This window comes from Saccostrea echinata, unplaced genomic scaffold (assembly GCF_033153115.1).
Source record: "Saccostrea echinata isolate AGI-Se365-2 ecotype Australia unplaced genomic scaffold, CSIRO_AGI_Sech_v1 ptg000027l, whole genome shotgun sequence".
Classification (NCBI taxonomy): domain Eukaryota; kingdom Metazoa; phylum Mollusca; class Bivalvia; order Ostreida; family Ostreidae; genus Saccostrea; species Saccostrea echinata.
Genome location: NW_026889776.1, coordinates 13,208,324 through 13,280,412, shown reverse-complemented (window position 1 = coordinate 13,280,412; position 72,089 = coordinate 13,208,324). Strand labels below are relative to the sequence as shown.

The window sequence follows — 72,089 nt, the reverse complement described above, 5'->3', positions numbered from 1 at the left end:
AGTTTCTTCTTAGGTTTGTTATTTTAACAACTTAATTTCCTCGCGTTCCCTTTCCCTGAATTTTTTCTCCGTAACTTTTTTTTGGTTTCTGGACAAATTAAACCTTGATATCACTCTAGTTGTTGTTAACTACTGTCTTTTGTTATCACTGTCGTCCGATAATATATTATTGGACTGCTAATTATTATTATAAATTTTAAGAATGCAAGAACAAAGGCATGACGTCACAGCAATGTTTTAAAGTAGGATAAATTTGGGTGAAATTATTTTTTATCTTTATTTTCTATGACAACAAAAAGTTACACTATATTAAACCTATAGCAGGCCCCCCTGCAGATTATTTTACCTGACCAGTTGGAGCTTTTTCTCGAATCATTAAACACCTCACAAATCATGGTTTGTTTACCTGTCAAGTTTTATTTTTAGATATTGATCAAAGAGTTTAATGAAATTTTAAGTTTACTTGCATTTGAAAAGTACACAAAAATGAAATATACATTTGAGAAAAGACATTGACATGCGAATTTTTTTTCTATAAAGTACACAATGGGAATCTCCGTTTTTCTTTGAAAAATGAAAACGTTAGAATGTTTTTTAAATTCTCTTAAAGTCTCATCAGAACCTCGTAGTAATCCTCACTAGGGGGTGACAATGACCATAGTTGGAAATGATTACATCTTATTTTTACATGTACGACTATACATCAATATATCAATATTTTTTATTCCATGATTTCAATTTTCTGGTTGCTCTGTACCAAGGCGTTTGTTTTCATTTCGCAGAGGATTGAACAGACAGCGACATGGAGCAGTTATAAAGTTAATGTACATAACTAACAATCGGTTGCAAAACTAGAAACTTTTTCATTATAGTACCTTCTATTCACCCAACGATATGGCTCTTTGACAATTGTTTTTTTATTAAACTTTTGAAAGTATATGCTTTGATTTAAGTCGTATGTTTCGGCAGCATAGGGAAAGTCAACGACGATGGTATAATGAACGCACTACTTTTTCTATTAAAAAAATGTAACCAATGATCTTTGAAAACGAAGAACAAAACAAAGGGGTTTTTTTCATTGCTGTCAATTTTATTTCTTTCCGAAAGGTACATTAGAAATTTATAAAGAAGATAATAGAAAGGAATTAATAAAGGATTGACCAAAACTGCAATTTTTAGGGGAAAAAATATGACAATATCTCTTTATTATTTTATATTTTAAGATGAAAATACAATTTTAAAGAAATATACATGTATATGATGAAAAATCTATCCAATAAAAATAAAGGTACATTTGTCTTACAGGCACTTTTATCTATAGAAAATTTGGCATTAGTAGGGTCCATATCTAGTTTGGAGAAGGTTGCAGATTTCAACTCGAAATGCAGTTTGGTCACTTGGAATTGGGTTTCTGAAAAAAAAAATAAACATTTGAGGAGTAATTGCTACCATAAGTGGGATAATGCTAAAAGTTATAGATTATAATGCTGTTTTGAAAACAAATTATAGTACATGTAGAATCATTTTCTCAATTTTTAAAGTTCACTAAATTTCACTTCTTCATTTTTTAAAAAAACAAATTATAATAAATGCAGCAAAAAATCTAGTTTAATTTCAAAGGCTTTTCTCACTTAGAGGAGAATTTTGCAAAAAAAAAAAAAAAATTATGAAACATCTTTTGAATTCAAGTACTTTTAAAGTAATATAGATAAATAAAAAAAATATAACAAACGTATTCTGTAATTTCATTCTATGATAAAAGAAAACTTACGGTATGACATTTTTTTATCACTTTTGTACCAAGCTGTATATTGAAACCATCACGAAAAGAAAGTAGCTGCGTAATCCTACATTGCACAAGTCGATGAACTAAAATATTTGAAAATGTCATAATTTTGTTGGTACAAGTAGTCTTCATAATTATTAATAATATTACACTAAGTGCCTTTTTAACTTTTATCCTGTGCAAATATTAATCACACATTTGTGTAGTAGTTCCAGAACATAACATTGATTATTTTACAATATTTATTTGCCGAAGAACATAAATTTTAAATATTATTCATCTACTAATTATAATATTCATGAAACCTAAAACTTTATCAATCTGCAACTCTTAAAAACTTACATTTCCGGTCGCAACATAAACTTTTTTGATATGGCAGGCCTCCCTGTAAGTGACGTTCGCCTGTGCAGGCAAACCCATTTCTGGCATCTGTAAAAACACGTTTATGTAGGTGAAATATCATATGCCAAGCAATTTGAACAATAAACCGTAAATGTATATCATATTTTGCGTATATTATATCTGGCGGGAACTGATTTTGAACAAATTAGCGTAGATTTGATTCAGCGCATTTCATAATGTTCTTATTTATATGTATTGATTAAAACCTTGAACGTAAACGTTGTTCTTGAATTAGCGAAAGTTGCTTTCCACCAGGCGCTAAAGAGAATGCCAAATGTAATACTTTTACAGCAATTGAAATATGGCAAAAGAGATAATATGCCTGATACGTAAAATCTGGGGTTACTTATAAGTTTTTTTTTTATAGATTAAACTTCTATTGATAATTAATAGGGACATTTTAACATATATTAAAAAAGAAACTTTCATTAAAAAGAAATGTATTTTCAAAATAAGATTTGGTAGTGTTTGAGTTACGTAATTAAGGATGATTCAATGCATAAAATAATCGTATATAAAGAGAAAAAAATACCATTTAAGATAGAATCAAAAATGTTTCAAATGCGTTATTTTTCTGGCGCGTAAAACACTAAAAAACTTTAAAAAAAAAAAAAAAAAAGAGAGTTAGGGTTCACCAACTCTCTGTCAAAATTTGGTATGCTCAAAATGCATAAATTTTAAATACACATGTAAGTAATATCGTTAAATTAGCATTAAAGCAAAATTTCACAGGGGGGGGGGGGGGGGATCAGATGAGTGATAAACTTAAATTATTAAATGATCCTACATTTTTCTTGATGACTTTTGTATTTCCCTTCCTTTTACTCACCGACGATTACACATGTCCGAGTTAGAGGTCCAGAGATACAAGTATGTGTAGCAAAATTTTCCCATGGTGCCTTTCGAATTCCGACATCTACTTCGTTGTTTAGACAAACTCTGCGATACTCCGTATAAGCGTCAATGATCTTAACTATTGCCAAAAGCAGAACGAATGCGTAGAAGAACATGTTCACTTTTCAATGCCAAGGTTCCTTAATTTTATTCACGAGCAGCTTTTCTGAAAAAAAGAGGTGAAAAAAGCGTATAAAATCTAGAAATCTTACAAGCTTATAAATACATTTACATTTCCTATCAAGGAGAAGAATTATAATTTCGATAATTTTGTCAAAGATTTAAAGCATTGAAAAACGTAACCTTCGAGTTAAAAAAAGTAACTTAACTGCTTTCTATAGCAAAAATAATAATGTGGATAAGCCGGTGGCACTTTTTTTTTCATCTGGTTCTTGGTTATCTGTTATAACCTGGCCCGAGGATGATTAAACTAATATGTATCTGAACTCACTTTTTGCATCTTAGTTCCACTTTTCTTAAATAAAATAATTTCTTTTGTAAAAGTGAAACCGAGTTCAAAATATGAGATCATTTGAGTTATATGGCCGCAGAGGCATAGGTATTTCCTCACATCGCTTTGTCCATTATTTCAACAAAAAGCTTCTATTCTTGGTAGGTATCTTATAACATTATTTCAAACATTTTTAGTCGCCCGCGTGGCGCAATGGTGAGAGCGTTTGCTCTAAGGCCGCGGAGTAAGGAGTGGATCTTTACATGGTGGGTTCGAGTCCCACTGTGGGACGTGGAGACTGGTCCTTCAGATGAGACCGTAAAGACCGAGGTTCAGTGCCGCAGTAGGTGCTGGCACGAAAATGATCTCTCACTGCTCAATGGCCCTGTGTGCCGAGTATACGTCTAATATGGGCCCCGTTAAAATGTGAAAAAATGAAGAATCAAATTAAGCATAATTTTTCATCTCAGATCATTAATTGATAGCTAAACAATAAGATTCAACAAATTTTATCGTTGAAATTCATGAACATACAAAGAGCAAAGCCATACAATGTAGTAGGGGGCAGCCGACATTCGTGATTTTCTGTAGTAAATCGAGGACGGTCTTCATTTCAAAGCTTTTGTTTACTGTCAGCCTAGCGTTGTACAAACTTGTGCGAATGACAAAAAACGCATTATACGTTTATAAAACTTGTGTGAAAGTAAGAAATTTGTACAAGATTAGGCTTGTACTTAAAATATTAAAAAATGTATGAAAAATTCAACTCAGCTATGTTAAGGAAGGCCTGAGTTCACATTTGCGATGCACCGTATGGGAAGTTTCGTTGTGACGTCTTTAAATATTTCACAAGCGACAAAAATCAATAAAACTACATGATAATGCGTAAATGACAACTTGCATTCATTTATTTTATCAATTATTTATAAAAGCATGTAAAATCACAAGATTTGATAACAATACTGTCGAGTAATTAGAAGCAAATCTTATGTCATAAATGACGTCACTAGCCTTGACTTGACGCAGTGCAAGTGATCCAGAGGAGTGGATCCATTGGTTTAATAATTACAAAAATGCTTAAATAAATATAAAACCATCGCCAATGTTTAAATCTAATCAATAAAAATGAAAGGAAAAAAAAAATATTTAAAACAGTTATGTAGATTATCAATTTATCTAGGTGCTATGGAGCTGCACAACGACAGAGAATGTAAAGAATATCGCTAGGACGATAAGTGTATTCCTGATTAACCTCAAAAGTGCAAGGGCATAGACTAGACTGTTTGAGCTGAAATACGGAATATCAATTACTTATATCGTGTATATTTTAAAAAGTGCTATGAGCTGATTCTGGTCAGGGTAACATTATTTTTATTCATGACGGAATTTAAGCGAAGTGTGAATTTTTAGCTATTGTACGCATTTTCAGCAAAATTACGAGTATTTCCGAAACAGTTCAAACTAGCTTCCAGCACTTTTCGGGTAGCCGATGTAAATTGTTTTTAATGTGTAACAATTTTTTCCCCCAAAAAATGCGTATGCCCTTGCACTAGCGTCATTTTCTACATTCAGCTTAACATTTCTATTTTTATACCAGTCGCGTGACACACAGCTGATGCATGCGATGTAAATGGTACCGTGTGCTGACCCAAACCTATCCATTATGGATATCTATATTACCTTTCCTACATGTAAACATTTACTTTGTTATAAAAGTTTTTAAAAATAATGCATTTTAAGAAGGTACTTAGATCGCATTTTCCATATCCTTCCTTAACATAGCTGAGAATGTTTTCCTATAGCAAGCGAGAGCTATTTACCTGTATGACCTTTGTTGAACCCACCCGTGGAATAAATTATATAAAATACTGGTAGTCACGTGAGTTCTACCCAGGTAAACATTCCTCAAAGGTGCTCACTGTAAAAGATAGCCACGTTTTGTATCATTCTATCGAAGTCCTGCCCCATAGAGAAGTTTGTATGCATTTTGTTTTAGGAACACGGGAGGGTTAGGAGAGTTTAGTGTCGTTAAAATGTCATCATACATAAAAGCGTCAAACATTTTTTACATTCATGCAAGACATTTATGATTGCTATCATTGAAAGCCACCTAAATACATTTTTTTTTCATTTTAAAATTTAAAGGACTAATGTTAATACTTATTGCATTATTTCAATTTTTTCTCAGGTAAAATAGTGCAAGAAGTATCATTCGGCAAACGCGCCCGTCAATGATCCACCATCAGACTGTTCAAGTGTCCGATTTAAATGTCTCCTCCCCTTGATTTAAATAAACAAAACTCAAAATAGTTTCGGTACGACTTTTCCGGATTTGGAGTGTCTATAGGCATTTAAAAATCTTCATTTGTTTCAAATTCATGCTGATTTAGGAGATGTTTTAACGTGATTTTAATTAGAAATATCCACTTGTGTTTAACTATTACCAGAAGAGAACAATTTCATAATATATTCTAAAGTAATACGGCACTGAAAAGGGCCCATTAAGCATTGCTTTAGTGCACTTCTCCTTTGCAGCCCTCCACCGGCAAGTGGTGGCGTTTCAAAATGAGTGAAAAAGTCTCGAAAGGGACTTTAAACAAACAAATATTTTTATGCATGTTAACAGCAATTGCCAATGATCGTTATCTTCCTCAGAAAATAACACTAATTTAAGGTTGAAAGGCCAATATAAGTTTGTAAGCTGCCATTAATCGCCGGTTGTCTGCAATAAAGACTGGCCATTGTGAACGAATGAGGATGCTATTTCTAAACAAGACTTCTTTGGTAAATAAATCTGACTTCTCGCACACAAAAAAGGTTCACATGCTTATTACAAAGTTTATGTATTAGAATAAGTAATAGACAAAAAGTGTTGGTAGATGATTATGTTGTCTCAATAAAAGAATTCAGAAACGGTGCAGCACGCAATTTTAATATTATTTTACGTCTTTTACTGGTTTTATAATTTGAATTGAGGGCGAAAAAATTTATTTCTATATGAAGTCCATGCATTAACTAATTTACTGTCCTTTGTACAATTACTGGACAGAATTCATCGAACGTATTTCAATAAAAGATGATCGTCAAGAAACTGCAGTCTTTCGAATAAAGATGATCAAGAGTAATATTACGGGAGTTTTCACAGATGTCTCCGCTATTCTTTTTTTTCTTTGAAAAATGGATTTCTTAGTCACAAGATGGTTGCATCTGAATAAAAATTTGACTTTCTTTGTTGTATTTTCCCTTGTCTCAGATTTTTAGAATTAATTATTAAAGCACCAGCTCATAATTTTTTAATGTAATTTTATATTGATTTGTGTTAAATAAATGAAGAATATCATGAGTCCATTCCTTCTATTTTTCAAATTATTTATCTTTATTAATTAAACAACTAATAATTATGTGTAATTAATTATAATAGTTTATTAAAAGTTAATTAATCTCACCCTTTTCATTATGCCAAAATTATTACAAATAAATGTTTCCTGAAACAGCCTGAATAATCTGGGTGGTACATTAGAATTCCTTTTGAGATAATTATTAAAAATTAAATTTTATCTAATAACATTTAATTTTTATTGTCTACTGCTATAAAATTGCATGGGAACACTACTATAGATTTCACTTAATCCATGAAGAGTCTGGATACAAAGTTACAAAGATGTATAATTGTACAGTGTCGGTAAAGATCATTTTTCCCAGTATCGTATACATGTACTGATATGATGAATAACAGAGGTATATAGCGTTCAAAATTGAAGCAGCACAGAAGGGGTATAATATAAAAAAGGCTCATTTTTGCCTTTATAACCTTAGTGGCTCAATGACCAAGTAACTTTCGAACATAAGATTAAGAAAACGGTTTGAAAGCCATTGAGAGTTTAAGATTTACACAAAAAAATTCTTGACATTTGTCAGAGAAAGTGGTTCTGAAATAGCAAAAGGAACAACGAGATTTCAGCCGAAATTGTTAAGGATGGCTCAATGTTTACAATTGCTACTACGGAAATTCAACATTTAAACATAAAACAAAGTTAAAATTTTCAACTAGTTTAATGGTTGAAAAAAAAAGTTACATGCAACATTCTATTCTGTGACATACATGAAACAAAATTCTTTGAAATGTGAAAAGATTTAAATGTTGATGTTTTTATCCGTCTAATTTATTATTAAAAAATAACATTTAGATATGATGAATATCATTTTGAAAATAAAATTTACTTTCATTATTTTACAAGTCTAGTGACCTTTTTCTTTTTTTTTTTTTTTTAATTTTTACTGAACTTGTAAAATGTATTATATAATCAGCAATTTTTATTTAAGAAAATAATTAATTAAATTTGCAAATTTGACGATTTTTTTTACAATGTGAATTTTTTTTTGAAACTCAAAATGCCGCAAAAAAATGAATATGAATTGAATACTTCTCTAACACATAAAAATTAAAAATGAAGTGATGTCTGGTCACATATATTTAATTATAGATTTCTACAATAATGCCGAATATCTTAAGGATAAGTATTAAAGTAAACCTCTGATATTTATCACTATTATGCACAACAAAATATAATCACATACTTACAGTAGTTTATGTATCTGTGGTGTATTACATCGACTTTACGTTTTCTTTATATATTGCAGGGATGCTATTGAAATTGGACTTTCGAAATATTAGAATCTTTAATTAAAAAATGTACCTTTCATAAAAAGTACAATGAATTTCTCCGATTAATGGTGACCCGTTTCTAAACTCTTGTTGTCACATGCACTTGATGCTCTTTTTACGTATAAGTATCGATATGTACTTTTAGTTCCGGATTTAGTACATATGCTCAAGAATTAAAGATGTTTCGTTGGAAATACAGTATATTCTCATAAAAACAAATATATAAATTGGCCATTTTCGTTACTCTGTAATATAAAATTTATAAACATTTTTCACCCATCACACAAAATTGAACAAAAGGAAAGATTTTTGTTTTGTTAACCATCATCAAATAAAAGTCGCTTAATTAATTATACTAAAAATCAGAAAGAGAAACTCATATCCTGATATAAAAAGACTTAAATGAAATAGAAAATACTTTATAACACAAAAGAAATTTCCATGTTTCTGTCTACTTTCCTTTGCATGTGATAAAGATATCAAACTTTTTACAATGATATATAGGAATTGTTTATTTTTAGACAACGGATGGAATTATCGACTAGTTTTATGAAATGTGTTGTTATATTGCTTTATTAAAAGTACACAAAACAATTAAATACATGTATGCAACTTAATATTAACGTATTACTAAAGTACAAAGATATGGATTTTCTTAAATATCCCCTTCTTTTAAAAACACATACTTTAGTATTCGTCATAGCTAATTTTGATGTATTTTATGAATAATTTGTAAACAAAGGCAAAAGTAAACAAACTATTTGGCATGATGTTTTAATTAATTGCTGTGAGCTAGTCAATGAAAACCTTTACGATTTTATTTTGTGTTCCCCGTCATGTACGCCTTCATTTCCTTTGTGAAAAGAAATATATACGCGTTTTATAGGAATTAAATCTTTGTGCTGATGATTTTGGGGAAAAAAATCAATAACTTTTGATTCATTCAATCATAATAATATAAACAATAGAGTAATAGATAATAACTAAAGGCTTTAATGATGAAATGTCAGAGGAAATTAATTGTTTTTGAAATTAAAGACATTTAAGTGAACATGTATAGCTTGGTTTTTAAAGCATCATATTATTAGTTTTCGCTGCAAATCAACAACACTTAATTTAATCACAATCTCATATATTTTCTCTTTGACGAACAACAGGTGAATGTTTGAAATTCACGATGTATTACTTTCCTTAACGTTACCGTAGAAAAGACCGCATTTTGTTCTACAGGAATTATTAATTCTGGGGTTTTAAAAGTGCAGAAAAAATATTTCTTAAAGCGTTTAAATTATACAGGATTTCAGGTAGATTACGCAATTGGAAACTCCATTTAATAAGGCTTAGTACTCCTTATAAAATTTTGATAAGTTTTATGATATTCTTTATGTAGAATTATGGTAAAAGGAATCGCATAATAATGCACACATGTTCCCCCTATACCGCACACGATTACTTTCTATCTCCTTCTATCTCTCTAAAATAGTGATATCACTTGCTCTACCTTTGTTACAAAGTTACAAATATTTAATATAAAATGTGTCATATTTTTTGCATTTTGCAAAGATTAATAAACTGAAAAATATAGAATAAAAACAGAAAAGGAAAAAAAGAAAATCTTAAGATATAATATGGATTTTATACACATGCATGATCAATGAAGCCACAGGCTGATACTTGGAACGGTTTACTCAGAAGTCATAAATTTCGCAAGAAGAGGCTATGAAATTAAAAAAAAAAAAATGATTCCCTTTGTCAACTATGCTACGTACCAATAATTGCTGAAATTGGTTCAGTTATTTAAAAAGGACACTATAAATAATGTCCAAATATTACGGACAACTGATGTCGCGTTGACAAAAAACAGGAATAGGTCACCTGAGCGATATGGGTGAACTATAAAGTGAAATAATTTAATTCTGGTTGTAACGCTGTATTTGATTGGATAAAAAATTTACTTTATATCGTATAAAATGGGTTGCCTACGTCACAATGACTTGCGTCAAAAACGTATCGATTTGCCTGACGTTACATTCAAGTTTTGTACAAATTGAAGTAATTTTTTAAGGACAATCATCTTCCTTTCTTACACCAAATGAATGAGAATTAAATTATAAGGAATGAATTTAATAGCTATCCAATTTATACGGTATAAACTGGGTTGGAACAGTTTACGCTTTTCTATAAACCGCTTTATAAACCGCAAAGTGGTTTATAGAAAAGCGTAAACTGCCCCAACCTAGTTTATACCCTATAAAATGGGTAGCTATTAAATTCATTCCTTAATTAATTAACGAAAAATAATAGTAATAATAAAAAAAATAATAAATTACTACTATGATGATATAATGAAGAACTCCTATAACGTGCTTCGGCAAATGCTTAACAAATCTGCATTCGTTTTCCACCTCTGGTTCTAACAAAAACAGTATCAAAAAGTCTTAAAAACATATTTAAATTGATAATTCTATTGACACAGAGTTAATGACACTTTCTACAAACGAAAAATTGGATGCATGAAATGATATGTACATGTATATTAATCAAGATGGCGGGATAGGGCGCACGCACTTCAGGAATGTCTTCTTGGTTTTGTGGATTAAAGACGTTTCGGACGCTCTGGAGTGGTGCATATTATGGGTAAAAAGCGGAAATATAGTGGGCAGCAGAAACAACCAAGAAATAACAAGAAAACAAGTGAAAAAGACCACAAATTTGTAAGTAGTAGCGATAACAATAGCAGTGGTGATAGTATAAACTTGAGTAGTACTCTGGCCGAGTGTAATTCAGTGTTGAATGGCGACGTATTGAAAGACTTCATACCAGTTACAAATACTTCTACACCAGTGTGTAAATCTAATTTGGCTGAAATAAAAGAAAACATGATTGCACAGAATGAAACAGAACCCTCTCCCCAAGCAGACATCTCTGCAGTCCAACCTACAACACAGTCAACTATGCCCCCTCCGCCACAAGTGAATCCACCCCCTTGGTTTGAAATTATTATGAAAACTATCGGTACCATTGAAGCAAAAATCACACATTTAGATAACAAAATTACCAATGTTGACCATCAAGTGAAAAAGTTTGATCTTGTTGAGAAAAAAATGTCTACATTTGATAAGAAAATAAATGATATAACAACGGACTTGAAAAGGGGTTTTGAGGAGAACAACAAATTCATTCGAGAATTACAAGAAAGGTCAGATGGTATGGAGTTTGGACTGGGTAAGTTAGAAGAGAAGTTAAGTAAACTTGAAGAAGATAATAAGAAACTAAAGGATGAACTAGTGGATCTAACTAAAGTCACGTTCAATGAGGGATAATTTGCTTTTTTCAAATATCCCAGAATCAGAAAATGAAATGCCAAAGATACTGAAAAAATTCTTCGTGATTTTCTCAAGAACAGTCTGTCAATGAGCGAGGCACAGGTCAACAGCTTGAAATTTGACAGGGTGCACAGAATAGCTGGAGGTCAAACGCCAAGGGTCGAAATTCAATGAATACCAACAAAGACAATAGGTAAAGGGGATGTCAAAAAACCTCAGAGGTACAAATTATTACATCAATGAACAATACCCGAATGAAATTATCGCGGAAAGAAAAGAATTGATCAAAATCATGAAGGAAAAACGCGAGGAAGGACATAGAGTTAGACTGGTGTACAACATGCTTTACATCGACAATAGGCTTTATCGCCCAACACTTGATACCAATACCACCAAATAGGAAAACGTCGGGGATAAACTCAAAGTATGTTCCTGGAATGTTAATCGACAGATTTATAATAAAATTAGAGACCCAGAATTCATATCATTTATTGACACATATGATATTATCTTTTTATCATAGTGTTGGCTTGATGTAAATACTGAAATTGATGACAGTCTTATTAATGAAAGATTTTTTTCACAAATGTTTTCCTAGAAAATCTTGTAAAGGTGGAGGTTTTATTCTTATTTACAAGAAAGAATTACATGATAATTTGGTGGTGGAGAGTATTGAACATGAATCCATTTTATAGGTGAAACTGCAAAACGGTATTAATGATCAAAATACCGACCTTTATATTGGATTTGTTTACATACCGCATGAAAATAGTGTTTTTTACAAAAAAAAATGATATTGATTTATTTACTACTCTAAATGAGGACATATCAATGTACAAAGAAAAGGGATGTGTTATACTAAGTGGTGATTTTAATTCACGTATAGGAACCTCATTAGATCTTATAGAATATGATTCGATGGGTACAGAGCTGAATAAATTTATTTCACCTGTTATAAATTATAATTGCGATGTTCCATTACCAGAGGGAAAGACACAAGATGTAGTTGTAAATAGTTTTGGAAGGAAATTGTTAGAACTCTGTCGTTCAACCTGTACACGAGTATGTAATGGTTGTACATTTGGAGATAAGGATGGTAGATATACATTTTTAAATCACCTTGGAGTGAGTGTTAATGACTTTACAATTGTATCTGAAATTTTTTTTCATGTAGTTGATTATTTTCATGTTGAAGATTTTAATGAATGGTCTGACCACGCTCCACTGCATTTTCAAATTTGTGTCAATAAATCTATCGTGCTGAATGATAAGAGAAGTAATGTAAATACACGCTTTGTTAGAACGAAATGGGATGACTTGTTATATAATGAAATTAAAACTGAACTATGTATTCATTTACAACATCTTGCGGACGCTTAAGATGATGTAGAAATAACAAAAGAAGGGGTCAATAACTGTATGGAGACATTTACGCAGGTACTTAACGATATTTTTCTCCCGCATTGTGGTAAGGAAATTATAATTAATAATACCTCCAACCAAATCAAAAGAAGAAAACACATAGACAATAAACCTTGGTTTGATGTCAAATGCACGGAGTAACGTAAAACTTACTTAAGAAATTTAAATGTGTTTAATAGCTCACGGACTCATTTTTACAGAAATTTACTGGTCACCTCTAAGAGAAATTATAAAAGGTATGAAAGAAAAGTTAAAAGAGAATATTTCCGTTACCAAGGAGATCAAATGGAATACATAAGGAAGAAAAATCCAAAAGAATTCTATCGCATTTTCCTCAAAAAGAAAGGAAGCGTGTCACATGGACCGGATCTCTCGGAATTTTATAACCACTTTAAAGAACTGTCCTCAAATCAACATTCAATGCATGCCAGTAGTGACTCGGTGTCCTCAGAAAAAGACAATTCTGCATATCCTGAATTGAACAGTCCAATAACCGCAGAGGAGATAACTCGTGTTATCAAACGTTTGAAGAAAGAAAAATCTCCGGGAATTGACAATCTATTAAATGAATATTTTATTGAGTATAATGATATTCTCATTATATATCTTGTGGATTTATTTAACATTGTTTTACATCAGTCGTTTTTCCCAATAGCTGGTCAGAAGGTATCATTACTCCAATTTTCAAAAAAGGAAATATGAATAACTGTAATAATTATAGAGGGATCACACTTGTAAGTTGTTTGTCAAAAATTTTTACTTTCTTACTTAATGAGAGATTGAGTACATGGTCAAATAAATATAGTATCATTACTGTCGACCAATAATAAATTTAGTTGTAATAAATATTGATATTTATTTTAAAAATTCTACTTAAGTTCTTTTTTTTTGCAGTTCCCCCACACCTCGAGATCGAACAACGTTTGCCGTTGAGTTATGTTTCCTCCGTAGAATACGACATTATTATCCTGAACACATACAAGTCGGCTGATTTCACTATTTACTGAATGTTATATATTATTTTTTTTAAATGAATTTTTTTCTGTTTAATTCGGACATTTTATACTTGATATTTTGTATTGGTTATTGGTTACGGAAAAATAAAATGTATATTTACTGCCTAGTTTTTGCCATTTCAATTTTAACAATACAATCCAGTGCCTGTAAAATGTTCTAAAGAAATTTACAGGAAATTGTTAGATATGATTCCTTCGTTTCACTAGTTATATCTCTTATCAGCATGCGATTTAGCGTTTGTTTCTTTATTAATGGCGTATATGGGACAATGGTAAATTCAGATTTTGTGTGATAAACGAGAGAGAGAGAGAGAGAGAGAGAGAGAGAGAGAGAGAGAGAGAGAGAGAGAATTTATGGTCAGTTAGATAATAGTACCTGCGGTTTTCTCTTTCCAATGTTTCTTATAACCATTTGAAAAGTAATCATAAAGTCGGATATTTTTTTTAACTTTAAATGAGATTTATACCCAGTTAAAGATAAGATGATAATATTATTAAAAAAAAACTTTTTTTGAAAAGTTACATACATTGTTTCAAACAGACATTTTGGCATCAAATTTTGATTGAGAGTCGTTTTGTTTTGTACACATTTCTGTTTGTTTGTTTTTTGTCAATCCCATTGCTACTGGAAAGTTTTTTTTATCTTCTTTAAGACAGAAAAACGTGTCCAATAGACTAAAAGACACGTGTTATCATAATAAATAATAAAATCCGTTCTGATTTATCAAATTATTTTGGTTGATTAGGATATTACCCTTTCGAAAATTATGGTAATTCATTCAGCAATGGCGGTGTCATTCTCGCAAATTATTCATGTAAGATAGGTAATGCACAAATGTTAGTTCAGAAAGCCTTTGTTGTCCTTAAATAATTTTATTCGTGATAATAATAACATGGATCGTGGTATTATAATGATAATGCTGTATGCAGGACATTCTTTTGAAATACAGGGGAGATAAATTTTGAATTCAATTGTTTATCTACATTTCTGGGACAAAGATGGTATGAACATTGAATACGTACACTGTATAATTCATCAGAATTTTCTATGTAGTGTCATTTTTGTGCCAAAAGTACCCATAAAATTACCACTCTGAAAATTGAAACGACTGTGTTTTTTTAATAAAATATATGGTAGGATAAATTTGGGTGAAAATATTTTTTATCTTTATTTTCTATGACAACAAAAAGTTACATTATATTAAACCTATAGCAGGCCTCTCTGCAGATTATTTTACAACACCAGTTGGAGCTTTTTCTCGAGTCATAAAACACCTCACAAATCATGGTTTGTTTACCTATAAAGCTTTATTTTTAGATAATGATCAAAGAGTTTTATGAAATCTTACGTTTACCTGCATTTGAAAAGTACACAAAAATGAAATATACATTTGAGATAAGACATTGACATGAGAATTTTTTTTTCTATAAAGTACACAATGGGAATCTCCGTTTTTCTTTGAAAAATGAATACGTTAGAATGTTTTTTAAATTCACTTAAAGTCTCATACAGAACCTCCTAGTAATCCTCAATAGGGGGTGACAATGACCATAGTTAGACAGCTATAAAATAATTGCATTTTATTTTTACATGTACAAATATACATGAAATATTTGTAGATAACGAACAGTATTCGAGCTCAGAAGTCCATTAAACATTACAAAATAGGAGCAGAGCAAACACGGACCTCTAAGACATTATCAAGATATCAATATTTTTTATTCCTTGATTTAAATTTTCTGGTTGCTCTGTACCAAGGCGTTTGTTTTCATTTCAAAGAGGATTCAGCAGACATCAACATGAAGCGGTTATAAGGTTAATCAACATATTAACATTACTAACAAGCTGCTGGAAAACTAGGACCTTTTTCTTTATATTACCTTCTATTCACCCAAGGAAATGGCTTTTTGACAGTTGTTTTTTTTAATTACTGTACATTCCTTATTTTACGAGGGTACTTAATATCGCGAAATGGTGCTTTAACGTCAAATCGCGAGAACAATAATTCGCGAATGGATGGTTGATCAACTGATTTTACATGGATTTCAGCACAATAAAAATAAAAACGAGAAATTTTATTTCGCAAGAGATGCTTCTCGCGTTATTACGCGATAATTAATTCCTCGCGTATATTTAGGAATCTACAGTAAATTTCACAATTACACGCTTTAATTTTAAATCGTATTTTTCGGGAGAGCATAGGGAGAGTCAACGACGATGGAATAAAGAACGCCCTATTTTTCCATTAAAAAAATGTAACTATTTATCTTTGAAAACGAAGAACAAAACAAAGGGTTTTTTTTTTCATTGCTGTCAATTTTATTTCTTTCCGAAAGGTACATTAGAAGCTTATAGTGAGGATAATAGAAAGGTATTAATAAGGAATTGACCAAAATGCAATTTTTAGAGAAAAATATATGACAATATTTCTTTATTATTTTTTATTTTAAGATGAAATTACATTTTTAAAGAAATATACATGTATATGATAAAAATAATTTCTGTCCAATAAAAAATAAGGGTACATGTATATCAGGTACTTTTATCTCTAGAAAATTTCACATTAGTAGGCTCCATATCTAGTTTGGAGAAGGTTGCAGATTTCAACTCGAAATGCTGTTTGGTCACTTGGAATTGGGTTTCTGAAAAAATAATAATAAAACATTTGAGGAGTAATGGCTACCATAAGTGGGATAATGGTAAAAGTTATAGATTATAATGTTTTTTTTTTTTAAACAAACTATGGTACATATAGTATCACTTTCTAAATTTTTAAAGTTCACTAAATTTCATTTTTTTTATATCGTAATAAATGAAGCAAAAAAATCTAGTTTAATGTCAAAGGCCCTTCTCACTTAGAGGGGAATTTAAAAAAAGATATAGAAACAAATTTTGAATTCAAGTACTTTCAAAGTAATATAGATAAATAGAAAAATGTAACAAACGTATTCTGTAATTTCATTCTATGATAAAAGAAAACTTACGGTATGACACTTTTTATCACTTTTGTACCAAGCTGTATATTGAAACCATCACGAAAAGAAAATAGCTGCGAAATCCTACATAGCACGAGTCGATGAACTAAAATGTAGGAAAATATCATAATTATATATGTACCTACATGAAGTCTTCATAATTATTAATAAATTAAATATGCAATAGTTGCCTTTTTAACTTTTATCCTGTGTAGTTGTTCCAGAACGTGACATTAATTATTTTACAGTACTTATTTGCCGAAGAACATTAATTTTAAGTATTATTCATCTCCTAATTATAATATTCATGAGATTTAAAACTTTTTACTCTGCAACTCTTTAAAAAACTTACATTTCCGGTCGCAACATAAACTTTTTTGATACGGCAGGCCTCCCTGTAAATGACGTTCGCCTGTACAGGTAAACCCATTTCTGGCATCTATAGAAACACGCTTATGTAGGTGGAATATTATATGCCAAGCAATTTGAATAATATAAGAGGTAATATGCCTTAAACGTAGAATCTTGGGTAACTTATAAGTTTTATATAGATTTAAATTTCATTGATAATTAAAATGCAAATTAGACAAAGGAGACTTTAAAATATTATGAAAAACGAACTTATATCTCTACAAAATCACGTTTAAAGACCACTTCTGTCAAAATTTGGTATGCTCAAATTGCATACATTTTTTAATACTAGTAATATCGCTAAATTAGCGTTAAAGAAAAATATTACAGGAGTGAAAACAGGAATGATAAAATGAAATTTTCAAATGATACTACATTTTTCTTTATGACTTTTGTACTTCTCTTCCTTTTGCTCACCGACGATTACACATGTCCGAGTTAGAGGTCCAGAGATACAAGTATGTGTAGCAAAATTTTCCCATGGTGTCTTTCGAATTCCGACATCAACTTCGTTGTTCAGACAAACTCTGCGATACTCCTCATAAGCGTCAATGAGCTTAAATATTGCAAAAAGCAGAACGAATGCGTAGAAGATTTTCATTTTTAATGCAAAGGTTCCGTAATCTTATTCACGAACAGCTTTTCTAGAAAAAAAAAGAGGTGAAAAAAGCGTAATAAAATCTAGAAATCTTACAACAAGCTAATATATACATTAACATTTACTATCAAAGAGAATAAACGTAATCTCAATAATTTTACCAAAAATTTAAAAAGCATTGAAAAACGTAGCCTTATGTTAAAGAAGTGGCTTAACTGCTTTCTGTATCATAAGTCATATTGAGGATAAGTCGGTGGGACTTTTTTCATCTGCTTTTTGGTTACATGTTATAACCTGGTCCAAGGATGATCAAACTAACATGTATCTGAACTTACTTTTTGGATCTTAGTCCCACTTTCTAAAATAATTTCTTTTGTAAAAGTGAAACAGAGATTTAAATATGAGATCATATGAGTTGTATGGCCGAAGAGGCATTAGTATCTCCCTCACTTGGCTTTATCCATTATTAAAAAAAAATAAGCTTCTATTTTCAGTATCTTATAATATTTTTTCAAACATTTAAGTCGCCTGCGTGACTAACACTTTAACACTAAACCTAAAGAGCGTTTGCTCTAAATTACGGAGTAAGGAGCTGATCCTTACGTCGCGGGTTCGAATCCCACTGCTTGACGTGGAGACCGGTCCTTCGGATGCGACCGTAAAAACCGAGGTCTTGTGCCGCTGTAGGTGCTGGATCAAAAAGATTCTGTCCTGAGTGCAGAGTATACGTCTAAAACATGCAGTTTCTAAGAGCTAGTTTGCAAGTGGTGGAATCTCCGTACGGCTAATGAGTGAAAAATTCTCGGAAGGAACATTAAAAAACCCCCATACAAACAGTTTTTATGCATGTGAACAGGAATTTCTAATGATCGTGATCTTCCTCAGAAAATGACACTAATTTAAGTTTGAAAGCCGAAGTGGAGTTCAATTGTAAGCTGCCATTTATTCGCTGGTGGTCTGCAATAAAGGCTGGTCATTGTGAACTGATGATGACGCTGTTTCTAAACAAGACTTCTTTGGTAAACAAATCTTGTTTCTCGCACACCAACAGACGTTCACATGCTTATTATTGAGTTTATGTATTAGAATAAGTAATAGGTACAAAAATGTTTGTAGATGATTGTGTTGTCTCAATGAAAGAATTTAGAAACAGTGATGCACGCAATTTTAAATATTATTTTATGTCTTTTACTGGTTGTATAATTTGAATTTAGGTCAAAAAACTTTATTTCTATATGAAGTCCAGGCATTCGCTAACTTACTGCCTTTTGCACAATTACTGGACAGAATTCATCAAAAGTATTTCAATGAAAGATGATCGTCGAAAAACTGCAGTCTTTCCAATAAAGATTATCAAGGGTTATATTATGGGAGTTTTCACAGATGTCTCTGCTATTCGTTTGTTTTTCTTTAAAAAAATGAATTTCATAGTTACAAGATGGTTGCATCTGAATAATAAATTTTACTTATTTTTCTTCATTGTATTTTCCCTTGACTCAGACTTTTTAGAATTAATAATTAAAGCACCAGCTCCTAATTTTTGGATGGAATTTTATATTTAATTGTGTTAATGAAGAATATCATGAGTCCACTCCTTCTATTTTTCAAATTATTTATCTTCATTAATTAAACAACTAATTATTATGTGTAATTAATTATAATAGTTTATTAAAAGTTAATTAATCTCACCTTTTCGTTATGCATTTTTTTTTTATAAATGAATGTTTCCTGAAACATTCATGAATAATCTGGTGGTACATAAGAATTTGTTTTTAGCTAATTGTTAAATATTTAATTTTATCTAATAACATTTATTTTTTTTTATTGTCTACTGCTATAAAATTGCATGTGAACACTACTATAGAATTTCACTGAATCCATTGTTTTTCACTCTTTTGAACTGAAGATAAGTAAAAGTCTGGATACAAAGTTACGAAGATGTATAATCATACAGTGTCGGTAAAGGTCATTTTTCCCAGTAGCGTATACATTTACTGATATGATGAATAACAGAGGTATATAGCGTTAAAAATTGAAACTGAGCAGCACAGAAGGGATGTAATATAAAAGAGGCTTATTTGTGCCTTTATATTCTCAGTGGTTTAATGCCCAAGTAACTTTCGAACTTAAGATTAGGAAAAAGCTTTGGAAAGCTATTGAGAGTTTAAAATTTACACACACACACACACACAAATTCTTGACATTTGTCGGGGAAAGTGGTTTGAAATAGCAAAAGGAACAACGAGTTTTCAGCCGCCTACTGGTAGAATAACTATTTACTGGTAATTGTTAAGGATGGCTCAATGTTTACATTTAAATTAGCATTTAGCATTTAGATATGATGAATATCATTTTTAAAATAAAATTTACTTTCATTATTTTACAAGTCTAGTGACCGTTTTTTTTAAATGAAAAAATTAATATATATAATAAGCAATTTTTTTTAATTAAAAAAAAATATGTAATTAAATTTGCAAACTTGACGATTTTTTTTTACACTAGGAATTTTTTTTTTTGATAACTCAAAATACCGCAGATAAAATGAATATGAAGTGAAAATTTCCCTAACAGATAAAAATTGAAAATGAAGTGAAATCTGGTCACATATATTTAATCATAGATTTTTTAAAAAAATGCCGAAAATCTTAAGGATATTTATCATAGTAAATCTCTGATATTTATCATTATTATGCTCAACAAAATAAAATAACATACTTACCGTACTTTGTGTATCTGTGGTGTATTTCACCGAGTCTACATTACCTTTATATATTGCGGGGATGCTATTAAATTGGACTTTCGAAATATTAGAATCTTTAATTAAAAAATATACCTTTCATAAAAGTACAATGAATTTCCCCGAATAATAGTGACCCGTTTCTAAACTCCTGTTATCACATGCACTTTTGATGTTCTTGTTACGTATAAATATCGATATGTACTTTAATGTCAGGATTTAGTACATATGCACAAAAATTTAAGATGTTTCGTTGGAAATTCAGTATATTCTTATAAACATAAATATATAGCTCGGCCATTTTTGTTACTCTTTAATAGAATGTTAATCTCATTTTTCACCCATCACACAAAATTAAACAAAACGAAATGATTTCTGTTTTGCTAATCATCATCCTATAAAAACCGCAAAATTATAGTAATCAGTAAGAGAAACTTATATCTTGATATAAGAAAGACTTAAATGAAACAGAGAAGACTTTAAAACACATAAGAAATTTTCATGTTTTATGTCTACTTTTCTTTGAATGTAATAAAGCTATCAAACTTTTAACAATGATATATAGGAATTGTTTATTTTTAGACAAAATATAGAATGATCGATTAGTTTTATGAAATGTGTTGTTATATTGCTATGTTAAAAGTACACAAAAATAATTAAATACATGTATACAACGTAATATTAACGTATTGTTAAAGTACAAAGATACGGATTTTCTTCAATATCCTCGAGCTCTTCTTTTAAAAACACATACATGTACTTTAGTATTCGTCATGGCTAATTTTGATGCATTTTATGAATAATTTGTTTAAAATAAAAACAGAAAAAAGAACACAAAAGCAAACAAACTATTTGGCATGATGTTTTAATTAACTGCTGTGAGCTAGGTAATGAAAACGTACACGATTTAATGTTTTGTGTTCCCCTTCATATACGCCTTAAGGTTCATTGATACTCGATAAGAGTGATAACTCTTAATGACATAAATGTCTATTATTCCCTTATAGATATGTATGTTAAGTTGAAATGTCTTTTTGATAAATTTTGCCTCGCAAGCTATGGTATAAAAGGTTTGTATTTTACTAATAAGATACATTTATTTCATAAAAGTTAAGGCAACGTTTTAAATGAATGACAGAAGGTTTGTGAACCTTAATTTCCTTTGTGAAAAGAAAAGAAATTTATACGCGTTTTATGTAAGAATACCTGACTTAGAAGTAGAATTAAATCTCTGTGCTGATGATTTTGGGAAATAAGATCAATAATTTATGATTCAATAATTCATAATAGTATTAACAATTTAGAAATAGATAATAAGACTTTAATGATGAAATGTCAGAACATATTTTTGAAAATAAAGACATTTAAGTGAACATAAATCGCTCGGTTTAAAAAGCAATATATTATTAATTTTCGCTGCAAATCAACAACACTTAATTTAATCACAATCTCATATGCTTTTTCTTAAACGAACAACAGGTGAATATTTGAAATTCACTATGCATTGCTATCCTTAACCTTACTCTAGAAAGCACCGCATTTTATACTACAGGAATAATTAATTCTGGGAATTTCAAAAGTACAGAAGAAATATTTCTTAAATTGTTTAATTTATTCAGGACTTCAGGCAGAAAACGCATTTGCGAATAAGTTTTATGATATTCTTTTTGTAAAATGTCCTTTTCAACTTTCCGTAAGTTTTAAGATTTGTTTTTGTAAAATGTCCTTTTCAACTTTCCACACGTGCAGAACTAACCTCCACCCTTAGGCCCATGGACACAGGGGTCATAAATTTCACAATTATGTAAAGGATTCGCACAATCATGGCCACAGTTTCCCCCTATACTATAAATGAGTACTTTTTATCTCCCTCTGTCTCTCTTAAATAGTACTTTCACTTGCTCTACCTTTGTTATAAGGTTACAAATATTTAATATAAAATGTGTCATATTTTTTTATTTTGCAAAGATTAATAAACTGAAATATAGAATTAAAACAGAAAAAGAAAAAAAAAGAGAAATTTTACAAGATATAATATGGATTTTCAATATACATGTATTATCAATTAAGCCACAGGCTGATACTTGGAACAATAAACTCAGGAGTTATAAATTTCGCAATTTTGTAAAGGGTCACGGAACTCATACCAAAAGCGAGGAAGAGGACATGAAATTAAAAAGAAGGATTTTTCCCTTTATCAATTACATAATTATATAAGAAATTTTCTATGATGCTCTCATGCTTAGCAATTCCCCTTATAAATCTAATACTATGACGATATTCATTACTTTGAAGAACACTGGGGAGAAATCGTGAATGAAAATTAACCATTAAACTTTACATGATTAAACATGTTTATTTTGCTTGTATTAACATTCATCTAGTATTCACTTTCAAGATTTTTGTTTGTTCGTACTAAGTGAACTTCAATGGAAGAAAAAAAAATAGAATACGTGACATAAATATAAACCAAACAAATGCAGTAAAACAATGATGACGATAAATATTTCTTAAAAAAAAGGGAGAAGCGAAAATTGATTAACTCTGCAATATTTCACATAGAAATCTTCTTTTGTTTTTACAATAATTATCATTCCATGACCATGCTTCCATCCCTGCCAATTCCAGACAATGCTCGTGATCGAGTATATTGTTTGGCTCATCTGGACTCCAATTGGTAAATGTTATATTTGCATTTGTAGACGCCCATTTCCAAACACCCTCTCTTTCCTCATCTGTTCCTCCTACCCATACACTAGCTGGAAATGTCAAGAAGCAAAAAAAAAAAAAGTAAAAAAATATGTTTTCTTAATTAGGGTTTCATTTTTTAAAAGATGTTTTTACAGTTAAACTCGAGCTCTTTGGCACAAACACAGATATAGCCAATTTACGGATATAGCGAAGTTTATTTTATTCCCGGCGAAGTTTTAATTAATTCCTTATAGAACGAATTGGGATATAACAAATTTATGGATTTAGAAAACTGAGGTTAAAAATAAAGATAATAATATTTTTGATAATGAATTTTTATGATATCAACATTCAAAATATTGAACTGGCAATATTTTGTAAACATTTTGTAAACATTCATATTTGAAATTCAATTTATCAAAAAGATTTAGTACTCCAAGGTAGGTTTTGTATTTAATACTTCCCTGGACATATTCTGTGGTCATAGTTTGTCGAAGATTTGTCTATAAACTTACATGAATTTATTACACGGATGAGATTATGGATTATGGATACAACAAGGTACACTGATAGCCCCTTTAACCGAGTTTCACTGTATTGAGCAACAGATAAAATAAATTTAACACTTTTACACATACTTCTAATTACAAAATGTATATCATGTATTATAAATTCGGCTATACAAAATACCCTGATGGATAAATTATTCTGTTCTTTAAAACCATTCCTTCAGGTTTTCAAAATTTTAAGGCATATGTAAAATCTTCTATGTATATAAAATATCCTTCAATCAAACAATGAAAAGATAACGCTGAAAAAAGAATATGCTAAGCTATCACTTCTAATTTTAAGGAGATATATGACGCATCTTGGCTAAAAATAATAATACGAAATTGTGTGCAGATACACTTATTATACAATAGAATTAAATTTTCATCAATTTTCAACTCTGATAACTTCACATCTCACGTCTCTATAGTTAAATTGGCTTGAATTTTAATAGGATCCGCCACACGTACAGTTTTGTATAGTGACTGCCGGAAAATACAGCATTAATGGCACGATGAAAGAAAGGGTATTTGTATACACAATGTTGTTAAAGCAACATGATTTTCTTCTTACTTTTTTCTACATATACCTTCTCTTCCACACTTTTCTATCTTAATTTGTCAAACTGCTTGCGTCCGCTGGGCTACCTCTCTTTTTCATAGTCGCCATTGTTAAGATAATTATATAGTTACGTGGAATTAAGTTAAAGCTGAGTTATTCGAAATTCTATTGTTTTTGTGGATTTGATAAAAAAAAAAAAACACCCGGTAATTTTGAATTTTTGATATTTATGAAGCGCGTTGTCTTTAACAGAAAAGACCTATCTTTATATATAGTAATTAGTGAAGTGCCTATGAAACAATTACATCACAACAAGAATCAGGGCTTGGAAAATTAATTTTAAAAAAAAGATGGCAATTCCTCTCTAAAGACTTTTTTCAAAGTAGACCTTATTTAATCTGCCGCACGTGGTAGTAGTTACGATTCATTTCTTTTAGCAATTAAAAAATAAAAAAAAAAAAGAGTTGGAGAAAAAATGGTAATTAATGAAGAAGGTGAAAATACTGATAACGAAAAAGTGACGAATCTAAAAAAAAACAAATACAAATAAGAAGTCTGTGAGCCATTGCTCACTAATTATACCCCGCTCTGTTCAGATGTGAATACACCAGTTCAACGGCAACAAAAATGTTATTTATGGTACGGACAGACACACGGATAAACAGGAAGTTGACATTAAAATCATACAAAAATGAATCCCACCATATTACATGCCTTAACAAAGAGTGAGCTAAACTTTCAAGCATCTGCGATGAGTAATTGCTGAGAAAACTGCGACCAAAATTTGTTATGTATGGTACAGACAGACACGCGGATAAACAGGAAGTTGACATCGGATTCATACCCACCGTACAACATGCCTAAACAAAGAGTGTGTTAAAATTTTAAGCATCTGCAATGAATAGTTGATGAGAAAACTACAACCAAAATTTGTTATATATGGTAGACGGAACATTTCGTAGTCAAATTAAGTATAAAAACAAAGGCCCTACAATTGGTATAAAACACATCCGCCAAAATAACTCATACAATAATGGACATTATGTATTATGGATAAATACATTGGTTCTAGCTAGCTTTAAAATTAGTCATCAAAATTGTGTTTGATTTACAATGTAAAAATTGTACCTCCAATTGTGCTAGCCTCACTCAAAGTGTTGTTCACTATAAATGTGTTCTCCTCTTCTGTTTCAATTTCTGCTAATTTTCCCCCAATATCAGAACACCAAACCTACCAAAAAAATAAAAATAAAAATAAAAATAAAATAAAATAAAATAAAATACAAAATGTAATTATTATTCATAATCATTTAATCTCTTTTCTACAATCGGAGGCCAAAATCATTTGACGTATTTTTCGTAATATGAAAATGTTGACTATTTTATAGACAATTCAAATCATTTATATTATTTTCTGTGTGAGATGGGATTTTTTCGCACTCGTTAATATATTTTAAATAGTCCTCTACCACTCGTGTTATAAAATCCATATCAAACAATTATACCAGTACTTTGAATATCCTGCTTAAATTACCTGAGACTCTATCCAAGTTCTTCTGCTCAGAAATAATATGTAAATCGATTTTCCATTCGAGGACCATGAGTGTGGAGACTCTACAAGAAAGCTCTCAGAAAGTTTAACGGTAAAACACGCTTATAGCAAAAACACTTATAATGAATTGACGCTTACAGCGAAGTGATTTTCATTCCCACTGACTTTAAAATATATTGCAAACCTAACGGATATAAAGAATTATGCTTATAAAATCATTCCTCTCTTGTACTTCATTATTATAATAGCTTCCTTTACTGTGCTTCTAAATACAAGACATCTTTTTTTCCTAAAGGGTGAACAAAATTTCCCTTATTAATATTTGACATAATAAAAATATGTTTAGAGATGCCTGAATTTCAATTTTTAAAATATTCTGGTGGAATTTCTAGAACTAAGGTCCACTTGTTGATAATTAATGTATAAAATGTTATTGTTGTTTTCTGAGGCAAGTAGGCAGCCGATTTTTTTAAAGAACAATACGTGTTTAAATGTAAATAAAAAAGATAATACCTGGTTTATTATATTAAAAGTAACACCACTGAATAAAAAAAAAACATGAGTGAAGACTTACCGATTACATTTTTCAAAAGGCTCGTTTGCCGTTGCAGTGACTGGTTAAGTTCTGTTAAAGATAGTTCAACATTTTAAAGAAACAAACATGGAACACGTATTCATAATACGGGACAAGTAAAAAGTAAATTTCTACTTATTTACTCTATATAAAGAGACTCTCGTTCTTTCAAAATGATAGACACGTCAAAGAAAGAACTCACCGATGATTCTTTTCTGATCCTCTCGTGCATTGTTCCCTATAACACGAAGACATAAGCAAGAAAATTTATTTATTAATAATATTAACTCTTTTGATAATTTTTTTGGTGGTGGACATTAAAAAGTCGATATTTAATAAAATAGAAAATCGGAGTGACTTTTCGCAAAATATTACACTATTTTAAGAGAAATAACTCGTAGATTGTTATGCCATGTTGACTATGTTAATCTTGTGAGAACGATTTCTCTCAAATTTGTCCAGTTTGGTGAACTACGTATATTCTTGAACACTGCTTGTACATTTTTTAAAAAAGAAAATTGGTAAAGCTATGATTTTCTCTACTAAAAACAAATGAAATTAAAATAATTTATTTACTTTTAAAAATTATCCAAAAAAATGAAATAAGGCTTTTTAACAAAAATATATATATATACTAATGTAGTAGAAGATTGTTATTTCACAGAAGGACAGTTGATGATAATGTTGTTTGTTTGATTACATCACCTGATAGGCGTATTGAAAGCTTGTAAATAAACACTTAATTTGCAGGTCTCTTAAACAGCGATTTCTTGCTTTTATTAATAGTGCTTTAAATGTAGATGGGAAGTTTTCAAATAAATGAATAAATCAATCAATCAATCAAAACTTATAAAATGTAAAAAAAAAAAAATATATATATAATATAACTCACCATTGTTATTGAGCTTAACAGCAAATAATGATGCCATCGTAACAAAACCACAGATCAGAATAACACTGACGATAACTGCAACGCATGTTTTGATAGGAACCCTTGATTTTTGAGGTTTATTAGTTTCATCGCCAACCTCTTTCTTCTCCTTTTGATTTGATTTTGCGGGGTATTTCTGGAGCTTTAAATCGACAAAGGTATATATAAAGTAAAATGTATAAAAACTACAAAAAATAGGTTGCTAAATTTCAAGAATTATCAAAATTCTTTTGATTTCAAATGACATACATGTATTAATATTAAGCAAACTTTACACTAACATCCAACCTGTTAGAACTAGAACATGATGTTTTTTTTTACATTTTAAAAAAAATATTCTGCAAAAGCAGTTAATGAAGAAGTTATTTAAAAATTTACTATCTTGTATTATTCTTACCCGTTCATATCTCCCGTCCTCTCTCCATTCCTTTAAAGAAAGAACTTTCAATTACATCTAAGTGAACTTCATATTACCTACACCAAAGAAGCTTAAGAAATGTTATGTTTTTGGCCTACATGCTTATCTAGGTTTTATACGGGATGGAAAAGACTCCATCAGGTTATGTGGAGGACCAGGCTCGTTTTCTGCATAATTGTTTCCCTTTTCTTTGTATATCATTATCTTTCATATATTGTATACCCATCCAATTTATCAAACAAAGTCATACAGTTTGAATTATTTGAGACTCAGAAGAAATATTAGTGCCACAACAGATTAAGACTTGACATTCACTTCACAAAAATACATCGAGGAACATCTTCGATCTTTGCAATAGGAGGGTTGTCCCAGAAAACGCGAACTTTTTTGAATATTTCAGAAACTATTTGACCAAAACTAAAAAAAAATTGCACGATGTTAGAAAAATATATTTGCGGTATGTTGACGAAATATTTTAGGCTTGTGATGTCATAAGTATATAAAACAGGATTTAAAGTGTGTTAAATATCGGTGGTCGGCGCACGGCAATTTTTGACTTTTAAAAGTAGCATTGTCAATGAAGTTTTCTTTATTACCAGGCTATACGGAAATATAATGTCACAAAATTTACCTCCATAAATACTCTTTGATCTGGTGTACTCGTATATAAAAATTCATTAATTTGACAACATTAATGACAAATATATGACGTTATATGCCAAAACACTTTTAATAAGATATTGTCAAAAATGGTGACGTTTGGCGATAATGCGGAGCACGAAATTATTAAGCAGTACTGTGTTGAGCGGGATATGACTCCTATCCATACGATAAAGAGATGTTAACGATGGAAAAACAGAAATATAAATCTCGGACACAGGTTTATCCCCAGTTAAAGAGGTTTGAGGATGACTTAACTGGTTATCCGATAGAAGAGGCGTTTTGTAGACCAACAAAAATGAAAACTGAAAGTCAGGAGCTGGACGTCATAGGCCTAAGGGAAGGCCGCCGTTAAACAATTAACCGTTAAACTGTTAGGTTTATTATCGGCATTGAGAAATTGTCTATTAAAAGAATTAATTCCGCAATCTTCTGGCAACACTAGTATTTGAAAATAAATAAAAGAAAATTAAATACAGTGCCAAATTTATGCTTAAACGAATTTTGCCAGAAGCACATTTCCAGAACATTTACAAACGCCACGAGCTACGTTTTGACGTCGTCAGTGTTACGCCGACAACTAGTTTATAAGATTCGTTTACCTGAAAGAAAAATGTTATTTACGGAGATATTTCATTGAAATTTATATGCATTATTCAAACATTTTTGATTATGATGTATGGCAATTTTTAACTTTATAGTGTTAGTGAAACAAAAGATATTGCAAATGTTCGCGTATTTCTGGGACAACCCTCGTACTAATAACTTGGCAAGGTTCATAGGCAACGGCAAAAAAGAAGGGATATAAAATCGAAGACGGTTATGGAGTTCACTAATATGCTTAATATTATGAGTATGTTTCAGCATGATGCATATTCATGAGCATAGATTATTTAAAAAAAAATATCTAACACTGTTGAAATCTTACTAAAACAATAAAACAACACATTATATGGGCAAAAGTTTTCAACAGTTTACTTCAAAACAGTGATTTCACCAAAGCATGTTGTAAATGGTACATACTACAGAAGAGAATAAATAAACATATACATGTTTCAATTTTATCTTCCTTTAGAATGCCTTTGTATCCTTTAAACCGACTTATTTATTGTGTATTTCTTTCAATAAATATTAATTTTTCATGAATAAATATTCATGCAGTGCATATTCATATATATATAACTGCCCTAAACGAAGAAATATTAATATAGAAAGCACAAAGAAATTCACTTTTATAAGGATACCCACTCCGCCCCAGCCCAGGGTTGAACTCTCGACCTACGGATTCTGTCTCCTAGCAGTACAGGAACAGCGAGGTAGATCGCTTGGCCATCTAGGCAAGTCAAAATAAAACTTGCTTTCGATGCCGATGGAATTCTCGCGGCGCTGCCCTACACTACGAGGGTTGTCCCAGAAAAACGCAAACTTTTTAAATATTTCATAAACTACCTGACCAAAATTTTTCATTTTTGGCACAATGTTGGAAAATGATATTTTCGTCATTTTGACCAAATACTAAAAGGTTGGAACGTCATATGCATTTAGAAACAGCATTTAAAGTATTTTAAAAATCGGGGGTCAGCGCACGGCAATTTCTTGTCTTTAAATATTAGCATTGTCATCTAATTTTTCTTCATTACAAGGCTATACGGAAATATAATGTGACAAAATTACATCCATAGAAACTGTGCGATCTAGAGTACTCGTGTTTAAAAAAAAGAAGAAGATCAATTTGACTTAATAAATGACAAAAATATGACGTTATATGACCAAACACTATTAGTTAGATATTGTCAAAAACGGCGACGTCGGACAATAACGCAGCTCACCAAATTATCAATCAGTACAGTGTGGAGCGGGGTATGACTCCTGTTTATACGGTAAATGAGCTGGAACGATTGATTGTATATTGTATATTGTTTTACGTCCCATTCGAGAATTTTTCACTCATATAGAGACGTCACCATATACCGGTGAAGGGCTTCAAATTTTGACCTTTACTCGGCACTCAGGGCCATTGAGCAGTGAGGGATCTTTATCGTGCCAACGCCTGCCGTGACACGGGGCCTCGGTTTTTAAGGTCTCATCCGAAGGAGCAACTTTTACTTCAAAGTGCCGAGCGCATGGCGAAGGAACAGTTGCTACCTATTTTTTATCGAATTAGGTCTGTCGCGGCCAAGAGCGGGAACGAAGGAATGACACAAATACATGTACATGTATCAAATACTGGATTATACATAGAAAAAGAGGTTAAAGGATGGACTGGTTATCCGATTGAAGGAGCGTTTGGTAGACCAACAAAAATGACGACAAACTGAAAAGTCTAGAGCTGGACATCATGGAGACCGCCGTTAACTATGAGCGTAGTTAAGTTTATGATCGGGGTTGTAGAATTGCCTATTTAAAAAAAAACAAACCTTGATTTATTCTTAACTGTAGTACGTATGAAATGGATAATTCGGATACTAAAAGAAAATCAAATACAGTATCGAATTTCTGCTTCGAACGATTCCTAGACAAATTAAAAAATTCCACGAGCTTCATTTTGACGTCGTCGGTGTTGCGCAGGGAGCTATTTTGAATGATTTGTTTATCAGAGGGAAAAATCTTATTTAAAGAGATATTTTATTGAAATTTCTGCGAATTATGTAAAAAATGTTGATTAGGGTGTATGCCAATTTTTAACTTTCTAATATAAGTGAAACGAAAAATATTGAAAATATTCGCGTTTTTCTGGGACAACCCTCGTACATGGTCATCGAAAATGGAAGACAGATACAGTTATTTAGACATTAGTTTTATTAGAGGAACGTTACCGATACTCATTGTAATGATTTTTTTTTATACAACACATTTTACAACAACTCTTAAACTAACATAACTGCTCTAAGTAAAGAAATATTACTATGGAAAGCACAAAGAAATCACGTTTATAAGGATACCCACTTCCGCCCCAGCCCAGGGTTGAACTCTCGACCTACGGAATCTGTCTTCTAGCAGTACAGGAACAGCGCGGCCATCTAGGCAAGTCAAAATAAAACTGGCTTTCGATGCCGATGGAATTCTCGCGGCGCTGTCCTACACTACACGGTCATTTAGAATGGAAGAGAGATACAGTTATTTGGACATTAGTTTTATTAAAGGATCGTTACCGATACAATTTGTAATGAATTAATTTTTTCATACAGCACATTTTATGATGAATGTTATGTTTACAGGAATGTCAAGGATAACCCTAAGTGTAGTTTATTTCCTCTTTTTTATTAAATCATCATGATATCATCATGACATTGTAATTCATAGTCATGAAATAAACTAATTATACAGAAACTGAGATTGTTCATTATATAAAGTATTCATCCGTTTATAAAAACCCCCCAGATGCCCTTCGTGTTTAACGTTTGGGAACAAACAAATAATATGTGGAAGAAGAAAATATTGTTTTGCAGATCTTAATACAGTAATAACTTTTACTGTATCCAATAATTCTCAACAGTGTACTTATTGTTGTTCATTGTGTTTTTTTTATTCCCAAACATACATTTGATAATTATATTGCATTGAATATATAGATTGCTTTTTTCAATTCTGGAGCTAGGAGTATGATGAGAAATGCTGGGTTTTTGAAGTAACACAAGTCAAAAAAGTGATACACATAAAAGACATTACACACTGAAAAACTTACCAGAGATTCATACGGCCTATATGGTCTGTTTTCAAAGGTTATAAACACTGGACACGGATATTCATCTTGGATTTCAACCTATTGTAAAACAGGGAGAATAGACATTTAATGTACATCACCGAATTTACGCGACATCTTATTTTCGAGAATGGTGATTTGGTATTTATTAGCGAGACATAATTTTCACAAAGTTTGATATTTGTTCTACATTACTTTTATAACAATAAATATACGTGAGAATTGGATTTGTGCGAGCAGGCAGTCTCGCGTAGTTGCGCAAAAATAAAGTTTTCGCGAATAAAAGGTGATTTACAGTAAATGGATTGTGCATTATTACACAGATATCCTAAAATATTTTTAAATTGATGAATGAGAGGAAAATGCGTAAAAGAAAGTTATGGGTTAATAAATAAAAAAATATTGTGTTAAATATGTCATTAAGATATGTGTATTTTTCAATTCTTTTATGTTTGTTTGTTCACTTATGTGCTTGTTGTTTCCTTTTATTCTCATACTTATTAAAACATTTAAAAGTGGTACTTACATAATCTTCGTTCATATTTCCTTTCTTAGTCATAGTGTTTTATTTGGTATTTTCCTTCTTGAATCTCTCACAGATGAAAAGATAAATATATCAACATACATGTATTATGCTGTAAATTTAAATTTGTAAGAAAACAATATTTTAAGGCAAATAACTGTTTCCCTTTTTCTTTCATTAATAATTGAAATCTGCCATAAGAAGTTAGTTTATGTCATAGTAAGTTGAAATTGACAAATGAAAGAAATACGATTGAGTCTTTAGAATACAATAAGTAAAAGAATACAAATGAGATACAACAACTCAATACCAAAAGCGCTGTTTATGTTAATATTCTTCTTCTTTTCTTTTTGATTTAGAATCATTTACAAGTGAACATTCGATACCGAAGAGGTGAAAGATTATATGAACAAGAAAAAAAGTGTGAGTTGAAATTTTCTGGAATTCAGATTCTACCCAGTGACTAGATTTATTTCTAAAATCCCTACTCTTAAACGAATTTTTCAATTATTAACAGGAATCGAGCTCCTTATTTAGGAACGTGTTCCTAATAAAAAAATATAAAGCAATCGCGATAAACAAAAGGTAAATGAAACTAGAAGAGAGATACCAAAATATTTTTCAATAAAAAAACAAAAAAGCTACCAACATGATTTTGAAAAATTATGTAGAACTGATTTGAAGAAAAAAATATGTAATATACAAGGGACAATCTAAAGAACTGCGAACAGTAGTATTGTTCTCTCGTCTACCTCTAAGTCAATTTTCAAAAGTTAACGCATTTGACTGATTTTTCATATTTAAATAGATATTTATAGGAATTTTCTTAAAAAATATTTATTTGGGATAACAAAGAGAGATAACTTTATAATGTTGGTAAAACCTGTGTTTTTCACCATAGAAATCAACGGAAAATATTTTTACCCCCCCCCCCCCTTGAAACAACATTTTTTTTTTTTTTACAGATAATATGGACACAAATTCACACCAAAGCTTTTTGTGTTTAACGGGGAGGACATATCTTTACAGACGAAAAGCAGTAAAAATGGTCATTTTATAACCAATTTTTAATGAGATAGTAAATTTAAAAAATGTAATTTATCAATCTTATAATTTGAATTTTACACAAGAGGCCCAAGGGCTTTATCAGTCACCTGAGTCTAATACAACACTGTATAGGATCCATAGAAGTATAAAACAAAATTAAATGATAGACAAATGTTGCCCAAGAATTTCAAAAATCCGATAAAAATACCATTGCTTATTGAAGCGTGCCTGACCCAACTGATCTCCTTGGGATAATGCTTGTTTTCTCAAGCCTTAGAGGGATGATAATGAATGAATAAAAATACAATACAATGAACATTTGCCTATTGTGTAAGGTATTCAATATATGTCACTTGCCTCGTGCTACATGTACAATTCAGTACACAGAGACTTGGCTTTACATTGTATAACGTTGCTATTTGCCACTTGTCACGAATTACAAGTCAACCTGGCTCTCTATGATTCTTTGTTCGCTTTGATAAAGTATAAAACAACTTTATCCAGTCTCTTGTCAGCTTGACTTTACCTGATAATAACTCATAAAATGTCAAATAGATCACCACAGTGTTAACAAACTATCTACAATTTCAAATTTTGCTAAGTATATCTTTATGTCAATCTTCTATATTGCTTTTCGGGCAAGAATCTGACTTTGACCATGCTTTGCTCATTTAAACCAAACATATACATGTATAACATTCTTTCTTGTATTCTCTTTCAATCAAATAGACTGTTTATTAAATTATATACAATGATTTCTTGATTAATACAATATAGCAAAGGGGAGTAACTCTCATATGCTTCACTTATTACAATTGTGTATTCTGTTTGCCTCCTAGATATTCAAGACCAAAGAAAAGGCACATTTACTTAAAGTAATATTTAATATACAGTCAAACCTCGTTATCTCGAACTCAATGGGACCGACAAAAAACCTCGAGATATCAAAGGATTCGAGATATCCAGAGTTAAATACTTGGTTTGAACATATTTTATTGTATAAATAATATACAAATGGTTTGAACAAAAGTTCTAACAACTTACAAGGTTCTCACCATAAATGGCTACAACTGTCAAGGTCTATATATAGAAAAAAAATATTGATATACAAATTTGCTTGTTTTAAACATACATTCATAACATGATAAATATAGAAGTAACTAGAGTTTTAGTGTAAGACTGTAATAATTAATTGAATCTGCCAGAATCTCTTATAAATTTTTGTACAGATTGAAAAATATATTTATTGATTTCAACATTTTGTGACTCATCTCCCCACAGAAGTAGGAAACAATCAATAATATTCAATTTAGTGTTTGGTTTAGTAAGACACAGTAGGTTTCTAAATAGTTCCTCTCTAGCACGTTGAACCTTTTTACATACAAAGAAGAAATGATATGGGTTTTCTGGAGTACCACACGAACAATTAGGACTCTCAATAATGTTTCTTTTATAAAGATCATAATCTCAAATACAGTTGTGTCCTAGTTTAGTATGTATGATATTAAGTCGTCTGTTACCATAACAGAAATAATGAGGGGGGTCTGCTGGTTTTTTATGTATATTGTTTTTAAAACTACTAAAAGTTGAGCTGTTTCTTGTGGTAATACTTAAACTATTCCATTGGTTTACTGTATCAGGAACAAAAGATTTCTTAAATATTTCGAGTCTGCATCTAGGAATAGTGTAGGAATAGTGTAGTCATCTCGATTACCTGTGTTGTAATTTGATTCAACACTCCTTATTGAGGGAAACATAAATAAATAGAGTCCCACCAAAGCACCAGAACCCCTGACCCAGGGGCCATGAAATTCAAAATTTTGGTAGAGGCACTCTTCCTCGTCATAACTATGCACTTAGTTCATCCGCTTAATATCCAGGAGCAGAGGAGAAGATTTTAAAAGAATTTAATGCATTCTCACTATATAATCATTAGAGCTCTGCCCTTACTTCAGAACCCCTGACCCTGGGGCAATGAAATTCACAATTTTGGAAGAAGCTCCTTTTCTCATCATAACTATGTACTTAGTTCATCTGCTTAATGCCAAGAACAGAGGAGAAGATTTTTAAAGAATTAAAGCATTTTCACAATATATAATCATTAGAGCCCCACCCTAAAATCATAACCCCTGACCCTGGGGCCATGAAATTCAAAATTTTGGATTGATTGATTGATTAATGTTGTTTTACGCCGAGTCGGCAATATTTCAGCCAAATTCGGCGGCACAATTTTGGAAGAGGTATTCTTCCTCATCATAACTATGAACTTAGTTCATCGGCTTAATACCCAGGAGCAGAGAAGATTTTCAAAGAATTAATGCATTTTCACTATATAATAATCATTAGAGTCCCGCCCTAGCACCAGAAGCCATGACCCAGGGGCAATGTAATTTACAATTTCGGAAGAATAACCTCTCTTCATCATAACTATGCACTTAGTTCTTCGGCTTAATACCCTGGAGCAGAGGAGAAGATTTTTAAAGAATTTAAGAATTAATTATTTTCACTATATAATCATTAGGGCCCCACCCTAACGCCAATACCCCTGACCCATGGGACATGAAATTCATAATTTTGGAGGGGGCACCTTTCCTCATCATAACTATGCATATTGTTTGTTTGCTTAATACTCAGGAACAGAAGAGAAGATTTTAAAGAAATAATGCATATTCACTATATATTCAACAGAGCCCCGTCCTAGTTTCAGAATCTTTGACCCTGGGACCATAAATTTCACAATTTTGGTAGAGGGCTCAATGCATATTATTATGCCAAGACTGCTTGTTGTTCAGGCGTAAAGAAGATAATCTTTAAATATTGTATTAATTTTTATGGTTTTAACCCCATTCCTCAGGTCCCAGGGGGGACAGGCGCCATGAATTTCACTATTTATGTTTCTTTTTTACTCATAGATGCTATATGCCAAAATTGGTTGAAATTGGTTCAGTGGTTCCAGAGCAGAAGCTGAAAATGTACAAATGTTAACACACGACGGACGATAAACAACGATGGACGAAAAGAGATAGCAATAGGTCACCTGAGTAAACTCAGGTGACCTTATAATTTAAATATACGGAAAGATTTAAGGTTCATTTATCAATTTCCGTTCATATTTGAAATTTTGATTATGTTTTAAAGCCCGATTGCAATGAATAAAATTCTTTACCCCACTTATAAAGTTGTAAAAAAAAAAGTAATTTTTTGACGTTGGTTTTAAAATTATAAATGACTTACTTATGAACTATTTTCTTGCACTCAAAAAAGTTTTAATGACCAAAATGCCATTTGTACTTAATAAGATTGGGATAAAATGTAGGCAAGAATCGAGTATTTGCGTGCGTAGTTCTTTATCATCATCCTGTTACTAGTGCTAATAAATCAATTTAACTATAGTTACTGACATCTGACAAGAATTAAGTAAACCCTTTCTTAAATTTAAAACATTTAGAGAGATAAACAAAATTTCATAAGCTTTAGACAAAATAGAGTTGAATAAAGGTGAACTACCTTTTGGCGTCTGTACTAATATATCCATGGTCATACTAGGATACTTAACAAAACCGGAAGGAAAGGGAAAGGTTAAATTGAACAGTGACTAGCTTTTTGTCTAATCATTTAACACCCAATGTTGTCTTTATATAAACTATGTATAAAAGACAATAATCTTGACTCAATTTGCTATTCCCTATTACAACAAATTATTTATGTGTAAATCCAAAGGGTAAAATTAAAGTATAATTACTGCTATAACTGATAATACATATTTTGCTACATTGTAGATTGAGTGATGGGCTATAATATTTCGTTGAATCTCTGAGAAAAAAACCCCCATATAGTCCCCTCTTATATATCGGGGGGGGGGGGTAATGTATCATTATCATGGATAAAAAGTTACTACTAAAGCAAAGTTTTCAATAAAGGTATTTTTCATATACCAAATTGCCATGAGGCCATAATAAATAATCCTTTACTCTAATCCCTGCCCGACTCGATATTTTACAGACGCTTCGATTTTTCTTCTTCTGATTTTTACCTTTTTTTCGTCCTCAATCTGACGGGATTGGTATTCAACTTACCATTCAACTATCGTTTTAAATCCTGCGAATGTCATCTACAAGTCAAAGGGAAACATAATATAAGTTTGATCTCTGTCAGACCTCAATATCATTAGGGGTAATTTAATTCGGATAGAATACCAGTTTCCCATGTCTAGAGAAACGTGACCATAGCCTCAGACATTTTGACCTAAAAATTATAATGTTCATCTACTTTTCAGAAGAAACAAGTGTACACTGTTTGATGTGTGTAAAGCAAAGGGTTCTCAAGAGCGGTCAATTACTTCATGCCCAAATTGACCTTTGAACTTTCTGACCTCGAAATCAACACTAAGTGTGATGTCTTTAAAGCAAATGGAATACACAATACCTTACCTAGTGTAGTATGGAACCTGACTTTTGAACTTATGACGTAAAATGATGGCTCATTTACTTCTCATTGGGTGACAGTGCATCAAGTTTTTTTCCTCTCTCAAACATAAGGTTCTCAAGATATACAGCGGACGACACTTATTTTTCCGACCGACATATCGACCGTTTGATCGACGGAGACAGGTGCAAAGCAATATGACTCCTTCTCATTGGTGACATTAAAAATACCATATTAATTCCAACCCCATTTAAAAGATGAATAAGAAATCAAGATTTCTTTTTTATAATAGTTTACATTTGAGTGCACAATTTTATATTCAACCAGCATGAACTGGTTGATGAGTGGTATTTCCTGTACAATATCTTACAGCAATAAGTATAAATACTAACACTCTTCAAAACACACATGAAAACGATAAAAATGCCCTTCAATTCACCTTAAATAGTCATTCAATCTACTTAAAAACTTGAGTATCATACACTCACTCTTAAACCAAGTACTTAGGAAATCACTTTTCAACAACAGGCGTTATCTAACTTTGCACCACCTTATCATAAAAAGTGTCACTGAGCGCAGTTAAAGATCATTGATGCAACCGGGGAGTAGAAGGGATGCATATCTATTTAGAAGATATTTTGACTCAGAATTCTTTTAAAGTCATATATAGCGTATTTTGATAAGTTCAGACTCACTAAATTAAAAAGATTTTTCTATTTGTTTTATAACTTTATATATTAAGATAGGACTTTCCTGTAAGTTACACAATTTAAATCAATCACGTTTCATAGTTATTAGAAATTTAAAACAATAACCGATTTATTTACCGACTCCGCATTTAAATATCAGGCACAATTTAAAGTCAATTTAACTATAGATACGTGGGGTTAAACAATTTCACAATCGGTGAAAATTTTAATTTGAACGTTAATAACAAATATCGTGTTCATCTACACTCAGTCTCGGATTTTTGTCCCCCGCTTTCACTGAAAGTGGGGGATATGAATTTGGGTCCGTCCATCTGTATTTCTGTCTGTCTGTAACACTTTCATTTCCGCGCGATATCTCGAGAACCCTTTGAGCTTTCGCAATGAAATTTTGCATAGCAACTCCCTATGGCCTAAAAAAACCCTATTTATTTTGAGGTCAAAGGTCAAGGTCATAAATTCTCTCTGTTTTAACACTTTCGTTTCCGCGTGATATCTCGCGAATTCTTTGAGCTTTTGCAATGAAATTTTACATAACAACTCCCTGTGGTGTAAGGAAGATCCCTATTGGTTTTGAGGTCAAAAGGTCAAAGTTCAAGGTCATAAATTCATACATTCCGTCTGTGTGTAACACTTTTGTTTCCGGACGATATCTCAAGAAGCTTTTGAGCTTTTGCAATGAAATTTTATACCATAACTCCCTATGTCCTCTCTCGCCCCTCTCAAAGTGTCCCGCCCCTTTTTTTTATTTATTGTATTAAAAGTCGCTTGGCAATATATATTTTTAGCACAGGGCATATGGAGAGTTATTACGTATAATACAGGTTGTGGGCAGACTTTATATTCTAATTACATCTATGAGAACTGTTTAGTAAAGGCTTAATTAGACACCATGTATTGTGTAAAATTTTGACAATATCGAACGTGAATTAATATAAACATTATATGTGACCTACTGTTTGCATTTAATTTGGTGTATAATCAAGTGCCTCCGTGGTCTAGGGGTATGACTCTCGCTTAGCACGTGAGAGGCCCCGGATTCAAGTCCCGATCGATCCTTTATTTTTTTTGGAATTTTTGTTGTTGTTGGATTTACTATATAAATGATAGTAGTCAGCATGTAAAATGAAAAAGTTATGACGTCTGGCTTGTACTACATTGTAATTCATAAAATCGTTATTACAGTGTGATAAATATCCTATACAAAAAGAATCTTCTATACACATATTAAAGAATAAGCAATCAAATCTTTATATTTTTTATTTGCTTCAATATACATGTATACATTTAATAATTCTACAAATCAAGGGGGGGGGGGGGGGGGAGTCCGATCCCTCCTCCCCGAACTGCGCATGCTCTTCTTTGAATTAGATTGTTGCTACAAAGAAGAAAAATTACCAAGTTGACCACCAAGATGGCGGTCAAGGGAAAAAACTCGGAGAGAAAATACGTCATATGAAAACTATCTTTTGTACCATCAGACCTCAATCTGTTTTGTATCCGAAATTGGCATTAATACACTGCATCTAGGGCGTACGGAACAAATCAACTGTATAAAAGCCTGTTATATCCGTTAAGTGCACGTTCCGCTTTGTTTAGCTTTATCGGAGGGTTCGGACAATGACATATATATACGACTATGCGTCACTTCCTTTCATTCTGAAATGCGAATTTTAGAAATGGATAGAATTAGCACTCATTCCATTTAAATAACAATGTTATGCATGATAATGGTAAAACGGCATCCCATAATGGGGCTTAACGTGATTACATGTATCTTACAGAAAAGTGAAATAGACTGATGCATGGTTATTTCAAAGATTGAAGTATACAGTATCACAGAGACATAGTTACATCGTCGTTACGAAGTACTGTAGATAATTAACTGGAGATGTTCTCCTGTTCGAAGTTATGTCACCCCAAAACAACGCTCCTGCATCCATTTTTACTGTTATAATCCCCAGGGTGACTATACCCATGATAACAGGCATTGAACTATCACCGTGAAACTCTGAAATGGGACTCGACGGATCTTTTTTTCGTGAACCGCTCGCTAGTCGCACAAGTCGATGTGTTAGACAAGTATAGGGCAGAAAAAGATTATTATTTGTCAATGGGTTTTCATTTGAGAATCGTTATTTTTATTTTTTACTATAGAGATGATTTAAATATGTGAATTTATGTGACATATTTCAAACTATTTCAGTATATTTGTGTCACCTTGTCCTCCACATTACATGGTATACCCTTATAATAATTCTTTTAATGTTGAATTTATTATCGTTTTGCACACTGTTCAGCCCTGCATATTTCTTTTGTAAACAATAAACCTTAGGCTAAATAAGCTATTTTCTTTCTGCACAGGACATAAAGAATAGTTGAGGTCTCTTTAATATATATCGTACATTTTATTGTGATTTCGAGATGAAAATAACGAGGGTTGATCTAAAAGTAGTGTCACAACTGCTATAAAATCTTAAATAATGGAAAAATTTCCCCCCAAAAAAACTTATTGATACCTCTATCTATTTTGACTTTTTCTCCTAAAATTTCTTTCAGATTTACCTGTATGCAATACTTTATGAAATATAAAAATAAACACAACGTTGGGGCTCGTCTATCGTCGCACGGCAAGGGTGTATAAGACCATATTATGACGTTTATCTTCGATACTCATTTTGAATCTGATTTTACATAAAATTTATGCAAAAAGGAAGGACGTTAGAATTAACATTTGCGCAAGGCACAAATAATTTAATACTATAACTTAAAACAAGACGGTTTATAGCAAAATGGCAGTGAAGATCATGAAAAAGAAGCACGTGAGGTTAAAAAGATATGCAGATGAGCTGAGAATGAGTACCCAAAAGTATAACGTCATACATGTGTAACGATGTCGAAAACATTATAGGCAAAACCTAACGTTGTGTTAATCTTCATATTTTAAAAAGTATTTTATATAAACAAACTTAAGGAAATTTCTAGACAAAAATCAAAATAGATAGAGGAATTAATATGTCAAACTTTGTTGATAACATTTGATCATTTAAGATTTTATAGCAGCTGTAACATTACTTTTGGGTCAACTCGCACCTGTTTTATACAAAACAACAGTACACATGATCAAATTAACTCTGATCGAAGGTCACTGAACCGTCAAAATACCTTTTTAAAATCCCCCACGTAAAATAAGCAAACAATGTTTTGAAAGTCTTAGATTTATTTAAATTAACTTCTTGACAATTGGAAAAGATCATTATAAAAATTGAGAGATGTGTTAATCTATCTTCTTGACAGGTAACAGTGTGTTGCTTTTAAGTTCGTTTATCAAATGCATTCCAGAGCAACAAGACCATCATTTGAAGATAAAAAAAAAAGTAAAATCAAGAGAACACGTACATCATTTTTCAAAAGGACAAGCGGTTTGGTAGATTTGTTTTCTAATACATCATATTTATATTTATTTTTAAAATAAATTGCACTTTTAAGTAAACGAACAGGGCGTTTTTTAATCCTGAATGTATGTTTAAATAGCTAAATTCATATGCACGCTTGAATAATAAGGGCTTAATTGTAAGAAAAATGAAGTAAAACAAATGCAAAAACAATTTATTTTTTACCTCTATATATTGTATCTAAAGTTTACAATTTATTTTACAATAACATCTAATACTACGTTTCGCTAGGAAATATACGAAGTAACATAACTGAATGTAACTTTCATACGTACATGTATCTCAAAAAGATAAATGTTTTCTCGATTTCCTTATTTATGAATATAACATAAAACTAAAGGATGAAGAAAATATCAGATAAAGTTTTTTTTTTCCTGATCGTCTTGAATTCACCTTGTATATATGACCTCCCCTACCTCCCCCCCCCCCCTTGCCTCACCCGAAAGCATTATTTACTTATTCTAAAGGACTATATTCTGTAGTGGCCAGTATCTGCCCCCAAAATAAAACTTTGATGGAGAAATCTTTATTTATGTTCTAAACCAGATGGATATTTGCAGACTTCAAAGCATTAAATATTTTTACCAACTATGACATCATTAGTTAGATATGACGTCAATAAAATGACGTAAATTCCAAACTGCAATGATTTTGAGAGAAAATAGTGTATTTTACGTCGGTATTTTGATTGGAAATTATCGAGCGCAGGTCTGCTCAGACTAGATCTTTTGCTATAATGTGTAGAATGATAATATCAATGAAATATGTGAATATGGTACCTGAGCAAGCTTGCGCTCTATAAATACTATAGTCAAATTTGAACAAACTCTGTGCATTGTGGCCTCTATTTTGAAAATAACGGAAATCCAAATAGTTTGTGACGTCACAGAGACAAAAAAAGCCAACTAATTTTTCCAATTTCATAATATATTGTCTTACTTTGGATTATTTTATACAATATATGCACTTTTGCTCATTTCAAGAGATTTTCAAAATTTGACTATTATGGGGGCAGGAATACGCCCTTACCGTATATAGTTCTTTTTATTCTATGTAAATCAGGACGAATCATTCATGTACAAAACATTCAAAAATAAAGAATAATATTAACTAACTCGTAAAGCAAAAGTGTTGAGGTCTGGGGTTCGATCGTTTTGTCATTTGCTGTGCTCTTTATTAACAAGTATGCATTCATTAAAGATCGTCTGAGGAAACAAATTAAAGAAAAGTGCACAAGGTTTTTGGCATATTTTCTTTCTTATACTTATTTTTCATGCTTTTGCAGATATTGTATATATAGAAATAGAAGTGTGAACAGTGAGTGTCAGTAAGATCCGTTTCGCTAGTTTTTTTGCAATAGAACTCGTCTATATTTATAGATGTTTGGTGTGAGGAAACTCCATCAGCGATGCATTTTACGCGATTTAAGAAAACTTTACATTGTATGTTGTTTTAGAAAGAAATAAGAATTAGTTTTTGCATATAATTCCGTACGTGTATAAAAATTGAATTTTAAGAGTCATTTATTTTTCATATACATGTAGTTAAAAATCTAAATTCAATTTATCTCAAGAACACACTACTTATTTAAGAAAAAAAACTTGAACACTAAAAATGAAAGGAGAAAAATTTTATTCAGAATAAGGTGAAATAAATTCAAATGTATGAATAATCATGTAAAAATATATATTTCAAGATAATAATATAATTTGAAAAAATGCAGATTTGATTTCAAGGCAAAATAAAACGAACATAAGATCGGGAAAAAAATGAAAATAAAATTGAGTTGCAATTCAGTAGAAAATAAATCTAAATTCAATGAAGATTCTCATTCTTCATCTCTCTTTCACCCAGAACTCACAATAAATAATAGTACTATAACTAAAAAACACATTAAATAAAAAAAGAAACAAAACTAAAGGAAAAACGTATATATTGTCTTTAGTAAACGTTGTATAATGACCTGTTATGGTAATCTCCCTTAGACTAGAAATTTGCGTATACACTATCGTTTCTCAAATATTCTGCTATAGCCTCATGACAAAGCTGATATTCCTCCTAGAACAAAATAAATGCATTGCAATAATGATTTTTTATCAGAATTTTTCTTCTTTATTCAGCGTAAGGATGTCGTAATTATGCACATTATTTGACAATGAATAACAATCGCCGTCATTTATTTTCAAACAAAGTATGTTTCTTTACCACAATACAAAAGAATTTTTGAAAGTTATAACATGATAGGAAACATAGATTTATCAAATTATAGTGTTGAATTCATCAATGTTACATATATTCTGGAAAATCTAAAAATAAAATGGAAGTAAGGTTGTTAATACATACCAAGGTAGACACAAACTCTGGTCTACGGATCTGAAGTTGCCTTGTGATGGTGAAGATGTCCACTTCCTGATCCATTGAGAGTTGTTCGAGGGCGTTATACACCACACAGAATGCTCCACAACGTGTGGCACCATCACTATCAAAGAAAACAAGCTAATTCAGAGAATTTGTGTCTCCCGCATAGGGAAAAATAGACTGGCTTGCCTGTCTGATATGCGCGATATACATTTCGAACGACAGAGACAGGCAATACCAGTCTAAGGGAAAAAAGAAGAGCATGCGCAGATGGGGGGGGGGGGGTCACACTGCCCCCTGTATTTGTAGAATTATTAAATGTATACATGTATATTGAAGCAAATTTAAAAAAATGCCAATATGGATATAAAGATTTCATTGCTTATTCTTTAATATGTGTATAGAAGATTATTTTTAATATACAGAGTATTTAATTTATCACTCTGTAATAATGAATTTGTACACGCCAGACATCATAACTTTTTCATTTCACATGTTGAATAGTATCATTTAGTAAATCAAAAAAAAAAAAAAAAAATAATAATAAAAAAAAAATTTAAAAATTAAAAAAAAAAAGAAGAGAATCGTCTAATTGATTGAACCCGGACCTCTCGCTTGCTAAGCGAGCAACATACCACTAGACCACGGAGACACTTGATTATACAGCAGATTAAATTCAAACATTAACTCACATATAATATTTATATTGACGTTTGATATTGTCAAAATTTTAATCAATACATGGTGTCTAATTTAGCCTTTACCAAACAGTTCTAATAGATATGATAAGAATATAATGTCCGTCGACAACCTGTATTATACGTAATAACTCTCCACAAGCACCTGTGCTAAAAATAGTGCCATGCGACTTTTGATACAACACATGTAAATAATAATTAAAAAACGGGGCGGGACACTCTGAGAGGGGTGAGAGAGGCCCTAGGGAGTTATGGTATAAAATTTCATTGCAAAAGCTCAAAGGCTTCTTGAGATATCGCCCGGAAACAAAAGTGTTACACACAGACGGAATGTATAAATTTATTACCTTGAACTCTGACCTTTTGACCTCAAAATCAATAGAGGTCTTCCTTAGGCCACAGGGAGTTGTTATGTAAAATTTCATTGCAAAAGCTCAAAGGATTCTCGAGATATCGCGTGGAAACGAAAGTGTTAAAACAGACAGAATTTATGAAATTATGACCTTGACCTTTGGACCTCAAAATCAATAGAGTTCTTCTGTGGGCCATAGGGAGTTGCTATGCAAAATTACATTGCGAAAGCTCAAAGGGTTCTCGAGATATCGTGCGGAAACGAAAGCGTTACAGACAGACAGAAATACAGACGGACGGACGGACGGACGGACAGACAGACCCAAATTAATATCCCCCACTTTCAGTGAAAGCGGGGGACAAAAAACAAATACATTGAATTCCAAAATCTATCTCTGAGAACTGGTGAGTGTGAGTAATATTATTTTTTTGCATATATGTAGTCTTATAAATTTTACAGCTTTTGACAGAAAGCCTTCTAGTTACTCTATAAAATCTAGCAGAAAGACATAAAAGCATATGGTAAACAGATCCCTGTTTATATGGGAAATTAAGCAAAATAATCAGTACAATTCTCATGAAAAATTCTTATGTTAATTTTGTTTGAAACTACCTGGAGAGTATGAGAAGTCTGTTCCCATGATCAAAGTTTTCACTCTTTGCCGCCTTGACAATATCCACTAAGTCCCTTTTATCTGCAATAGATTGTCCCTCTTTCCATTTTTGGCATTCCAGCACAGTTACCCTCATTGAGCTGGATCCCTGTTTTCCATGTAAAGGATTTGATGTATTTAATGCACAGAATGAATCGTATTTTCTCTGAATGGTAAAAAACTTAATTTGATTCAAATATAGTTGACTTTACAGACCTTTGGTTTAATAAGTATATTTGTCTTGGAAACATTCGCCGAATCTTCACAAGAAGTTAGCGTTATTGTAAAACTTCCAACAGTTTTCTCCATGTTTTTGGATGGGAACCAAAGAGAAGACTGGGTAAAAGTGAAATTAGACTTAACAAGATGTAATTGTTTCAAGAAATATACTCCCCGACCCCCCCCCCCCCAAAAAAAAAAAAAAATAAAAAATATCAAAACTTAATATCCTAATTCAACAAAACATTTATAATAGTCGTAATACTAGTCATATTTTTATTTATTTTGTAAATAAATTTTCTCATGATGTATTCAATTTTTTTTTTGCATCGTCGAAGTATTATTTGTTTTCTAAATTGAAAGAATTCCAATGAGTCAATTACGTTGTGTGGACTACAATTCTTATATTCATTATTATGCTGGTGGAACTACCAGAGTTACTTACGGATTCCAAATCAGGTAATGGACAAAGGAAGACAACCACACTGACATTCATATCCTTCACCAGTCTTAGAAAGTCTTCAGTGTAGTCTCGTAGTGGATACTGGGCACTGATAAGGCTATCGTGTTCTTTGTAAGACTGAAAGATATCATTTCCTTTTAATGAAGATTTTTTTCTTTAACCATGATTTGGTGCAATTAATTTTTAAGCCAAGAAAGACTTGTAGAATACACATTTGTCTCAGGTAAGAAAATCATTAGATGTACCAATACAAGGGTTTAATTCACCTGTAGCCCCTTTTCACAAAAAACAATCTTGACTGATTATAAAATCTGATTATTGTGATTTTTTTTCTTTAACAAAGACAATTTTTTTCCTGAAGGATTTATCATTTTTTTTTTACATACTATAATTTAAATAATTTTTGAAAAATTGAAAAATGTTTGTCTTGGTCATTAAATTTATTGTTGAAAATGAAATTAAAAAAGGCAATATTTTCTAATGAAAGTGTTTTTTTTTCAATATCTATTTTTTTCCAGCAGTGTATAGAAGGTCTTTTAAAAACTCAGCTTTCTTTAATGTATGATTCTATTTCTCATATTCCTTCACATATACTTGACCTGGAGAAAAACAGCGTTGTAATATGTTGATCTCCCTTTTGTATATGTTAACCGGCACATGAATTCTTCCACTGAAATGAAAGATTAAAAAAACATACGAGGTTAGTATTTTCATTGAATCAGTTCATTTTTACAGAGACAATCTTTATTTTTTTTTTATTAAAATAAACAATAAAAATAATGGAAAGCAGCTCAAAAACTGACGTTTGTTAGGTTTGAAAAGATGATTAAGAGTTTTGACAATACCAGGAAGGATATCCTTTGTGTAGTTGGCTTCTATATTAGTACTTCCGGATTCATGCTCCACATCTGTATAAGTTTTTCTAAGAGATAGCAACTCCTAAAATGATACCATTCGTCAAATTAAAAAAAAAACAAAGACAGTTTTTACATTCAAGTAAGAGGAATTGCTGCAAATTTAAAAAAAACAAAACAAAAACGATGCATGTTGATACAGGACATCAGCACCCTTCAATCATGATTTACTGCAATAAAGTGTACCTCAAAGTCTGAAGACAGAGGGTTTGATGAAACCTCTCCACAATTGGCGTAACAAGATTTATCTTGATATCCTTGTAAAATTTCTTCTGTTGTCATGCATCTTGATTTCCCAACGAACGATTCGTAAAGTACCAAATAGACAGTCTTGTATTGTTCCTGAAAATTAAATATGTTGAGATATTACAAATATTTATTTTTTATTAAGAAAAAAAAGACCCCGATTTTATCGTGTTTCATACACAAACGTCAAATTAAAAAAATTCGATTACAAAGATTTATTTTAAAAAATCGATTTATCTTGTAACTTCTACACACAAACGATAAATAAATTATAAAAAAAAACTTTTATATTCATGCACAAAAGGATTTTAATTTGATAAATTATTTGTTATTTACTTTTCTAAAGGTAAATAAACTAATTGTATCTTTTAAAGAAATATTATTTAATGCATCATTAAATATTGCACTTGACTACATATATTTTTATAAAGACCAACTGGATGTGGAATGTTATATAAATGAAAAAAAGTGGTGAATCATTATTCTGTTCTGAACATAAGATGTGAATGCAAAAGTGGCACATACCGAGACTAAGATTTTCTTACAAAGACGAATTACAATAATAAATAATATCATCCTCTTTCAGCGTCTGGAAGTATGACATGCATAAATATTGAATATAAATGATCTATAAAATATATTGTATAATATGTGTTTTCAACTTTATAGAATTTTTGCATTCAAAAACAGTCTTGATGTATATGACTGCGATTATGCTAAAACAAGAATTAATAAGACTTACATCGCCTTGTATCATGTTCATTCTGTCCTTTCTCATGGTTCTGACGTACATCGGTACATTTACTTTACCATTTCTCTCCCCTTCCCAATAGAGGGCGTCTAAAGCTATGTATGTTCCTGTTCTACCGATGCCAGCACTACATTTTTAAAAATTAGAAGTAAAGGTTTTTGAAAATCATATGAAAAGATAATTTCATATGAGAGGAAGAGAAAGAGAGAGAGAGAAGCATTAAACCTGCAGTGCACAGCAATGTATTTTCCTGGGTATTTAGAGGACATTCTCATCACGTGACGATGGAATACGACGAGACTGAGTGGATCGGGGACTCCATGGTCCGGCCATCTTGTATAGTGAAACATCACCACCTCTCTATCCTTTTGCTCCTGCAATCATATATGTGAGCTTGGTAATGATTAATTTCAAGTATAAACAATTATAAATAGCATACTGTTTCCATTTTAAAGTTTATTTTTTGAAAAGTATTACACCACTACTAATTTTCTTAAACGATCTCTAATGACAAAATAACAGGCATTTGAATGTATTTATCTTGCTTTCCGATTTTTACAATTTCTCTGTTAAGTTTAATGATTACATTTACTTATTATTATTATATACTTTAGATTGAAAACGTATAATATGTTTGATATATTTCACATGCAAGGAAAGGACACATTTTTTAAAAAGCTTTTGTCTTATCATGTTTGTTAAATTCAATGACAATTTATTATGTTCAAAATAATAATTTTATCCCTTGTAATGCAATGGATAAAAACTTAATTGTAACTGCTTATAAATTATACGTGTTATACGAACCATTTCACTACCTTAAGCAGTATATGATAATATAGTATTAAAAATAAAGATGTTTTGACTAGTTCATTGCTTTGCTAACAAGGTTAAATTATTTCATAAAGTCAACCCATTTATTGTTGCCAAGTGTTTGTAGACCTTGAATATACACCTTCTTCCCTTTGCTTCTGATCTTAAATCTTGCTCTTTATTGATTATAATTTTTCTGCTTTTTATAATTTTAATCATTTTGTAGTAGGACATATTCTTTTACATAACGAATGTGTTAATACAAACCGTTTAATTAAGAAATAATGATGTTTTTACTATCAAAATACTTTGCTAACAAGGTTAAATTCAATCTTAAGGTCACCAATTTAGACTTACCAAGTGTTTGTGGACCTTAAAGCGTCTTTTAGTATAATTCGCATACACCTTTTCTTCCATGTTTCTGATATTAAAACCTCCACTCTGTAATTTGTCGTTAATGTTTGGCCAATACTGGTTGCACTTGTTCTAAATACGGAAATAAAAAAATCTTTTTAATTCATTTATTTCATTTACAACAGCAAGATGGAATGAATCCATATATCCACCTGGAATAAAGATGATATTAAAAATATGATCAATTTATATCCTACAGATGATTTTTAAAATTGTTTTATGTTAACACATTGGATCAAACAAAATTTGTTTCCTTTAGGGAGCAATAAAGCATGCATTAGTGTATATTGCATTCAAAATTTATAAAAAACTTCAAAGTTTTGATAATAATTATCCGATATCGACACTATTATGCAAATGAAGAAAAGATACTGTTGTGTGTATTCTTTAGCTGACCTTTGCCCCTTCTTTGAGATTGGTCAGACAAACTATAATGGATACATCCTCCTGCCAAATCATTTTCCAGAAATCAGCAATCGTCTTTGGCTTAGGACCTAACAAAAAAAATAAATAAAAAATAAAAAGAAATGAAAAACTGAGAAACAAACAAAAAACAATTCAAACAGAAACAAAGTTGAAGAACAACACAAAAATAAATTTTTACTTTCTGAAAAATGTTTTTTGGTATTTCCGTAGAATAATCAAAATTTTATTTATGAATTTCACTATTAATCAAGTACTGTTTTTTTTAAATAAAGGTATTTAAGTTTACCTTGCGTGGCAATGTAGGAGCGTTTTCCCTGAACATCCTATAATTGTAAAAACACAAGCAAAAGGAGACGTATTTTAATGCTGATACAGTTTTTTTTGTAAAATAAGTGCAAATACATTCAAGAAGAAATATAAGAACACTAAAATAAAAATAAAAGAAAACTTTATCATTATAGCGTTTTTACTTTAAAGACGCCTATTTATACAGTACTTCGTTGACATCAACTAATCAATGTGAAGTGTATAATATTGGATGGAAGAATTTTATATAAACCTACTTCTATATAATTAGCATTAATGTAATCCCCTTCACTCGGAGATGAGGTGTTCAATACAACTCGGGAATGGTCATCTGTAGATAAAATTGTAAAGCATTTACATGTACGCTTAATAGGATGAATGTCTGTGTTTCAAAAATAGATATATTAAGATTGTCACAGTAATGTTCTTACACGGAAAAGTCGTTTTGTATCTATTTTTAGATTTATTTTCTGGTCGATTTGCTACTTCACAGGGATGGTGTTCACCTTTTGGGATATCCTGTAAAGAAGAGTCTTGTTTTGGTCCAGATTTAGCACATGAAGTTACCAATAAACGAGCACATGTGATAAGCCCAAAAAAATAATTTAATAAACGCAATAGAAGTTTCTTGATGAGTTTGTATTGCTCTTTACTAATCAAATATATTTTTGAGTAAAATTCTTCCAGAGCTTATTAAATGACATACCTGATATTCATATTGAAAGCCAGCATCCTCGTTTGCAGACATTTTAGATATGATGGCCTGTAAATTATTCACTGGTATACATTTGTTCGTCGGGGGGCCTCTTTTGGCAGTCTCATCAGCATTAGCATCATATTTGTCTTTTGAGTTTTGAATAAATTCTTCATTATTTAGGTTGCTATCTGCAAAATACATGCCCAGGGCTTTCAGTTAAACGTGAGGCAGATGGAGATGTTTTCATCGTTTAAATGACCACAATTCGCTGCTTTAAATTTCAGAATTGGCAAAATAATCTATTTGAAATAATTCTGAAATAGCCCCTTCAAATCATAATTATTAAAACCCTGCTTTTATCGATTACGCATTATATTTACCCGTCTTACTTTATCTTAAAGTTTAAAATAAAGTAACGCACAGTCATCCCCCAAAAATAACAAGAGGCCCAGGGGCCACATCGCTCACCTGAGCACTTTGGCTAGGAAAAAGCAGAAATCAGTTCAGTATTGAAAAGTTTAAATATAAAAGTGGTGGTGGTGGTGGGGGGGGGGGTGATTTGAACAAGCTTTAATCCAAACTTCCTAAGGATGCTTTTGAATTAATATGATACATAATGGCTTTGCTGTTCTTAAGATGAAAATATCTATTGATATATCCTTTATATTCCCTTGTATAACTATGATCCCCTGTAATGGCCCCACTTTTATCTTGGGGGTCATGATTTGAACAAATTTAAAGCTTCATTAACTCAGGATGCTTTTATATTATTATGACCAATCATGCCTTTGTTGTGAGGATTTTTAAAGATTTTTCCTATATAAGACTTTTATCACCCATTTTGTCTCCACCCTACCCCCGGTTTGAACAAGCTTGAATCAACACTACCTGAGGATGCTTCCATATAAATATGTCTAATAATCATTGCTTTGCTGTTCTTGAGAAGACGATTTTTAAAGATTTTTTCCTATGTATTCCTATGTAAAACTTTGATAAGCCATTGTGGCCCCACCCTACCGCCGGGGGTCATGATTTGAGTAAACTTGAATCTACACTACCTGAAGATGCTTTCATTTTAATATGATCAATCACAGCTTTTCTGTTCTCTAGAAGAAGATTTTTCAAGATTTTTCCTATGTATTCCGATGTAAAACTATGATCCCCAATTGTGGCCCCACCCTACCCCTGGGGTCATGATTTGAGCAAGGTTGAATCTACACTACCTGAAGATGCTTCCATATTAATATGACCAATCATGGCTTTGTTGGTCTTGAGAAGATTTTTTTTCAAGATTTTCCCTATGTATTCCTATGTAAAACTTTGATCCCCCATTTTGGCCCAAACCTACCCCGGGTGTCAGGATTTGAACAAAAGTGAATCTATACTACCCGAGGATGCTTCCATATAAATATGACTAATCATGGCTTTTATGTTCTTCAAAAGAAGATTTTTAAAGTTTTTCCTATGTATTCCTATGTAAAACTTTGATCCCCCATTGTGGCTCCACCGTACCCCCGGGGTCATGATTGGAACAAAAGTAAATCTACACTACCTGAGGATGCTTCCATATTATTATGACCAATCACGGCTCTTATGTTCTTAAGAAGAAGATTTTTCCTATGTAAAACTTTGATCACTCATTGTGACCCGACCCTACCCCTGCAAAATCATAATTATCTCCCCTTGGAAGAAGGCGTGGACCTTCATTTGAACAAACTTCAATCCCCTTTACCCAACGATACTTTGAGCAAGTTTGGTTGAAATTGGCCCAGTGGTTCTTGAGAAGAAGATGAAAAAGTGATAAAATTACGATAACTACGACGACGACGACAGACAACGGACAAATTTCGTTTAGAAAAAAAACTGACTTAAGCCTCTGGCTCAGGTGAGCTAAAAAGTGAGCCATTTCTACTTAAATGTATATGAAAATAAATGTGATGCACAAAAATTCCACGACAATCTTAAAATGAGGTAAAATCGTACTATATTAGAATACTTTTTATTGATCATAGGAAAATGTTGATAAAGAAGTGTTTTGTAAAAATTGCTTTTCATCGATCAGATAAACAATTTAGATAAGGACGTGTTTTCTTTTCTTTTTTTTTTTTAAATTTAATTCTAAATATTAAATGGCCATTTTTTGCAATAAAGGACAACGTTCAATTTATTTCATTTTTTATTCTCGTCAAATGAGAGAAAGCAACTATCTTCAGAAACAGGCAAAAATACACATGTACTTTACAATAAAATGCTTTGAAAGGTTCAAAAAGGAACATTGAGATTAATTATAAGAATGACCGTGTTACTATCTTTTTTTTTCAAAAATATGAATAAATTGTATAATTCACAATTACTTGTATTTATTAACTTTCTAAAATGTCCTCCATGCATTTGACCTTACGTTCTGCAAAGGATTCTCTGCACATTTTTTCCACAATAGAAACATGCTTCATATTATAAACATCTTTACGTGTAGCTGACCTCTCTGAAGATTTCCTTTTAAATCTAGAATAAAGTATTCTAATTCATAAAGATTTACTAAAGCATAGCGTGATAAAAAAGATATCGTACAAATAAGTTGTGAATATGAATTTACGAAATACGACAAATGAAAATCTAAAGCAATAGACCACTAAAATTTCTCTTTCTTTATCTTCTTTGGCTCACATGACTCTGCTACGAGTACGTACCGGATAAGTAAAATGACCAAAACAACAATGATGATGACAACTGCTAACGGAACAACAACCCCAACAGCAGTAAGCGCATCAGATGAAGGAGCTTTAGATAACTGATATTCTGTAAATAGCCCTAAGTTAGAAGAGAGAAATGAGCATTATTAAATTCCTATCATCATTAAGCAGCACATAGCAAAAATAAACATGCTGTGAGAGAAATGCCATCCTTGCGTCCTTCAATTGTCATGCATTGTAAGAGCAATATGAACAGTATTGCTAAAAGTAAGAAAATAGAAAAAAAAGATGATTCAAAGAAATTAAAATAATAAGTAATTTGCTGAAGACAAGGTACATCTATACACACCTTGATCGCATTTTTCTCCATAGGCTTCTCCCTTGCAACCAAACAAACAACTCCCGTTGAATCTGTCACATGTACGATTTACACAATATTCACTGCAACGTGTTTGGCAGTTCACTCCATAGGACTTAGAGCACGCTGGAATTTTAGAAAAAAAAGTGGCAGTAGAAGAATTAAAGGGCATAAAAAGAAAATAATCTTATAATTGGATGAGTGTTACGCATACAAAACTGTAATATTTCATTGTCATTTAAAACGGGTTGTTTCCTATTTGTTCATTATCAATTTTAAGCGATGCGCTCCTTTTTACGTCTCGAACATATGCTGGCTAAATTGTTGATTAAGATGTTGATATGTATACAAAAAGGAACAAATTCTGAAATATTCATATATCAAAATTATATATAAGACGTCTTTATTGAGAAATGTTTATCATGTTGTGTTTTTTTATAGAAAAAAAGTTTATTTTAACAATTAAACGTTAATTGTTTTTTTTCATATGGATATGAGCGGTTGTTATATTGCAGAAAAAAATCCCATATATATGTCTCGTGTAATTTTTTCCCGCGATAATTGTACAATCAATTCATTGTTTTTTAATCATATGAAGTGAATAAAAATACTCAAAATATTGTACAATCGATTGTTGGAAATATTTGTGGAAGATCAATGGATAGTCAAACTTTGAATTATTAGCTCTTCTGAGCCGAAGGTCCAAAGAGCTAATGCTATGGCCATTTGTGCGGTGTGAGTAAAATTATTGGAATATGGGCCATATCTCAAGAACTCCTCGGCCAATTTCTCAAATTTTTCACAAAGTATTCTTGCCTAAGGGATTTCACATACACTAAAAAGGGATGTAAACCTTAAAGGAGGGGAGATAATTAAGGAAATAAAAACAAAAGTAGCTGCTGAAAAATCTTCTCAGGAACCACTGGACAGATCTTCACTAACTTACACAGAAGGTATCTTGTAGATAAAAAAAAATGTTCAAGGCATCATCCTTGGGCAGAGGGCATGGTCTCAAGGTCACTTCAAAGTTGACCTAAAATGTTTTGTTAAATTGATATTTTGACCATAATTATGACTAGGATCATCAAACTTTGTCTGTTGATCATCTAAGGATATCATGTCATGTTGACTCAAAAGTAGGTAAGGTGACCAACTGAATTAAACAAAAAAATTATTTTTAAAATTGATTTTGATGAATATGAAGCCTATGATCGTCAAACCTTGTCAAATATTGCATCGTGGGGACCTAAAGTGTGTCGTGTGTGAACCAAAATGTAGGTCACCATGATCGACTTTCTAAAGTTTATGGCTAATTATTTTCAAAACAATTTATTTAATTATTTGGGGAACTGAGTTTTTATAATCATCAAACTTTCGATTGATTGATTGATTGATTAGGGTTTAAGCCGAGTCGGCAATATTTCAGACATATTTCGGCGGAACATTAATTCTATATGACCCGTTTTGAAAGTTTTTTTTGTTTCTCTGGCGGCCCCCAGTGAGTCTACTCTTTTCCGAAAACCAGAGAAACGATCTTTTGCGTGCCAAGGGGGTTGCAATATTTGACACGGGACCACATTTAACGTCCCATCCGACGGACTTAAAAATTTAAAAATATTTTAAAAGTTTAAAATAAAACTCTCTGTGTTTATCAAAAAATTAATTACATTGTGTACCTTTAGATTTGACTGTAAAAATCAGTTTCATGTAAATAATCTAAAATTGTATTAACATTAACATTTGTAAACAGTTCACGCATCGTTCGTACATTATTGAAAAGTCTACTTCGAATAGGCGAAAAATCAGAACATTCTAAAAGAATATAATTTATAGTAAGCGGACAGTCACAGGATATACATTCTGGCTGAAGTTCTCGATTTAATAAGTATGCATGTGTTATTTTAGAATGACCTATACGTATTCTTGAAATAATCACTTCGTCCTGATGTTTCAGGCCGAAGTTAGATGATATGTAAACTTTGCTATCTATTGCATATAGTTTACTTGTATCACAAAATTCCCAATATATCTGCCAAAGAGAATTTACATGAAGTTTCACAATATATTTTAGGTCAGTATAAGGAATTTTAAAAATGGTAATTTCGTACTGAAGTGCCAATTTTGCAGCACTATCAGCCTTAGTGTTTCCAATTATGCCAATATGACTTGGAATCCAACAAAAGTCAACTACTTTACCTTGTTGAGTGAAATGATAGAACTGAACTAATATATCTAATATGTATGGTTGATCGATATTCATATTTTGTATAGATTGCAAGCAAGAAAGCGAGTCCGAAAATATTGTAAAAGAGTTGTCATTAGAAGATTTAATATATTCAAATGCAAGCTGTATGGCTTTTGCCTCTGCTGTAAATATTGTAGTTTCATTTGGAAGCCTTAAAGAAAAAACATTGTTTTTATTCACTCTAGCCGCTGCTACTTTATTTTTGTCTTTAGAACCATCTGTATAAATTTCGACTGTAGAATTTTTAGATAGTTTTATTTCGGCTAATTTCTGTTTAAAAACAAAAGAATTGGTTTCTGATTTCTTAAATTCAGTTAAAGATGTGTCTACATTTGGTTTAATTAATTCCCATGGCGGTATTTCAGAGAAACTTGTAGGTTTTATAATGTTCAAAGGTAAGTCAGAATCCCTGATATGTTTTCTAGATCTTAGACCAAGAGAATCCATACATGTTTTAATTTTATCGAAGTTGATGCATCAAGAGGCCCTGGAACATTTTTATGGAAGATCACAGTGATCTACTTTTTGAATTTTGTATGCATTTATTTTTAAATAGTGTTAGATGCAAATTTCGGACACTATAAAGCCTGGGATTATTCCACCTTGTCGACCGATGCATCCCAAGGCCTCAAAGTATCAAAAAGTAGGTCACAGTGACCTTCTTTTGAAATATCATAGTCATATTTAAATATTTCAGATACTCAATGGCTAAGATTCATAAAATTTTATCATTTGGCGCATTTTGGGTCTTCAGAGTGTGTCAACCAAAATCTAGGTCACGGTGACCTACTTCTCATATTTCATGACTATATCTAAATATTTTGGCTAATAAGAGACTTACATGTGGATTTAAAAAACTTTGTCAGTTGATGCATCTTGGGTCTTCCGACTGTTTTACCCCCAAAAAGTAGGTCACCGTGACCTCCCTTTGGTATCTTCCACTTTTATCTTAATATTTCTGATAATAAAAAGCTAAGAATCATTAATTTTCGTCAATTGATGAATCTTTGGTCAAGGTACTACGTCACTTAAAAAGGTCACAATGACCTACTTTTTGAATTGTTAGCAATATTTAAGTATTCCACATAATAAGAGGCTTAGAATCATTAAATTGTGTCATTGATGTCTTGAGTCTACGGAGTGTGTCAATAAAATGTAGTTCACTATGACGTAATTTTGATATTTCATGGCTATATCTAAGTATTTCGGATAACGAGAGGCTAGAATCATAAACTTTTGTCAGTTGATGCATCTTGGGTTTTCGGTGATTATCAACTAAAATGTAGGTCACTTTGACCTTTTTTTGAAATTTTACACTTTTGTCTCAATATTTAGGGTACTAAGAGGCTTAGAATCATCAAACCTTGATGCATCTTGAGTTGACATACTGTGCCAATTCGATAGAAGGTCACAGTAACATTTTTTTTTCAGTTTCATGGCTTTATCTAAATATTAATGATACTATGAGGTTTAAAGTTGAAATGATAAGGTTGTACAATTTTTCAGACGTGCGGTTCTAGACTCTTGGGCCTGTTTAAAAATGTTTCATACAAATACCCTTAAAAATAGGATGTTTCTAGTTAGGAAGTTTGATTTAAGTTAAAAGTAAGGGAACTGTTCATAAATTAATTTAAAATAAAATATTATGAACAGTTGCAGTTCTCGCCAGTAAATAAGTTTATTATTTTGCTTTACATATTAGAATATCTTTAAATTTTTTTTCGGAACAGAAGAAAAAACAATGATAATAAAAAAAGTATTAAAAACAATGAAATATCTTAATAACTGTGAATGTTGCAAACTATTAAAATGAATATTGCTTATCATCTGTGATTATAAGAGCACCCTTTGGCTCTCATACATGTTACAGTATAAAGTGATAGGGGATATAAAAGCCAAAATAATTGTTACGAAAAGTTAAAGTCAACAAACTAGAATGAAATCTAAATCTAACATGATAGCTCTTCATTCTGAACATAACTGATTTAGGATTTACTAGGTTTGATTATTAATATATATATATATATATATATATATATATATATATATATATATATATATATATATATATATATATATATATAATTAAAGGAAAAAACTCTTTATCATGTAACTATATGTTCATTTAATTGAAAGTGTACTTTACAATTTTGACTACAAAATATTCTTCGATATTAATTTGAAAGTAACAATTCCTAAGTAGCAAGATTTATACTTTAGTTTAGCTTATTTTAGTAACTTTTGTTGCACTTTCTGTATAGTCATAGCTTACAATTCTATACCTTCACTGCAATTTAAGCCCTTCCAACCAGTAGCACAGTTACAAGATCCGTCTGTGAATTTGCACATATCAATGCACTTCCCAGAGCATATACCTGAGCAATTCCTTCCAAACTTTCGTGGTTGACAAGCTAAAACACAACTTCAGCTATCGGTTAAAATATTGCGATATACATGTATTTGTTTTTAATATTTTATAAAATTCTGACTACTGCACTAATCTTGATAGATTTTAAATTTACAGAAGGTCATGTTATCAAGGTAACATATTTGTATTACAGCAGGTAATCTTTTTTTTCATAAAAGAAGATAAAGTTATATACTTTTGCCTCACATTTGTCACATTTTCCTCCGATATATCCATCCTTGCAGCCATTTGTACAAACTCCGTCTATGTGGTTACAGATCGCAGCATTCCAACAATTTTGGCTGCAAAATCCCTTGCACTGGTTTCCAAAGTATCCAGGAGTGCATGCTTTGAACATTTGTATGAAAAGAATTTAATTTTTTTTTTTTGCAGTGATAGTTATTTTACGATACATCTATAATCACATTCTGTAAACCAACTTTTAATTCGCATGCTAATAATATCTGCGAGTTTCACGACCTACTTCAACTCGTGAATATTAATCGCCTCGAACCATTTATCTTGCACTGTATTTGTAGAGAACCTTTCCTCAGTCACGTAAACAAATCGTCACGAATTAATTTCAAACCGACGAATCGCGAATAAAAGATGACGCGAATAATAGTTGGTTTACAGTATCCTACATATATATTAAATATTTCACCTTTTGTATTTCTGTCATTTACCTGCATCGCATATGTTCCCTGTATATCCAGGTTTACATCCCATGCCACAGTATCCAGTTTGTTTGTTACAGTGGACATCATTGAGACAGTGACCACTGCAGTTATATACACAGCCAGGACCATAGTTTCCATCTTTACATGCTGTTAACAATTACCATATGCAGTAAATTTTATCAAACTCTGACTATACCTTTGCTTTTATCATTTTTTAAAATGATAATTATTATAATAATCAGTTTAAAAGGGGCCTGGACACAGATTTGAAGTTAATATGTTCTCAAATTTCGTGTATGATATCATGACTTATATGTTGCTATAGCAGGAGATGTAATAAAAGCTTGTTCAGAAACTTATTTTATGTGGAAATTATTGAAAATACGATTTGCGGAACGCTTTTGATTGACACATCCTTACACTTCTACAAAATAAACTTTATCCTTAATACTTAAGAAAAGTAGAAATTTTGTTGTGTATTTTTTGTTTGTATGTTGTTTAACGTCCATCTCGAGAATTTTTCACTCATATGGAGACGCCACCACTTGCTGGTGGAGAGCTGCAAATTTTGTCCTATACTCGGCACTTACGGCCAGTGAGCAGTGAGGGATCTTTGTCGTGCCAACACCTACTGCGACACGGGACCTTGGTTTATACAGTCTCATCCGAAGGACCGGTCTCCACGTCCCACAGTGGGATTCGAACCCGCGACGTAAGGATCAACTCCTTACTTCGCGACTCTAGAGCAGACGCTCTAACCACTGCGCCACGCGGGCGACTTTTGGTGTATTAATGAAAAATATTAGAACTATAATTCAAAAAATTCAGAGTAGATATGTGAAAAAGCAAAACCAACTCATCAGTATTGTCAGTCTATGCTCAGTGAAGTGTGGAGAGTTTAAGAAATTGTACACACACTCGGTGAAACGTAAACACTAACAATAACAGAGCTCATGCCATGTTTACAAAAACAGATGTTTTATCGCTATTTTAAGAAGAATATCTTTGTCATTGAATTCTAAGAATATTCATATAAGATCGATTTATTTAACTGGTATTATTTTTTTAAGCGTAGAAATTTTAAATGTAAACAATTCAACTGTACCCAGGCCCCTTTTACGTTTTATAACCAAAACGCTTACAGCCATCAAGCGTGTTTGAGAATGCCAAATTATGTAATTTTTTCCCTATTCAATCTGTGTAATTTGAATGAAAGTTAAAAAATAGATATTGTTAATAAAGAATATATATGATTATAATGATATGAAATAAACCAAAAACAAGGAAATTGGTCGCTATTTGTCTTTTATGCACTGTATAGTTGAAATTACAGCAAACCTGAAAAGTAAAAAGATATTTTTTGTATTTACATTCTTCACAATTCTTTCCTATCCATCCATCAGCACACCCATTGTCACAACGACCGGTCACGTGATTACAGACTTCGTTTTTTATGCAATGGTTGGAGCACTGTTGTTCACAACCAAGCCCATACCATCCCTTTGTACACTCTGTTTAAAAAATGAAACTAATATTAATTTTTCAAGAATTTCCTGTATATCATGAAGATGCCTATATATTTTCATTTACACCAAACAAAAAACAGGTAATAACGGACAGGAAGTTGCAATAATTATTCATACCAGTTTTGCATAATTTTCCAGTCCACCCAGGCCTACATCTCAGGCATGTTCCATTTACGATATTACATCTTTGATTTTCACAGTTGATAGAACACTGTCTTTCACAATTCATCCCATAAAAGGTTTCATTACACCCTAATAAAAACAATTTCAAGGTTTTCAGGCGCAATGAAAAGAAGCGCTGCCATCGATTGCAAATATTCATGTTTTAAAATTTCAAATTTATTATCTTGAGCTTATTATCCTCCAAGTATTCATGTCCTATAAAAATATTAAAAGAAATATGCAATTAGCAACTATGATTGGTGAACTAATAATTAAGATGTTATCCAGTATATATATATACTGGATATATGAAAACTACTATAGAGAAACTCTTTAATTTTATACCATATGTACCTTACATTGACTTCAGTATAAATGCCAAGTTTAGTGAAAATCTACCGTCTGGTTATTTTTCAGGGACCATCTCAAAATACAGGTATATTTACTATAGTATTATATAGGAAAATACTATTTTTTCGCACCTCGGAGCAAATTATACAAATGCTACTAATAGACATTTTGCTCAAATTATATTATTTGATGAGTAATACTATATTGTACATTTTATGCAAGAAACACAAAATTCTTCCGTCTGGTTTCCAGAGGGGAAAGATTCTCAATTTTCTATGTTTAAAATTTCAATAGCATCTATTTTATACTTTTTTTTTATTTTATGACATAATTAATGACCCCTGTGACGGTACATATTGTCGTTTTGAACATATTGTCGTCGGCGACGATATGTACCTACCGTCACTGTACATATTGTCGTCTATCAGTACATATTGTCGTCGTCAGAAATGTAACACATGTACATATTGTCGCTGGCGACATTATGTGCCTCACCCTCACTGTACAAATTGTCGCCCCACAGATATTGTTGCTTAAAGATTTCTTTTGTTGTTTTTTGATTGTTTTGTGATTGTAATTGGTGTATGCATCACACAGACGTATCTCGTATGCTAATTAATGCAGCGTAATTGTGACGGTATATTTTGTCGTTCTGTTCATATTGTCGCCTGCGACAATGTGTACCTACCCTCACTGCGCATATTGTCGTTCATCAGAACATGTCGCATGGCACTGCACGGCAATGCTCCATATAAATATGGCCAGATAAACCAAAAACTATAAAAATGCTCATATACACTTAATTTGATCGCCGAAATATGTCTAAAATATTGCCGACTCAGCGTTAAACAATAATAATCAATCAATCAATCCATATATATATATATGACTAATCATTGCTTTGTTGTTTTTGAGAAGATAATTTTTAAAGAATTATCCCATATATTCCTCTGTGAAACTTTGGTCGCCCATTATGGTCCCACCCAAGCCCGGTTAGATTTGAAGATACTTGAATCTGCACTACCTGATGATGAGTCTCCCGCGTGGTGCAGTGGTTAGAGCGTCTGCTCTAGAGTCGCGAACGAGTTGATCCTAACGTCGCGGGTTCGAATCCCACTGTGGGACGTGGAGACCGGTCCTTCGGATGAGACCGTAGAAACCGAGGTCCCATGTCGCAGTAGGTGCTGGCACGAAAAAGATCCCTCCCTGCTCAATGGCCGTAAGTGCCGAGTATAGGACAAAGTTTGCAGCTCTCCACCGGCAAGTGGTGGCGTCTCCATATGAGTGAAAAATTCTCGAGAGGGACATTAAACAACATACAAACAAACAAACAAATAACCTGATGATGCTTCCATATAAACAATATTAATCGCGGGCCTACTGCTGTTCTCAATGGTAGATCCAGATTTTTTTTAAAACGGAGAGGGGATGGGCGGTTCAGAATTTAAAAAAATTTAAAAAGTCATTTGTATGTAAAGGTGTGCTACTGTTTATGTTAAGTAAATTATTTCATTATGGAATTTTACCTCTTGACTTAATTGAGAATATATACAAATCAAACCTATAGAATTTACCAAAGCAGAAAAAACCAAACCACAGGGCAGGGGGGGGGGGTGCACCGGTGCTACATCTGTCTGTTTTTTATAGGATTTTTAAATATTTTTTCTATATATTCATATATAAAACTTTGATCACCCTTGGTGGCCCAACCCTACCTCTGGAGCCATGATTTGAACAAAATTGATTTTGTTTTTGTTTTGTTGTTATTATGTCCATCTCGAAAATTTTTCATTCGCATGTAGACGTCATCATATACCGGTGGAGGGATGCAAATTTAAACCTATACTTGGGACTCAGGGTCATTGAGCAGTGAGGAATCTTTTTCCCACCAGCACCTCAAAATTGAACTTACGCTATGTAAAGAAGCTATCACATAAATATCATCTCTTCTGACCCAGTACTTCTTGAAAATAGAATGAAAGAATTTTTCTAAATATTCTATGAAAAACTTTGATCGCCTATTGTAGCCACACCCCACCCCCATGGGTCATGATCTGGATGAAACTGAATCTACACTTTATAAAGAAACATTCACATAAGTTTCAACTTTTCTGACACAGTGGTTCTTGGGAAGATTTTTTACTTCCCTTGAAAGAAGGGGAACAAACTGGAATCCCCATTATTCACCGATGCTTTATGGCAAGTTTGCTTGAAATTGACCCAGCAATTCTTGAGAAGCTGAAATTGTGAGTTTACAGTCGCCGACGACAATATGTACAAAACGACAATATGTACCCTCACAACCCCTCATAAAGAACTTCGGTTATTCATAACGTCAAAAACACACTATAATGAAGTCTATCTACCCATCATTTGAACAATCGTTTAAAAAATAAGTTATTTAATAACGTAATTAGATTTTTTAACCTGAGATTTCCTAATTTTGTTAATTTCTATAAATTATGTAAAAATAGTTGCTTTGAAAGAGTTATTAAGTTTTATTTTACTATGCTGCGCGAAGTATTGCGCAATGAAAACCCCAGTCGGCCCCCTTAAAACAGGTTCATGAATATTGTTGCCCAGGACCTACATGTACATGTACGTCTTTGGTCGCCTAAATATAATGTACGAAAATAATATTTTGCAATTAGATGGCATCATGTGTCATTGAAATGTATTCAAACTAGGCGATATTGTACTTATAATGTTTTTATTGATCTTATCTAAGATGCAACGTTTCATGGTTATAAATATGGGGGATGATACTTAAACTACTTTATTTAGGTCTTGTTATTCTGAAATTTAAATACTAAGAAATATTAACTTAAGAAGACCGTCTGTTTTGGAAGCGCTGACATGTGATCTTTTAAATATATATTTTTTTATATTTAGCATAGACCGGTCACAGTTACCTAGTAGTAGGGAGTTCGCTTCATGATCAGGAGGTCCGAGTTTGATTCTCGTTTGCTGTGCCTTCAAACCTAAGACGTAAACATAGATAGTGACGTGACTGTTACTTCGCCAGGCGACCGGCATCAGAAGTGAAAGTCAACGGTCTTTCATATTAGGCCTTATATAGCGATGTCCACGTCAGGTAAAGAACCCTCACTACTCAATGGCACCGAGTGCCGAGTATAGGTTTAAATTTGAAGACCTTCACCGGCACATGGTGACGTCTCCATATGAGTGAAAAATTCGCGAATAGCCGTTAAACTACATTCAATAATCAATATTTGTCTTAGAACACGCCGTAGTCACCATTTTGACAGCAATGAAGATTAAAAAATGTGCATGCAGTTCAGATTTCTAATGAATCCCATGATGTAGCTGTTCTTTTAATATTTTTTTGCACTACAGAACGTTCAGGTTTTATTATAAACTGGATTCCACGTTAAGAGCATTTCAAAGTAAATTTGTATTATTTTATATAATTATTGTAGATTTCTTAGGATGATGATCCATGCAGAAATGCTATTGTTTTGTAGCATGCTTTTTAGCAGTTTTTTATCAGCAGATAGATGAAATAAATACTGACTTATAAATATATCTTTTGGAAAGGTGGCTGTGCTAGATTCGTTTCACAAAGATGCGTTGTTATCATTATAATATTAATATACTTTCTTTGTACCCTGAAAATTTGTTTCTGTTTGTGTGTATGTGTGTGTTTATTTTTTTAAACAGTTAAATATTCCAAGTTATAACTTTCATATACATCTTATGTTCTTTGGTAAAAATGAGCCCGAGCAAGCATTTTATCTCAGAAGAAGACCCTAGGAAGAAAAGCAAATTGCATATATTTAAAAAATCCTAATTGTGTGCAAATCCTAATAAGGAAATGAATGGAGAATTATTGTAGGATTATATTAATTTGCAATGCCAGTGAGTTAAAGGCCCCAAAAGCTAAAAAGTAAGTATCTGATTCAAACCTTTTACTATCACTTCGCACAACTCAGTGTATGACTGGATTTCGTATCTTTCAGGATAAGTAGCATTATCAAATCGTTCATTGTAAAAGATGACATAACGTCCGTATCCGGTACAAGTTGTCGTAAAATTCAATGGAGGTAACTCTGGTCCGTCTTTGTAGCAACGTGATTCGTTGTCTCTTTTTATAGACTCTGATAAGTACAGTGAAAATCCAGCAAAGCGGCCTCTTTGTCGAGCCTCTGGAAAATATTCAGATTTTTATAACATTTTATTTCTTAGGAAAACTTATGAACGATTATTTTAAAGGTTTACTGTTTCAAATCATAAAACAAAGATATGAAAATTGCCCTTAAGGGTATACTGTTTGATTCTTTTAAATTTCTTAATATTGATTTACACCCACGGCAAGAAAATGTTTATTAATACATTAGGTTATAAATTAAAAAAAAAAGTATGAAGTTTCCATGCACCTTGTTTTATTGAGCATTATCAATTAAACCGTGCTAACTATTATTTCCAGACGCTTTCAGTAATAAGCATGTTGTACCAAAATAAATCTTTTTCTTACAACCAGGGATGGGGTAATGGTAATGTGTAATAGTAATTGACAGTAATTACTAGTAATTACAAATTTCGATGTAATTGAAAGTAATGTGTAATTGGCCTAATTTTCAATTACATGTAATTGTAATTTAATTAATTACTTTTGAGAAAGGCATGTAATTCACAATTACTTTTCAATTACATTCAATTACACTGGTGTTTTAATAAATGAGAAATAGCCCCCTTCTTTTTTTTTCAAATCTCAAACAATTTAATCAAGAAAGGTTAACTAATTTTTTAGGACAAAATGTTCTACAATATATTAAAAAAAATTATATATTTTCTTTATTTAGTGAATTGCTGTTTCCTCTTTAAAATGTATTTTCTTCAAAACTTTTAAAAATTATTTATCTCCTTGTTTATAAATATATTAAATAAAATTAATAATTTCAATTAATTTGTTTATGAATTGACACTTAAAATATCTAGTCCAATGGCTTCTAATCCTTTGTTTGCCATATCTACAGCTTGTGTAAGAAGTGATTAACAGGTGCTTATTAGTGCCCTATGGTTATGTACACATTGACACTGAACTTAAATAGAGATTTTACACACATTTTGACCTTACCTATTGGTAGTTTTATACACATACATTGACTATGTCTTCCCACAATTTTTTTTTAAAATATATAATATGTTGTTATAACACCATGGCAATTTTTCTATTTTAATAAAAATTTGTGGGAAGACGGTAGTTTAACACACAATATGTCAAATACTATAACTTTTTGAGATGTATAGCTAAGGATGATGAAAAAAGCAGGAAACAAGGCAAAACACATCCATTGTTTTGCAAAAATATATCAGAAAGCTTAAAAACGGACACATGGATTAATGGAAAACAGCATCCAGGTCCTGTAAAAGGACAGTATCCCAATTGAAAATTGGCTCTTTTTTCCAAAAATTCAGGTAACAATTCCCAACTGATTACCAAATTCAATTTTTTGATGCTGTTTATATATAGAAATACTAGTAACGTGTTTTGAAATTTTAATCTTTTTTAAAGATATATATCATGTGTATATGAGGAACAAGTCCACTATTTAACTCTTTAATCAACAAATAAATGTAAGTCAATAACATTTCCCAATTTTGCTACCTTTCTGATTAAAAATTCACAATTAGAAGGGTACAGGACCCTGTACCAAAAAGGAACAATTAAGCCCTGGAACTTGCTATTAGTCAGTATTTATGTATTCCTTTCACAAATGCCCCAGTGTAAAATATCTTCATTGTGGCAGAAAAATCTTTAAACCTGATAGATGTAGGTAAGGGGACACAATATTTTAAAATTTCATTAACATCTACACAATGTTTACTTAATGTAAAAAATAGTAACTGAAACTATATGAATATAAATGAACGTTCAATGGCATGACTATTTATCATTGTTTATTTTTATATGTTTTTTCTTAATGTAATTTTTAATTTAATTAATTACATTTACAAAGTAATTGTAATTTAATTAATTACATTTCAAAATCCTTGTAATGGTAATGGTAATTTAATTGAAGGTTTTGGGCGAGTAATTGTAATTTAATTAATTACTTTCTTATGTAATTGACCCCATCCCTGCTTACAACGACTGTACATGACCTCTTAAGAGGGATTATATCTATCACATGGGTCCATTTATGAAGTCTTTTCTAAGTCATAACTTTAATACACTGCGTGTACGAAGGTATTTCTTTAGACTTCATGCGTGTGTCCTCTAGTTCAAAAGATGCAGTTAATCATATATATAAACATTATCAAATTAACACTAGATGAGGAAATTTTATAGTAAATCATTAATCTGATATAATGTTTGTGGATAAGGTATTACCACAAATAGTACACCTAAGAATCTACCAAGATTTTTTTTTGTGAAAAAGGAATAAACTCGTGTAAGATTTGTCTTACGATGGAAATTTATTGTAAGCTAGATTATTTTTTTTTGTCCATTGAACTTTGCTTTCAACAAAATCGTAATCATTATAGTATGCTTTGCGGCAATTTTCTTGAAAATGTCCCATGGTTTTAGAGGATATATCAAACAAATTTAATATAGACGATGAAGCCAGATATTCAAAAAGATAGGAATTCTAATTTGAATGTCACATTGACTTAAATGATAAAAAGCATCTGTAACAGGATATGAGTTTAAGCTACTAACTATACCAAGGTACATCACTTAAGAACCAAAGATAGCAAAGCCTCATTCAGATATTCCTATCTCTGACTAAACTAGATAAACCATAGTCCTACTGTTCAAAAGAGAAAATTTTGAAAACAATCTTTTATCTTTTAAATCTTTAAATTTAGCATAACCCAAACATAAAGGTCAAAAATTTGAAAATTCAAAAAATTCACAAACTTGATTTCAAACAACTTGTAAATGTTTGCAATATAAATATGATCTAACTTTACTCTTGTCCTTTTATTTTAGAATAATTATCCACTCATTCCCATTTTCAACTTATATCCCTTTATACAGTCCAACCCTACTTAAGATGCTATAATTTAGAAAACAAGATATCTCGTTGCGGGCAACCAATAAGTCTTCCATCCATTTTTTTCTATAAGATGAGAAATGATGTTGACTAAGATTTATTTTATTAATTTTTTTTCCATTGCATTTCATTCCAGTGTTTATTCGAACATTTCTTTTGAACATCTATTGTTCAATGTTGCTTAACGAGATACACCGTATTTCAAGTTTTGAGGTAAAGAAGATGAGAGATTAAGCTCCTTTAGATCCTATAATTAAATAATATATAGTGATAAGAGATCATAACCAGTCGTTGCAGAATATGATAAACATTTTTTTTTCATTAATGGATATAAAAATTTCATCGTTACATGTAAATACCTATAAAATCTTTCTGTGTAGTAGAACCCCCAATTTAAAGGGTCACCTCGTTTTCTTTTGAATAAGAACTGTCATGACTGAAAACATTTTCTATTCAAAAACCATTTAAAATTTTTTTTGAGATTTTTAGAGAAGAAATATTTAGTCCTTAAAAACTGAAAGTTTGCAATTTGTTTAAATCTTTATTCTGGACAGCTTTTGTTCAAATTTGCTGTTCAAAACTATTTCTCCTTTCATAGATATAGAGCGTCAAAGATTTATCCTTCTGACCTTTAATTTAGTAAAAGAATATCAAAATGTTATTATGTATAGTAATAGATTGATAAAATTTGTATTTTGCTCCAATAATGTAATGCAAAATTTTGATCATTAAAGAGTTAGAAGAAAAAGACTTTTGGCCTCTTTTGATTCCTATATAAGAAGTTTTTAATTGTCTGATATAATAAATTTGAACACTCTTTGCTCACTACTGTTCAGATATTCTTTTTAGGCAATTCTTCCAACAAAATGTATTCTGTGAACTTCGTTAACTGTGTTAACTTAGAGTTAAACACATTTGATCACTTCATTTACAGATGGCAATAGAAAAAAGAACAAAAGACAAATATTTATTATATATGGTTCTTAATTATAACTGTATAAAGATTTCCAAAAGTATATGCAAGGTATTAGAAATTTAAAATGTTAAGTCTTTTTTTTTTTTTTTTTTTTTTTTTTTTTTTTTTGAAATACAAATGTGAATTATTTATGCAAATGTGAAGAATCCATTATTACTATACTTTTATAATGATAGCATGGTTTTATTGAAATCATATTTGACGCGGAATCTTACTGTAACCAGAAATGTCCTTAAACAGTATATTTATGCTGTATATACTGTAAATAGCACCCAAATCCACCTTCCATCTCACTTTCTTTTCAGCTGTACCACTTCCTCCTATTACACTGTTTCTAGTACAAGTGCCTTCATCTCTATCCACTGCATTCCCTGCGATATATTGGTTTTTACAGTCGTCACGATTGCAGGGCCATGTTAAAGTCTGACTCGTTGCTTTCTTTCTGGACAAATCCACTTTCCGAAATTAAAAAAAAAAGAATATTGCTTATAATGTTGTATTTTGGTAATATCCTTTGGTTAAAATAATGAAATTAAAACAGAGAAAGAGAGATATTTAGATTTATGGTTTACTGGAGCATATTAGAAACAGTATTATATCCTTTTATTTAATACAAAAACATCATATTTCCAGTGTTAATATCTATTTTGTTTATTTGAACCAGGCGTGAGGATGAGGGGGTGGATGGGAAACGTTAACTTTCCCAGTTTCCGATTTACGATATGCTTCTTTATGCAATACCGAAGATAATTATTTGAAAAATATATTCTTTTCTTATGATTTTGACTGAATTGAAAATTTTAACATCGATAGAAAGTAATAGTTTTGTTAAATATCAAAATACGATCTATTATGATTAAAACTTTTCTATTTAAAAGTTAACGTACATATACTTCCCAGGGGAGGATGCTTCCCGTATATTAGATTATGTTCGTGAGTTGCGGACATAGTTTCGTTTCAGATGATTAGCTAAGATTAACACACTTGCAACAGTCATTCAAGTGACTTCCTCACCAATTCACTCTTTTTCTGATACTTTCTCTCTCTCTCTATTTTTTTTTTTATTTTCAACACTGCCCTTGGTTTTGAATTCTTGAAAACATGTCCTTCAAAGAGGTGCATATAAAAAATAACAATGTCATACCTGTAGCAAGGTTTCCGTATTTAATTTGGAACATAATAAGAGGTGGATAAAGTGACAAGATATAGAGAATATTATAAAAAGTATACGTGATGTGTAATGATAAAACTGTACATACCGTATCCACATGTGACAGAGATTCCTATTAGAAACGTCACTTTTGCTAAAATATACCTTCTGAGAGACATGGTTTCTTTTCTTTACATGTAACGAATTCAGTTAACAGGAAGTTTAAAAAAAAAAACTTTCAAAAATACCTCGTATGGTGAAACATTTCGGTCGTATTTAATATTTAAACCAAATACTGTCTGTATGATCTTAAAATACATTTAAAAAAAAAAAAAGAAAAGAAATATCAACATTTAAACATAATTAATAAACCTCTAGTCTCAATGAAGACTTATGGCTAAAAATGTGCGCAATAATATTAATCAAAAGAGGAAATCTACAAATTCAATGATTAATTTCATTTAAAAAATACAATACAATAATATGGGACATTTCAACATATTTGTACTTTTATACCTTTCGTACAACTGTTATTATTTTAGCGAGAATATTTTCTTTTTGTCTTTTTGTTAGCAGTTTAGACTTGTGGAAACCTTTACGCTATCTTCTGCAAATACATCCTTGACGCACGGTAAACTACAATATTTTTTAAAAGATTCTTTAACCGACATTTCTTATTGTTGATGCTCTCTTGCTTTATTAGAGTAAGTGAATGAGAATCACCTGATG

The 72,089-nt window shown here is 31.4% G+C and overlaps 3 protein-coding genes across 3 annotated transcripts; all 3 read right to left on the bottom strand.

Annotated features, from left to right (window-relative positions):
- Positions 1-16,509: 16,509 nt before the first annotated feature.
- On the bottom strand, positions 16,510-17,971 carry LOC133193387 (uncharacterized). Its single transcript, XM_061329322.1, has 4 exons — positions 17,768-17,971; positions 17,292-17,378; positions 16,949-17,045; positions 16,510-16,606 (listed from the first exon to the last, which is right to left on the bottom strand). Exons 1-4 carry the CDS (start codon positions 17,949-17,951, stop codon positions 16,528-16,530), a joined length of 447 nt encoding a protein of 148 aa, XP_061185306.1. The 5' UTR covers positions 17,952-17,971; the 3' UTR covers positions 16,510-16,527.
- A 5,216-nt stretch (positions 17,972-23,187) lies between these two features.
- On the bottom strand, positions 23,188-27,560 carry LOC133193386 (C-type lectin lectoxin-Phi1-like). The gene is made up of 6 exons (XM_061329321.1): positions 27,505-27,560; positions 26,815-26,850; positions 26,613-26,663; positions 26,021-26,100; positions 25,615-25,717; positions 23,188-23,444 (listed from the first exon to the last, which is right to left on the bottom strand). The coding sequence occupies exons 1-6, from the start codon at positions 27,539-27,541 to the stop codon at positions 23,224-23,226; spliced, it is 528 nt and encodes a 175-aa protein (XP_061185305.1). The 5' UTR covers positions 27,542-27,560; the 3' UTR covers positions 23,188-23,223.
- A 16,611-nt stretch (positions 27,561-44,171) lies between these two features.
- Positions 44,172-71,539, bottom strand: LOC133193271 (receptor-type tyrosine-protein phosphatase epsilon-like). Its single transcript, XM_061329229.1, has 22 exons — positions 71,470-71,539; positions 70,426-70,665; positions 66,139-66,378; positions 61,817-61,951; positions 61,544-61,684; positions 60,180-60,320; positions 51,800-51,978; positions 51,525-51,612; positions 51,351-51,424; positions 51,074-51,110; positions 50,758-50,855; positions 50,305-50,433; positions 49,360-49,508; positions 49,126-49,261; positions 48,324-48,479; positions 48,069-48,162; positions 47,823-47,893; positions 47,206-47,340; positions 46,758-46,877; positions 46,502-46,650; positions 44,825-44,960; positions 44,172-44,539 (listed from the first exon to the last, which is right to left on the bottom strand). The coding sequence occupies exons 1-22, from the start codon at positions 71,537-71,539 to the stop codon at positions 44,468-44,470; spliced, it is 2,790 nt and encodes a 929-aa protein (XP_061185213.1). The 3' UTR covers positions 44,172-44,467.
- Positions 71,540-72,089: the final 550 nt, after the last annotated feature.

Coding starts and splice junctions, on each gene's coding strand:
- LOC133193387 (XM_061329322.1), bottom strand. CDS start 17,951: ATGAAAATCTTCTACGCATTCGTTCTGCTTTTTGCAATATTTAAGCTC. Junction 17,046..17,291: donor TTTATGTTGCGACCGGAAAT/GTAAGTTTTTTA, acceptor CCTACATTTTAG/TTCATCGACTCGTGCTATGT. Junction 16,607..16,948: donor GTGATAAAAAGTGTCATACC/GTAAGTTTTCTT, acceptor TTATTTTTTCAG/AAACCCAATTCCAAGTGACC.
- LOC133193386 (XM_061329321.1), bottom strand. CDS start 27,541: ATGGCATCATTATTTGCTGTTAAGCTCAATAACAATG. Junction 26,851..27,504: donor TGTTAAGCTCAATAACAATG/GTGAGTTATATT, acceptor TTCGTGTTATAG/GGAACAATGCACGAGAGGAT. Junction 25,718..26,020: donor GAACTTGGATAGAGTCTCAG/GTAATTTAAGCA, acceptor TTTTTTTGGTAG/GTTTGGTGTTCTGATATTGG.
- LOC133193271 (XM_061329229.1), bottom strand. CDS start 71,539: ATGTCTCTCAGAAGGTATATTTTAGCAAAAGTGACGTTTCTAATAGGA. Junction 51,425..51,524: donor ATACAAAACGACTTTTCCGT/GTAAGAACATTA, acceptor TTTTATCTACAG/ATGACCATTCCCGAGTTGTA. Junction 49,509..50,304: donor TTAAGGTCCACAAACACTTG/GTAAGTCTAAAT, acceptor ATATGATTGCAG/GAGCAAAAGGATAGAGAGGT.